Consider the following 72,089-nt stretch of genomic DNA (forward strand, 5'->3'; position numbering starts at 1 on the left):
ATCTGGGGAGTATATGTTGATTAATGATTTTAAATGATAAAGTTTTCCATATATACTTTGTGCGTTCCATTGTAAAATTACCAGTTTTCTATTAATTTTGATAACCATTCAAGTTTATCTTGATATGAGCTGTACTTGATTTTCTTTAAAGTTTTTTTTGAAAACTTTTTTTTTAATCTAGGACTGAGTGTATTTCTTGCATGATTGTGTTGATTCTTAGTTGTGTTTCGTTTTCATTAGAGTCTGGCTGAGAATTAGTCAAATGTCGTTGGATAATTTCTCTTAATTTACTCATTTTGCTTTGAGATTTTCTTGCTGGATCATTTATGCTATCTATTACAAAATTAGATTCCGCTAGGACCCTTTCTTGAGTAGTATTAGAAATTGAATAATAGGTATTGGTTTTATTAGAGTGATCTTTTAGTTGAGGAATAGCATTATTCCAAAGGGAATGCTGTGAAGATGGTTTTAAGGGTATTTTCCTTTTGGAAGCCAAAGCTTCTTCTCTTGAGCCCATGGAGTTTTTGTAGTTATCCTTTTTTACACTAAAGGAATTTTGAAGAAAGGTTTTAGATGTTGAGGGGTGTTGATCTTTAATGTTTAGTTCAGTAGCAATGTTAAATTGCACCATTTTTCTGGCGTTATTGTCACTCGTATTTTTTAATGATTTATGTTCTACTATGTTTTTTCTTTTTTTCCCTGGAGGACTACCAAATGTCTCTCCGCGCTGGAATTCAATAGGTGAGGTGAATTTATTTGAGATAGCCTCCGAGTAAGTGAATTGTTTACCTCTAGGAGGGAATGGTGACAGAGATGGATTTGTTATGTTATCTGCAAGTGTTTCGAGTAAAGATGTAGAATTTTCTAAAGCTGGAGGTCGTTTTATTATTGTATTGGCTTCGTTAAACGATATTTTGTCTTTAGCCATTAATACCATGATTTTGGCTTGTCTTATGCGTTCAACACATTGATTGTAATCTGCTCTATGGTTGCCACCACAATTTAAACATTTGACTGAATTATTGCAAACTTCAGGTTGATGCCCTTGCCCGCACTTGACACATGTGAGTTTTTTTGCGCGACAGCTGTTTTTCCTGTGCCCAAATTTATAACAACCTAATAAACATTGTTTGATACTTGGGATATACAAATGCACATCTCTTTTCATGTAGTATAGTTTGATATCTATTGGGAGTGTTTGTGCGTCAAATGTTAATATTACTGTTGAGGTTGGTTGGAGTTCTTTGTTGTCATTTTTACGGTAAATTCTGCGAGCTGAGGTGACTTGAACATCGCATTGAATATCTGACAACAGTTCATCCATGGTTATATCCGGATCTACACCATAGATGACGCCCGTAGAATATAGCAAGTGATTTGGGATAAAGGCTTCCCATTTGTTATTAGATAATATTGGGTGAGTCAGAAATTTATTTGCTTCATCGCCCGAGCGAAACTTGATTTTTATCAGATTGCGACCGATTTTTTCAATGTGATCTATGCCAGGTATATCTACGTAAAATATTTTCCGGTTTATGGACATTATGTGCTTTTTCCTATATCTTCTGATTGTGCTTTAAGGAATACTACATACGGTGCGAAATGATGTGCTTGATATTTATTCTTGGTTAGGTAGGTTGTGTTAGTTTCCCTATTTGTATACTTATTTTCCATATTTCTATTAATAGTTGATTCCTTTTCCAGAATTGTTTTTGAAGATTTATTTTCTGAATTGATTGAGGTGATAGCTACCTCTGTTTGTTCCGTTTCCATAGCAGTGTTTTCTAGCTTTTGTGTTTCTGTTAAGGAAGTAGTATCTTGTGCTTCCAACATTTTCTTCAACTAACTTTACACAACAAATTAATATAACACAAGGAACATTATAACACCACACTTTAAAACAAATTAATAAATGAAAACATGCAATATTATTTAAATTTAATAATGGGAATAATTGAAATTGATCTCACCGAATGTTCTAGAGTTGCACTAGACACTGAGGGTGATTGTATTACTAATCTTGAGTTCCGTAAAAGTCTTAATGCTTAAAGTTATCTAGGATTTCTGATAGTCCTTTTTATGAATATTAATCACTTGATGTTAGCGTCTATAATATCATAATTTCAAATTTTCTTCAACACGTTCACAATTCATTGTATGCATTCCGCCATTTTCTACCAAACATATCTATTGTCTTGTATCGGTGTAGTTAAGTATATTATTTTCTTCTTATTTAGTTTCAAGAGATTCGGACCAAATTCCAAGTTATGTTTACACAGTCTCCTGGTGTAGATTAAGAATAACGTCATCTTAAAGAACTAATGACAAATATAATAACTTAAACGAACAATGAGCAAAACATTAACACATTAATACATTTATGTAGGTGCAGGATTGTAATGCGTACACTAAATGGTGGAGCTTTACAATAGCATCTATATTAATAATTAGAGCAACCCACATTATGCTTTATTTTTGGTGTAATTATGTTTTATTTTTTCCAATTATGCTTTATTGTTAATTTCAATCATTGTTTCATATTAATCGTGTATAATGTATAATATTTAATATACATTAAATATTCTAAACATCTTGATCTATTTATTAATATTTTATGCAACCAGTTTCTTTCATATTTAATGAACTTTCTACTTAATGCACTGTAAAGAGATATGCTTTACTCGAGTCAGTTTTTATCACTTGTGTGCGCCTTAGAGGTGCATATATACAGAAAGGGAAAGGAAAAGATGGCACCAAAAGTACAAAAAGTACTCAAGTTCAAGAGGTACACATAACAACATACTGTAGTGTTGAGTTCTTGTGCACTATTCATTGTTGGCGGAAAGTTTTATTCTTCTTTTCCTTTTTTTCACCACATCAAAAGATTACACCAAAATATACGACCCGCTCGGGAGAGTAATGCTCCCGGAAGTACTTTTTTTTACGCGCGCTACTCTAGCCATCTGTTTTACGCGCTATCCTAGCCAGTTGTTTTAAGTTGGTCACAAAATGTATATCATGAAGTACAAGGGGAACAAAACGAGCCCTGCGGGGTTTTAACCCGTTCCTACTACTACTACTACTTATCTGCACAAAAGTAAGTAAATCACTTTTTTGAGTATTATTTTCATATTATTTTAATTTAAAAAGTGTTGTAAAAATGTAAAAAAAAAACTTTCCTCGGGCCGGGTTTGAACTCACGCCAAAAGGACTTTCGTTACTAGCATATAGCGCTAGCCCACTTTTTTTTATCGGCCACGAGGACCGACAACAAGAATTGTTTGATTTCTGTTATTTCAATGCAACGTGGCAAGAAATGGATAACTCCAACTAGGGATGTGCGATACTTCGATATATCGATCGATCGATCGATATTTTGTGAATATCGAAATTTCGATATTTGGTAAATATCGAAATCGATATATCGATACTTCGATATTTTCGATATTTCGATACTTCGATATTTTTCGATATTTCGATACTTCGATATTTTTCGATATTTTTCAATACTTAAATATTTCGATATTTTTCTATATTTCGATATACTTCGATATTTCGATACTTCGATACCATTCGATATTTTGATAATGGAGGTGGTCCCCATAATTACTAGAAAACATGTTTTAATTACAAAAAATAAATATAAAAATGTTGCGTGCAGTTTGCCCGTAAATAGATGGCTGAGCGCCGCAGATCAATAACTGATATCAAGGCATATTTTAAGTTCTATACTGAAATGGCTTTAACATATTTTGTGTGCCAAACATGATCAAAGCCCAAACAATATAGTCAATATGATGCCAGAATCGAAAAAATGTGGCGATCCATAAGGGCGCATATAATCTGCAAGCCTTATCCTTAGTTTTCTCGAAACTTCCTTGATGTTAGTCAGTCATCTGTGGCGCTGAGCCGTTCAAACACGACATTGTGTAACAGGAAAAGAGCTGAATAATGAATACCTGCTGTGTTTATAAACTCTGGTATAATTGGATAGAATAGGTATATTTATACAATATTCCAGATATACTCCTCTTATGTTGTCGGAAACGCAAAAATTACGTGAACCAGGGGTGCCCACAGAGGGGGGCTATGACGCAAACTGCGTCATTGAAATATTTGGGGGGGGGATAAAAATCTATATGAATATGTTTGAAGGGGTGTAAAAATTAATCAAAAAGTAGATTTTTTCATGGAAGAACACCTACGGATAGACAATTGGGGGGTGCGTCATGGACATAAGGGGGGGGCACCACTGCGTGAACTACAACTAAACTTGCACACAAACTTTTATAGTATACATACTACGAATCTTTGTTTCTTACAATTGAGTATAACTGGTGAACAGGAAACTTATTGAAGTGAATATACAAGAGAAAATGAGATTTTCGTAAAAATAATTCTCACCATCGTGATAGTAATAAGAATTTAAGTAAATGCTCAAAACTTGCACTAAATAGGAATTAAGATAAACTTTCTCTTCCTTACACAAATCTCATTAAAAAAGAAAAAAAAAACAATAATGTTATACCACCGGACTGGATAAGCGAAGTCTTACTTAAATGTTACAGTGCTATCTTTAAAAATTGCACAGTACTCTTCTGAAATCTAACATGTTTTTGTAAACCTGACAATATTTCAATTCTTTTTTAAGAGTAGGTAATAAAACCTTACCAATTTTTATTTTGTAAAGCATCATACAATTATCATATTTGTCATATTCAAAATATGTTATGACGTGTTCACAACTTCAAAAAACAAATATTTTAATATTTATAAAAAAGATAGCTACAATTTACTATATACCAAATAATTCAATCAGTTCTGCTTAAAGAAATTAGTGATGTAATATAGACAAATAGACTTGCATGTCAGTATACCATTAGTAATGTGAGGTGGAAAATTTTCCGCTATATTTTTCCGGAAAATTTTCCGTTCTAAAAAATATCAGCAATCAAGTAACAATTCATCAGTAATCATAAAATTGGTTGAATTCATGTACAGAAATGTAAAAAAGTGGAAGTTCGTTTAAAGAATCTGAAAATTTTCATGGCTCAGATAATTTTCAGTAAAACAACTTTTTGTGAATCGGAAAGTTTTATTGCTCTGCAGAAACAAGTGAAAGGAATTTTCATAGATCGGAAAATTTTCATGACAATGTAGAAACAAGTGGAAAAACTTTTCATAAGCCGGACAATTTTGGATATTATGTATAGTGATGTTAAGTGGAAAATTTTCCACTATATTTAACTGTACATTCAGCTACGAAATTGAATTTCTGTAGAGGAAAGTTAGTCAGCAACAAATTATAATTTTCCAATTAGATTTCGGGAACCGGAAAAGTTTCCAATGTTTCAAGTTGGGAAGTAAAATTTTACACAGTGTTTCTCTCTCTTTTTTCATCTGCGAGCTCCTTCGTTGCTAAGCGGTTAGCATACGCGCCTTTGGCATGGAAGACCTGGCTTCGATTCCCAGCAGGAGCTCATGTAGTTCGGTTCACGTTAATCAGTTGGTCCTGTCTTATATGGTCTCGCTGCTGAAAGGGACGTTAACTCAAAATCAACTCAATTCAACTCCTCTCTCTCTCTCTCTGTGTGTGTGTATGTCTGTATGCCAAGTGCAGAGAACATGACTTCGTAGAGTACAAATATCCCATTCTATTATTTAAAATTTCAATTTATTAAAAGTCATGAATGTTTTCCGATTCATAAAAACATACTCCACTTATTCATATATCGTTGTTTAGCCATAAAATTTATTGGTAATAAATATTGTCTTAAAAAGTTTCATGAAGTGAAAATCTAATGATTTTTCATTTCAAGAATGTTTCAAAAACTTCAATGCGTTCTTCCCTCAGAATCCACCTTTGATCTTACAATATTAGATTTCGTCAGTTTAATACGCATAAGACTGTTTTCTCATAGCTTTACTACTTTTATAGATTTACATTCTGCAACATTTATAAATAAGTAGATATAATAGAGAGAGAGAGAGAGAGAGAGAGAGAGAGAAACACTACGTAAATTTTTACTTCCCAACTGAAATATTAGAAAATTTTCTGGTTCCCGAAATCTAATTGGAAAATTATAATTTGTTGCTGTCTAATTTTCCTCTACAGGAATCGTATATCTCAATGTGCAGTTAAATATAGTGGAAAATTTCCCACCTAACATCACTATACATAATAGCCAAAACTGTCCGGATTATGAAAAGTGTTTTCACTTGTTTCTACATCGTGATGAAAACTTTTCCGATTCATGAAAATTCCTTACATTTGTTTCTACAGAGCAATAAAACTTTCCGATTCACAAAAAGTCGTTTTACTTTTTGCTTCAAAATGACGAAAATTTTCCGACTCATAAAAAATTCTTCAATTTTTGCATACAAGACACAAAATATTTCGATTTATGAAACATTATTTCACTTGTTCCTACATAGTACTGAAAATTGTGTGAGCCATGAAAATTTTCAGATTCTTTAAACGATCTTTCACTTTTTAACATTTTTATACATGATTTCAATCAATTTTATGAATACTGAGGAACTGTTACTTGATCACTGATATTTGTTAAGAACGGAACATTTTCCGGAAAAATATAGAAGAAAATTTTCCACCTCACATCACGGCTAAACAACGATATAGGAATACGTGGAGTATGTTTTTATGAATAGGAAAATTTTCCGGAAAAATATAGAAGAAAATTTTTCACCTCACATCTGACGGTTTGCCTTATCTGACGGTTAAGAGATATCGAGACATTTTATTAGAACTGGCCCTGAAAGTGGCTGGAAAGCTTAGAAGCAAGCACTGTCATGCCCTACTTTCTAATATCCGTAGCATTTTTTTCTTCGATATTTTTCGATACTTCGATATTTCGATACTTCGATATTTTCGATACGTCGATATTTCGATACTTCGATATTTTTCGATATTTCGACACTTCGATATTTCGATACTTCGATATTTTTCGATATTTCGATATTTTTCGATATTTCGATACTTCGATATTATCGACCGATATATTATCAAACCTTCGATATTTCGATATTCGATACATCGATCGACTTTCGATATTTGGTCGATATCGAAGTTCGATATTCAAAACCGGATATCGCACAGCCCTAACTCCAACCAATCAGAACTGTGTTTTTCGTTCATACTTCCGGGAGCATTACTCTCCTCAAGGTTCGTATATACACTAGTTCTCAAAATATTCACAGAGTTGTATTGTTATGTTCTCAATGATTTTGCTTTGTAAATATTGGTCTTTAAAATATTAATACACTATGTTAAACTTGCAGTTAAACAGAATTTTCCAAGAATTGTGCTATATATTTTAAATTATGTTTTATGCTTTAATTTCTAAAATTATGCTTTATTATGCTTTTAAAATTAGTTTCTTCTGGACCCTTGAACAACCACAACCATGTTCAAGGTACCAACCATATGTCTAAATCGTTATTATGCTTTTTATGCTTTTGGTTTGCTCTATTATTAATATAATAAGCTGTATGTCTGTAGTGCTTTTCAACTCAAGAAGCATAATAGATAGAAACATGAGATTTTAATGTGTTTTAAAGTTCTCGGAGAAATTATCCAAATGGCCTGGTCCGTAGGTCACACCTGAGCTGAGATATGGGGTGCAAAGTCCCCATAAGAATAACATGGGATATTTTAAAAACAATCAAAAACGACCAATATTAGAGTTGAATTCATACTTTTTGGAGTCGCTGAAATGAATAGTGACAGTTTTAATCCAATTCAACTTCAAGGTCATACGCAACTATCCAGAGAGAGGGTGAGATTTTAAAAGTAATCGAAAACGACAGATTTATCTATTGAATTCAGATTTTTCGAGGTCGCTCATTTTAAGGGTATCAGTTTTCATGATGATAAGTTCGTCCGCACCCCTTGGGGTGGGCATGGGAGAGGATGACTTTTTAAAAATAATCAGATAAGCTTGCTAATTAGTAACTACTGTAATTAGAACGAATTAAACACATGAACATATTTTCTCGCTCTTGAGCGGGACTCTGCGGGTTGCTAGTTTTAAATATTACTTTATTGTGAATCTTTTTAAAAATCCAAAATTTTGCCGCCCTCTAAATTCTGCCACCCTGTGCTCGAGCACAGAATAGCACTTACGTAAATACAGGCCTAATTAAAAGCTGCTACTTTAAACAGGCATTACTATTTAAATTTTATCGAAAAAAATAGGACACTACACTATTTCCGCCCATGGTTGCGACCCTTGAAAGTTGGGTGATTGTTGAATTACTTTTGTTCTTAGTGTTGTATATACGCAGAAGCTATTTTCAACACATTTAAAATAAACTTTTTTTAAAATTATCTATTGCCTTTAGTAGACATATCATAATTATCTAACGACTACAAGATCAAAGCAGTTCTGGTTGTTTCACTGACGAGGAAGGTCCATAAACCGTCAGAGTTGAATTTTGATGAAAATTTGTGACAAGATTCAGTTCGAGTTGCTAAGTAACGTAGTAATAGTCACTCGATGCGCAAATGCTTCGTTGAGCTGCTACACCGACGTCATCTTGAAATCCTGTAGGCAATGTCCAAGAATACCCTTTTAGAACAAAAATGAAAAAGCTTTTGGTATATCTGACTTCAGTACTGTAAACCAAGGTAGATTATCTATATGTGAGAGTACTTCCAGTGCATGACCGCCATCTTGAACGGCGCCATATTGAATCGCCGTCAAATATGATAAATGGCAAGGGGGTCACGTGGGGTATCAAATAGAACTGGAATTTACTCCTGAATTCATTTCCGTAACCAAAGTTTACATATCTGTTTTCACTTCAGAGTTAAGAGCCCTCTTACCCACAGGAACATATAAAAACTGGGCGAGTTAAACTTGTGTCATGAAACACGGTCGTGCGAGCACTTGCATGATTTTAACTAATGCAGTAGTTAATGCAGTACAATAGCAGCTATACCAATCAGATCTTGAGACTAGTAAGAGAAATCGTTAATTAAATTGAAATTTCTGTAGTGAAAAATGGAATATCAGCATGCTACAAGTTACACCTATTTCAAAGTGCGATGGAATAGACTGTTGGTCGATGAAACACATGCCTAATAGTGCTGACAAGCAGAGAACACTAAAGGGATTGTTCGGATATATATTAGAAAAATTATATAAACTGGTACATATTAGTTGAACGACCAAAATGGTTTGGATTCCACTATAATCAGTAGGTCCACGTCTCCTTTAGCGTAGCAGGCGTGTGGGACGTTGAATTGTATCAAACCAAAAATCTAATTTAGGCAATTTTACGTGGTCCATTATAGTGTGTTAAGTTTTATTCTCTAATCTAGAAACCTTACGCAAAGACCATCTTTGTTGCAGAATATTGCGTTCCTTTCCAATACTCATATTTCACGACCTATAATTTACCATGCATATTACGAAGTTAAAATACTTTAATGTATTTATTGACAGTTTCTCTAAATACAATCGATTTATTGCTGCCACATTGAACAATGAAGGAGATTTAAATTATCCATAAAACAAGCCTCATTCTTCTTTTTCCCTTCAATATAAAATAATTAAATATCTGCATCTTTTCACCTTTAACGATAAAACACTTGCTTATAATAAGGGCAAGACTAGTTTTCATATCAAAACTGTGATAAATAACTGATTGTAGCAGGTGTTCACTTGTTCGGTGTACAAGTTATATGGCATAATTTTCATAAAGAAAATGCATTCTGTTGTGTATCATCAATTTTCTGCGCCAGTCCTAAAGGACATGCTTGCATATGCATGGCAGAAATGTGAGTACGTAACAGGAGCAATAGTTGGTTCATTTACAAATGTTCTAAAGACTAGTAGAAAATAGTGTCTGTGGTCATGAAGATTGTGACGAAACTGAATTTGTTAAGTGTTTGCACTGCTCCATGATGCTGTGTGCTAATCACTACGTTTTGGATCTCCATCATCACAATTGAAGGGCAAAAGGTTAGTAGGTTAATATTTGCTTATGTACAATAGTTTATATTATTTTTCTAATATTTTTCTATTAATTTTCTAATAACTTCAAGACAGATTCTTTAAAACCATGTGCCGTTCCACCTAACTTATATTACAGCATTTAAATGCTATGCATAATCGCAACATACAGAGACTCATATATATAGCGATTTTGAAATATGTATAATTTGTTACAGTGCTGCTATTTCATTTTTCACTACAGGCATTTCAATTTAATTAACAATATCTCTCACTAGTCTCAAGATCTGATTGGTATAGTGGCTATTGTAGATCAAATAACTACTATTGCATTAGTTAAAATCATGTAAATGTATGCACGACCGCATTTCATATCACAAATTTTACTTGCCAAGTTTTTGTATGTTCCTGTGAGCGAGAGAGCTCTTAACTTTGAAGTGAAAACAGATATCTAAACTTTGGTTACGGAAATGAATTCAGGAGTAAATTCCAGTTCTATTTGATACCCCACATGACCCCCTTGCCATTTCTCATATTTGACGACGATTCAATATGGCGCCTTTCAAGATGGCGGTCATGCACTGGAAGTACTCTCACATATAGATGATTTACCTTGGTTTACAGTACTGAAGTCAGATATATCAAAAGCTTTTTCATTTTTGTGCTAAAAGGGTATTCTTGGACATTGCCTACAGGATTTCAAGATGGCGTCGGTGTAGCAGCTCAACGAAGCATTTGCGCATCGAGTGACTATTACTACGTTACTTAGAAACTCGAACTGAATCTTGTCACAAATTTTCATCAAAATTCAACTCTCACGGTTTATGGACCTTCCTCGTGAGTCTGAAGGGCGAGTGGTTTCTCCCTTCGTTTGTTTTTTAGGCTGCAACACCTCGTCTGAGTGTACTTTCACCGACAAAGGGTTTTCACGCTACATACAAGAAGATCCAGTATTTCTTCCACCACAAACCACCCTTTGTTGAATAACTTAACAGAGCAACCGCGAGATATGTACGTCCTACATCACAAAGGTAGTGTAATTCTTCCTTTCTTTTTCTTTTCCTTGCAAAACCCTCAAGAATGCAGGAAACTTGTCACTATAGAAGACAACATCTTATTTAGTAATGCATGATTATTGTTCAGCACTTTGTTATACAGGGTGAACAAAAAGTCACGCAACTCATGGAGGTTAGTACAAAAGAAGATGAAAGTGGCAATCATATAAGTGCACGGCTCTTCAATGCGTTCGCAACGTGTGTTTTTTTTTATTTTTTTATGGCTCATGTGTACGCTTGGAATACGCTGACCATGTATTTGAATATAGATGGCTAATCACAATGCAGGAGGAATATGAGATGGCTAATCGCAATGAACATCTCATTAATGCATTAATATAATGTAATAGGACCTCATCAAAGGGGATAAAATGGGCCAAAAACCAAGCACGTGGTACAACGTATTGCTTACGTTTATATTTTGGCAATTTTGTACCCCTAAAAGGGAACGAGATGAACCACTCAAATTTATCATTGTACATATTAGGATCCTATACTATTCTACCAAATATTTAAATTGGGCAATTTCCATAATTGAAGGGGTGAGTCAAGGTACCCCTCCCAAAAATCTAAAGGGGTGCATCAATATTCCCATCTCTTATGAAAGGGAATGGACTCCTGTATACGCCCATATAACTATATAGGGTAATAACACCTCATCAAAGGGGTTAAATTAGGTCAAAAAACCCCCGAAATTTGAATTTTTGGCATTTTTTTACCCATGAAAGGGAACGAGATGGACACCCAGTACTAATAGAGGAATATACTATGGTCCTAGGCTACCAAACTAAATTTTTAAATTTGGCAATTTCCAAAATTTAAGGGTGGTGGTCCTATGTAGCCCTGCCAAAATTTAGCGGTGGGCCAAAGTACCCCTGCCAAAATCTAGAGGGGGTGGTCCTAAGTAGCCCTAGGTCATTGACCCCGAGCCAGGGATCATGGGCCCTGAGGCAGGGACCCAGGGGCCAGAGGTGTCCTCAACTGTCCCCAGTACTACTTACAATTTGTAAATGGGGCGCCCATTATTAATTACTACGTTTGACGAGTGAATCCAACTGCGTGTATTCAGCATACAAAATTCTGATTGTTGTTATTTGTCATACCTACTGAAATCTTACCTCGTATAACATGATGAAGCTAGCCAATTCGTGATTTTGATATCGATCTTGTTCTTGGTAAATGTAAATAAAACCGCGAGAAGTTTCGAATTTGTTCTTTCATAATATATGAGGGTGCAGATTTACTGTAAGGATCCATATATTTGTAAAATTTATCAAATTTGTAATAATATTTTAATAGATAAATGAACCCTGCTGTGTTCTCTCCTGTAAGATACGTATTTACGTATAAATGCATTAATAAAATTGGCCTGTGAAGCACGAATTTGCTCATAAGAAAGGTAATAAACACATTATACGAAGTGAAGTGAATAAACGTATTTGATGTCAGTGTGCTTAACTCATGATGAGCAATTATAGAAGCATCAGAGACTTACGGAATCCATATAATTGTGAAATTTGGTATAGTAATTTGTTATGTTACTTTCGAACACAAGCAATGAAAAATATAGAGAAATATGCTTTATAAGTTTCTTCACTCAAGCGAAAATGAAAAAAAAATGTCATTATTGTTTCATGTTCCAGTGAATACAATTCGAAGAAACCTAAAGATTTTCCCCAGACAGTAATGAATTATTTTGAACACCTCAAATAAGTAGCAAAGTAACTATATTTATAATTTATATTTTTGAAAACGTCTTTATTCAATTAATAATATCATACATGATCAATTTTAACACTGTCTAAAACAATGCAAACTGTACATGATGTAGTATTAAAATCAAATTAATTTCAAGAGCTAGTTTGCGGCTGTACTCTCTCCTGAGCAGCTTCATTGTGTCAAGCAATGCAATAATTATACAATCATTTAAAGATTTGGTTACATACGACAGTGTTAGAGCTGGTATACATAACATAAATTTTAATTTTAGTTAATATTAAACACGTAATACACTGTACATAATAATTATGAACAAATTGAAAAAAAAACTAAATATACTAATTGTATATGTTAAACTAATTATATAGAAAATAGATAAACGAAAAGTCCGAATGTACGGAATATGTCACTGATTTACACAGGGAGGAAGACTTTTGCCCACTACTGATTTTATCCAATTGTAAGCCTTGCCAATGTTTGTTAACATAAAAAAAGCTTCATCGACATTCTTGATGCAAATATTTTTTCCAGAAACTATTGCCATTATATCTTTACGGTTAGAAGTTACCATAACAGATCCAGAATAAAGAGTGCATTGGTCTTTTTTTACTTTAATACATATTGTCTGTTGTACGTATATCGCTTCATTAGTAAGATCAAGACAGGGTTGGAAACCATGTATCTCTACTCTTGTTTTAAAATATTTAATTCCGGCAGCAGTATCATTTTTAATTTGTTTTCTGTCACCTATACCTGCTACTTGAGCCATGGTACCGTAGGGGTAAAGGTCATAATTGAAAAAATCTTCACAAACAAGTCTTCCTTGCATATTAACATAACCAGGGATGTCTCGCCGAAGGAACAGAAGGACAATATCATGAAGTGATTCATAATACTTAAAATCATATGTGTCACGAGTATACATCTCTTTCACGTCTATAGATCTCTTAGTTACAATGGCAATGTGATTTGAAGTTTCTAATATCTTATCGTATGGCATTACTTTGAGATGTTTCGGGTTTAGCGTACGTAAACCATAACCTCTCATTATGCACGCTCCTCCAGTAAGGACCCAACGTCCGGTTAATATGGTACCAGTACATGTAAGTTTCCAGTTGTTTTTTGGGTTGATACGATAAATATTCCTATAGACATATACTAGAAACTTGTATTGCTCTTGATCTGAACTAGGAATTTCTTTATCTTCAGTTTCAGCCTGAACCACAGCGTACAGATTAAGCAACACAAAGAGGATTATAAACCTCAACATGTTTGGAAAGCCTTGTTCTTAAATAAGACAATATTTCCTCAATACAATCAAAATGAAACAACATTTATGCACATTGCTACAAAACACTTCTTCTTTTCTACACTTTCTTAGGCTTATGTGATATTTTCTAAACTCTTTGTGCCTAACGTATTCACCAACTATATTGGAGATAGGTTTCCTAGGAATCCAGTGGTGGGTTTCGAGGGTTCAAACTAAGGAAACAAAATTTACCTAATATTCTTAGACTCGTAAGCAACAATTAGCACGAGTGGGAGGGAGGGTACAAAGGCCAGTATTTGGTTTTTGGCTTTTAGAAAACCCGAAACCGGTTCAGTTTTCTATAAAGAATTTCTTGTTTCCTCGTTAGTATTTCTGAGAATAAGTTCTACAAGAACAAGAAGAGATAGGCCTACTTGCTTCGGCAAAGATCAGAATGATTTCAGTCATAATCGCAATTTCTTTGGGAAAAAAATAAAACCGGTTTTGTTGGAAAAAAAACGAACCAATTTTTGAAGAAAAGTGAAATACCGATTTTCCAATTTTTTATAAAAACCGGTTTTGTCCACTTCTAATTATTCCTTCCCTACTAATTTTAAACGATAAAAGTTTAATTTTAGTCGATGTGTTCCCTCACGAGCCGCCATTGTAGGAACTATGAGAACTCTATATTCCAGAGATCGTGCAGATTAAGAATATAGGGTCACTTCATAAAAGTCTTTTACGTCACTTTTCTTGCTTTAAATAGTACTTCAATACATTCTACAGTGTTAATTTCCTGATGCATGTTCAAATAACTGTTTACAGATTGATCAGACAAACTATTATGTCATATATATATATATATATATATATATATATATATATAGAGAGAGAGAGAGAGAGAGAGAGAGAGAGAGAGAGAGAGAGAGTAGACAAGAAAATAAATCTAAAAACACTTCATACAGGACACGTAAGTTTGGCCCTCCACTGTGCAACATGTATCCTCCACACCACTTCCTCTTCCGTAGCAGTAACCAGTTCGCCTCTGAGTGTCGTGATGTGAAAGTGTCGTGGTAAAATAGGCGACCTGACACTTCCAAAGAGGCATGGCCGTTGGTGCCCGTCTGGTTGAAGCTTCAGTGGCAATAGTGGCGAACAGAGTGGGAGTATCGAAAGGCACTGTGTCCAATGTCACGAGGGCATACACAATTCATGGGCAAACGACGTCTGCTAAGCACAACAGTGGTCGAAAGACAATCATGTCAGATAGGGACTGGAGGGCATTAAAATGGATTGTAGCAGCTAAAAAGAAGAAGAAGAAGAAGAAGAAGAAGAAGACCACTGCAATGAAAATTATGTCTGAACTCAATATCAGCCTACAGAACCCAGTTTCATCGAAAACAGTGCGACGGGAACTTCATAAAATGAAAATTCATGGCAGGGCCGCTATCAACAAAGCCTGGTCACAGCAGTAAATACGAAGAGGCGTATCCAATGGTGCAAGGACCACTAGGTGTGGACCAGGGCCGTAGCCAGCCTGATTCCTTAGGGCGGGCAATGATGAATACTGAGGGGCAATGGTAGGGACCTCAAGGAACACAAAAACTCTTTCTCTCTCTAATATATATACAACGACAAGCCCTCAAGGAACAAAAACTATATACATATACATATATATATATATATATATATATATATATATATATATATATATATATATGTATATAGTTTTTGTTCCTTGAGGGCTTGTCGTTGTAAATGTCTATGTTCATTTATATATTTATTTATTATTTATGGAATCTATAAGAAAGTTGAAACACTTTATTATGCTGATAAATATTACAGTACCAAATCCACGACTATCAAATATCATCATTAACAATTTTTGTTAAAATGATGATATATAATCCAATGTATACTTTAATATACTAAGTAGTATTAAAAGTAAAAAAAAATAATAATTTAATTTAGGAACATTTTTAACTCTTATCTAAATTATAGTATTTTGGAACTACAATACTTTTATTACAAGCAGATGATGGAATATTTTTATGTATTTGGTCTAGGAATTAATTCGTGCGGTTGGACAAGAGATGGCGCAACGAACGGAGCGTCCCACAGTTCCGTGTATCCACACATGTGTTGCAAACCCCTGTCATCGCGTATCGTTCGTAGTATAGGGCAGTGGATTAAAGCGTCAACAACACCAGTTTGTAGTTAAGTGAACATGGCGCAATTTGTGCCTGATAAAGTGTTTTTGCGGGGAATGATTCAAAAGATGTCACATTGGGTTCCACATGAATTGAAAGACAGAGACGTTGAAAGACGAAAAATCATTTGCGAATTGCTGCTTCAACGACAGAGCAGAAAGGGGTTTCTGCATCGAATTATTACGGGTGATGAGAAGTGGATCCATTACGAGAACCCTAAACGAAAAAAGGCCTGGGTGAAACCAGGTGAACCAGGTCCATCACAACCAAAACGAGATATTCACTGTGCAAAGGTTATGCTGTGCATATGGTGGGATATGAAAGGTGTGGTGTACTATGAGCTGCTGCAACCGGGTGAAACTATGAATGGAGAACGTTATCGACGACAATTAATGCGTTTGAAGCAAGCTCTGGCCAGAACACGACCAGAATGGGAGAACAGACATGATAAACTTATTGTTCAACATGATAACGCTCGCCCACATGTCGCAAAACCGGTCAAAACCTATTTAGAAAATGTCGGATGGGAAGTTTTACCCCACCCGCCGTATTCACCAGACGTTGCTCCTTCGGACTACTACTTGATCGATTGCATGAACAACGATTTGATTGGACAGCGGTTTACTTCTTCAGAAGATATCGAAACATGGGTCTCTGACTGGATCGCTTCCAAGGATGAGGACTTCTTTCGCCACGGAATCCGTACATTGCCTGACAGATGGGCGAAAGTGGTGGCTAGCGATGGACAATATTTTTCTTAAGGTATTTATGTATTTTGTGTTTGTACTACAGCTTCAATGTGTGCGTACCAACCGCACGAATTAATTCCTAGACCAAATATAAAAATTAAGAAACAGCCCTGACATAAGTAAAATAAATATTTTTACAGTCCTTATGTAAGTAATTACATCAAAAGGAGTTTATGTGAGCACTTCGCAAATTCAAAAGGTCTAGATCTAGTGCACGCAGAATATCTTTGTTGTAAACCAGGAGAACGAGGTCCGATTTTCTTTCAAGTCCCATAGACAGACGTTGAGGTCGAAGGAGAGCTATCAGATGTGAGAAGCAGTTTTCGACCGTGGACGTATAAGACGGAATGATTAGAGTAGCTTCTGTAAGCATCTTTAGGCCCGGGAAAGCCTCGCCACATTTTCCAATTTGTTTTGTGACCTCTTCCAGAGATGATGTCTTGTTGATCAGTCGATTTGCTAGATCTATTTCCTGCTTCAAATTCTGAAGCACTTTGCAATGCAGGTCTTTGTACTTTACATCACACAGAGGTTTCAAATTTTCTTCACTTCTTTTCTCGCTCAGTAAGTGGTGAATGGTACTAATCACAGCTGTCCCTGTCTCACTGAATCTGCTCCGAATTTCTTCTACGGAGACATCGAGAACTTTGCAGAATAATCTTTTTAACTCCTTCTAGTCTTCCTTTCCCTTCTCCAAATTTATGCCTTCCAAATCAACAACCGAATCAGCTAAGCGACTGGGGAGTGTGCATTTGCGTTTCAATGGTTGCTGAATCGAAGTGCTTAAGACATATGCCTTCATTGCATCGTGAAAGATATTTTCAAATATTCCTTCGTCTTGCCGGCAAGACCTGGGCTGTTCCGTTACCGATCCTATTAACTTCACAGCGGCATCAATGTCCAAATCTCTCCTTTGTAGCAGTGCGTTTGTCGGTTTTAGATATCCAAGAACCCTGAACATGAGCTCAGTAAGGAAACAAAAAGTCTTAGTGGAGATCTGATGTAGTAAACCGGTAGCTTCAACTTTCATTGCGGCGTGTTCTTCACGGGAAGTTTGAATTGCCATCAGTGCACTTAATATATGAAACCTGTCGTCATGAATTACAGTCACTGTGTCAAGATGGCCAGTCCAACGTTGATCCAACAATCGCTTTAAACTCCTTCCTGCGTAATCTGCTGCAACGCGTCCTTTTTTGAAACAAATATCAAAGAACTCTTTCAGTTCAGGAATTGTGTCAATGGCTCTACAAATAACTAAATATAATTGGTGATTCAAACAGTGAACAAACAAAATTTTCCTCTTCAAATCCTCAGACAAAAGAGCTTGCACTCCATTTTACTGTCCACTCATGATAGGTGCTCCATCGTAGCACTGTGCTATTATCGTGTTGGTTTTGAATTCTACTTTTCTTAAACAACCTAAAATGGCGTTCTTAATGCTGGCAGCATCTTGTTTGTCCAACTTCAGTATAGCTACGCATCTTTCTTGCACTTTAAAATTCACAAAGTACCTAATTGCGAGAGACAAATCTTCGATTTGTTGAATGTCTCTGGTTTCATCTGCAAGTAATGAACAAAATGTACTTTCGTTTGCTTCATTTACTATTTTCCTCTTAACAGATTCTGCCATGAAATAAATTTTCTCATTCTGAAAATCCGGACTAGTGTATGTTGCATTGGCAGGAATAGTTTTGACAATTTCTGCTAATTTCGGATCTTTATGAATACTAAATCCAAACAAATTTAAGAACAAACCACTTGATTGTTTTCCGAGTTGCTCACACCCAGAATCTCCCCTAAAGGACAACTGATTCACAGCCAAGAATTGAATAACTTTCATCATACTTTTCACATAGTACCTATTATTCATAATTACATCATTACACACCTTCTTCACGACTGTTTCACCCGAGTTCTCACGTTTTCGTTGCTCCAAGTAGCAAGCCACAGCGTGCCTATGAGTTTCAGAATCGGCGTGACGAGAAAATCCCTTATTTTTCTCGGTTGCACGCTTCCAGTCTCTGAAACATTCTGCACAAATGAGGGATCACTGTTTCTTGACGGGTATTTCCGGCATGGGAAGCAAAACACGGCATCTAACATAACAGAATACTCGAGCCAATCCCACGTTTTGTACCATATTGGACGAGATCGTCGAATTGAACCAGAAATGCTGGAACCTGGAAAATTTGTAAGATTCAGCTCAGCGGGTTTTGTATCGCCAAGGTCTGTTACATGGTGGAAATCAACACCAACATGGTGGAAATCAGATGTTTGACGTTTAGTTTCTTCTTGACCTTCTACACATGTTGATACAGATGCCCCTGCTTCTGAATTAGTTTCATTTTCGATAACTTTTGCACCAAAAAATAACTTGATGGATGCCTGCTTCATGTTTATGGCGTTATAATAGTCAGTAGAATAATTGGAAACGTCTGGCGAGGTACATTTGAGTGTAGTTCACTTTCTACTGTTTTTGTTTCCTTCTGGAAATTCGCTAAGCACTCTGCTACTTATTATTGCGTGCAATTATAATGGTGTGACAAAATCTTTTTTAAAATAATAGGGTTGGTGTTCTGCTGCCGTCTTGATTTTTTTTCTCTGAGTGCATATAAGGAATTAACGTTCTCTTCATTCCGTATATTTGTAAACAAATCGTGAAACAAATGGTTCGGGGCGACTCAGAAAACACAAAGTGAGCCGACGCAAACTGCTATTTAGAAACATTTTACAAACATTGATTTATTTTCGTGGGTGCTCCCCGCAAAGACTCAAATCACGTGAAAAACAGCATTGTTTTCCGCTTTTACAATAAACAAAACTTCCGAATTCCCCACTGACTTTTTTTTTTTTTTTTTTGTATCTGACTATTCTAGAGGAGCATGTACGTTTTTTCCAGACATCACAGTTTCGGTACCAGTTTCATATATGAAACATGCGTTTTCCTTGCACTGTAAGGAACATGGGCATGTTGCATGTTTTACACGTTAATTACAGGCACACGTGGGGGCCGCGGTGGCTCAGTGGTAGAGCGTTCACCTCTGGTGCTTGAGGTCTTGGGTTCAATCCCAGCTCCCGCCAAGTGAACTTTGTGGTGGACAAACACCGTGTGTGTGGGTTTTCTCGGGGTTCTCCCGTTTCCTCCCCCTTTCTTCCTTCCACCATTTCATTCATTACTCATCATCACCGTCTCCTTTAGCCTAACCGGCATAACCGTGGGACGTAAAACAAAGATTTCATTTCGTTTTACAGGCACACGTGGGACATGTACTGTCAAGTCGGCAAAACAAATGTTTTTACCTGCAATGTTACACATGCACAAACTAGGCACTCACATTCATGCAACATAGCCTGTTTTCGGGTCAATTTTCATATGGGTATTCTTTGGAAGGGCATCTTGTCCAACGCCTTGAATGCTTGTCGTGGTTGTGATTCTTCAAACTCTTGGAATGAGGAAAAGTAATACATGGGAGATTATTGAGTGTATCTAGCAATTAGAATAACTGTTGTTTATCGTAGAAATATACGCCACGATCAATTTAATTGTTAGTAGTAGTAAATGCGCGCTAAGTTCAATTTTATTTAGTAAATAAAATCCCAAGATTTTCCTATTTGGGATTTGCTGAAACAATTTGAAACTTCTGAGCAACGTCCTTTTTAGAATGGAAAAAATATTTAGAGCGGGCAAAAAATATTTTAGGGCGGGCATTGCCCGCTGTAGCCCCTTCCTGGCTACGGGCCTGGTGTGGACTCATGAGCATTGGAATCGACCTTCACCTTGTTTCCAACAACCGGTCGTGTTTACGTATGGAGAACACCGTCCCAAGCCTATGATACAGACTGTCTGCTCCCAACTGTAAAGCATGGGGGTGGTTCTGTTACAGTATGGGCAGTGATATAGTGGTGTTCTGCAAGTCCCATCATAGCCCTGCATGGAATGATGAATGCTAAGGCGTATGAGGCCATTTTGGGGGACCAGATTCTACCCATGGCCCAAATATTGTTCCCTGATGGTGATGGCATCTACCAAGATGATTTGGCAACCTGTCACGATGCAAAAACGGTGAAATCATGGTTTGAGGAGCATGACCAGTTATCACACCTTCCCTGGGTTCCACAATCACCAGATCTGATCATCATTGAGCCATTGTGGTCTGAGTTAGAAAAGCCTGTTCGGTCTCAATACCCACCACCAGCATCCCTTAAGGAACTGGAGCATGTTTTGGAGGAACAATGGTACAAAATTCCACACACCACGATTCAGGAGCTGTATACGTCCATTCCACGTCGATCCAAGCTGTTTTGGACACAAAAGGAGGCTCCACACCATACTAGGTATGATTTTCACAGTTCTGCAAACGTTTTAGATTTTTTGTCCAACCCCTATATATATATATATATATATATATATATATATATATATATATATATATATATATATATATATATATATATATATATATATATACTAGCAGCGTTCACCCCGCTTCGCTGCGGTCACCCCGGAACGCAATAAACTTTGTTACTTAGATAATTTTTACTTTTTCGCTTTCAAGTGATATGATAAAAACCATAGAAGATTGCAGTAAATCTTAACATTATATCGCCTGTCATTTATGTTAACCCGCCCCGCTTCGCTGCGGTCATCCCGGAAGTTTTCGCTTTCAAGTGATATGATAAAAACCATAGTAGATTGCAGTAAATGTTAACATTATATCGCCTGTCATTTATGTTAACCCGCCGAGTGACACGGTCATGCGGGTTGCATATAAATACGTTTATTTTTACCTATGATGAACTAACAAAGGATTTGTACGTTATGGACACTTGAATGGTCAATTATCTCAAGACACTGGTAATTAAAAATTAAAGTGATATGATAAAAACCATCTAGGGTCCAAATCCTAATAACCCCCCAAAAATAAAAGAAATTGGTTCAGCCGTATTAGCGTGATGAGGGAACAAAGGATTTGTGCGTTCTCTTTTATATATAAGATATATATATATATATATATATAGATAGATAGATAGATAGATAGATAGATAGATAGATAGATAGATAGATAGATAGATAGATAGATAGATATATAATATTACGAAGGTCTTATTCCAACATGTGGTATGTGGATTCAAAACGTTTCCTGCATCTGGTCACCACACCAAAAAATGGATCCCCTGCCACAATTGCAAATGGGCAGAACAGTGTTTAGATCGTGATTAATACCCAAAAACGCTGCACAAAGTTCATTGACATACCCACCATATTGATCCTATATCTCTCCCACTGAGTGCCGTTTTTTCGTTTGGTCAGAATCGAACAAGAGGCTTCTCAGAAATTGAAATTGGTTTCTGTTTTGCCACAGTACGTATCCCAATCTCCGGTTCAGCCAGTTATTCCAAACCAGATAGAGTAAAGATGATCTTTCTGTTTTAAGCCAAGTACTTTATTTGTTAGTGTCCTTCTTGAAAAGTTGGACTTCAGGTAGTGATAGAAATACATAACTATTATCATAAATCAAGGAATATATACAGTGACAAGGGCACACGGTGAGCACCAATTGTTTGAAAATAGTGTTTCTCGGTCACCAGGTCTCGTCAGTTCTGTACTGAACTCAGTCTCATTTTTCGTTACCTCGTTGCTGGTTTTCAAACTTCAGAACATCATTCCAATTACTCACCTATACTTAATCGTGTATTTCCTATTAAAAAATTAAATCGTTTAATGTTTTATTTTACTCCACCATAATTCTTAATTCCCTTTAAACTTTAACTTCCTTTTCTAAGAGTTTCTGACAGCTTACTTGGAAGGTCTAACTTGTGAGACCTTGGCACTTTCCATTAGACATTCTAAATGTTGGATATATGCTAATGTATACCTTTGTATACAATTACGTACTAGAATTCAGGAACAAATAAGAAATTGTTAGGACGATGATACCTTGTAAATTTTGTCATTGAAAGCCTTTCAAAAGATTTGTTTAAACTTAGCAGAAAAAATCCCAATGTAATAATTTTAAGCACCTGAAAATATAAGCCTTTTTTACCTAGTAAAATGTAAAGTTGGCCCTGTCAAATGATCCCCACAGCGCTTCAAACGAAGCAGAACACCATTGAAGTTACTGATATGTTTCTTTGTTACGTGAGAGGGATATTTCAACAAGTCCATCTAGGTGAATAGGTTCCTCTGGTTGAACTCGAAATGAAGACGATGTTGCATCCCCCCTCTTGTACAGAAAACAATTACAAACTTAGTCAACACTTTAGTTTTGCTACAGTACGTATCCCAATCTCCGGTTCAGCCAGTCATTCCAAACCAGATAGAGTAAAGATGATCTTTCTGTTTTAAGCCAAGTACTTTATTTGTTAGTGTCCTTCTTGAAAAGTTGGACTTCAGGTAGTGATAGAAATACATAACTATTATCATAAATCAAGGAATATATACAGTGACAAGGACACACGGTGAGCACCAATTGTTTGAAAATAGTGTTTGTCGACCACCAGGTCTCTTCAGTTCTGTACTGAACTCAGTCTCATTTTTCGTTACCTCGTTGCTGGTTTTCAAACTTCAGAACATCATTCCAATTACTCACCTATACTTAATCGTGTATTTCCTATTAAAAAATTAAATCGTTATTGGTTTATTTTACTTGTATGCTACATTGCTCCACCAAAATTCTTAATTCTCTTTAAACTTTAACTTCCTTTTCTAAGATTTTCTGACAGCTTTCTTTGAAGGTTTAACTTGTGAGACCTTAGCACTTTCCATTAGACTTTCTAAATGTTGGATATATGCTCATGTATACCTTTGTATAGAATTACGTACTAGAATTCAGGAAGAAATAAGAAATTGCAACGACGATGATTGCTTTTAAGTTTTGTCATTGAAAGCCTTTCAAAAGATTTGTTTAAACTCAGCAAGAAAAATCCCAATGTAACAATTTTAAGCACCTGAAAATATAAGCCTTTTTTACCTAGTAAAATGTAAAGTTGGCCCTGTCAAATGATCCCCACAGCGCTTCAAACGAAGCAGAACACCATTGAAGTTACTGATATGTTTCTTTGTTACGTGAGAGGGATATTTCAACAAGTCCATCTAGTTGAATAGGTTCCTCTGGTTGAACTCGAAATGAAGACGATGTTGCATCCCCCCTCTTGTACAGAAAACAATTACAAACTTAGTCAACACTTTAGTTTTGCTACAGTACGTATCCCAATCTCCGGTTCAGCCAGTTATTCCAAACCAGATAGAGTAAAGATGATCTTTCTGTTTTAAGCCAAGTACTTTATTTGTTAGTGTCCTTCTTGAAAAGTTGGACTTCAGGTAGTGATAGAAATACATAACTATTATCATAAATCAAGGAATATATACAGTGACAAGGGCACACGGTGAGCACCAATTGTTTGAAAATAGTGTTTCTCGGTCACCAGGTCTCGTCAGTTCTGTACTGAACTCAGTCTCATTTTTCGTTACCTCGTTGCTGGTTTTCAAACTTCAGAACATCATTCCAATTACTCACCTATACTTAATCGTGTATTTCCTATTAAAAAATTAAATCGTTTAATGTTTTATTTTACTCCACCATAATTCTTAATTCCCTTTAAACTTTAACTTCCTTTTCTAAGAGTTTCTGACAGCTTACTTGGAAGGTCTAACTTGTGAGACCTTGGCACTTTCCATTAGACATTCTAAATGTTGTATATATTGTTAATGTATACCTTTGTATACAATTACGTACTAGAATTCAGGAACAAATAAGAAATTGTTAGGACGATGATACCTTGTAAATTTTGTCATTGAAAGCCTTTCAAAAGATTTGTTTAAACTTAGCAGAAAAAATCCCAATGTAATAATTTTAAGCACCTGAAAATATAAGCCTTTTTTACCTAGTAAAATGTAAAGTTGGCCCTGTCAAATGATCCCCACAGCGCTTCAAACGAAGCAGAACACCATTGAAGTTACTGATATGTTTCTTTGTTACGTGAGAGGGATATTTCAACAAGTCCATCTAGTTGAATAGGTTCCTCTGGTTGAACTCGAAATGAAGACGATGTTGCATCCCCCCTCTTGTACAGAAAACAATTACAAACTTAGTCAACACTTTAGTTTGCTACAGTACGTATCCCAATCTCCGGTTCAGCCAGTCATTCCAAACCAGATAGAGTAAAGATGATCTTTCTGTTTTAAGCCAAGTACTTTATTTGTTAGTGTCCTTCTTGAAAAGTTGGACTTCAGGTAGTGATAGAAATACATAACTATTATCATAAATCAAGGAATATATACAGTGACAAGGACACACGGTGAGCACCAATTGTTTGAAAATAGTGTTTGTCGACCACCAGGTCTCTTCAGTTCTGTACTGAACTCAGTCTCATTTTTCGTTACCTCGTTGCTGGTTTTCAAACTTCAGAACATCATTCCAATTACTCACCTATACTTAATCGTGTATTTCCTATTAAAAAATTAAATCGTTATTGGTTTATTTTACTTGCATGCTACATTGCTCCACCAAAATTCTTAATTCTCTTTAAACTTTAACTTCCTTTTCTAAGGTTTTCTGACAGCTTTCTTTGAAGGTTTAACTTGTGAGACCTTAGCACTTTCCATTAGACTTTCTAAATGTTGGATATATGCTCATGTATACCTTTGTATAGAATTACGTACTAGAATTCAGGAAGAAATAAGAAATTGCAACGACGATGATTGCTTTTAAGTTTTGTCATTGAAAGCCTTTCAAAAGATTTGTTTAAACTCAGCAAGAAAAATCTCAATGTAACAATTTTAAGCACCTGAAAATATAAGCCTTTTTTACCTAGTAAAATGTAAAGTTGGCCCTGTCAAATGATCCCCACAGCGCTTCAAACGAAGCAGAACACCATTGAAGTTACTGATATGTTTCTTTGTTACGTGAGAGGGATATTTCAACAAGTCCATCTAGTTGAATAGGTTCCTCTGGTTGAACTCGAAATGAAGACGATGTTGCATCCCCCCTCTTGTACAGAAAACAATTACAAACTTAGTCAACACTTTAGTTTTGCTACAGTACGTATCCCAATCTCCGGTTCAGCCAGTTATTCCAAACCAGATAGAGTAAAGATGATCTTTCTGTTTTAAGCCAAGTACTTTATTTGTTAGTGTCCTTCTTGAAAAATTGGACTTCAGGTAGTGATAGAAATACATAACTATTATCATAAATCAAGGAATATATACAGTGACAAGGACACACGGTGAGCACCAATTGTTTGAAAATAGTGTTTGTCGACCACCAGGTCTCTTCAGTTCTGTACTGAACTCAGTCTCATTTTTCGTTACCTCGTTGCTGGTTTTCAAACTTCAGAACATCATTCCAATTACTCACCTATACTTAATCGTGTATTTCCTATTAAAAAATTAAATCGTTATTGGTTTATTTTACTTGTATGCTACATTGCTCCACCAAAATTCTTAATTCTTTTTAAACTTTAACTTCCTTTTCTAAGATTTTCTGACAGCTTTCTTTGAAGGTTTAACTTGTGAGACCTTAGCACTTTCCATTAGACTTTCTAAATGTTGGATATATGCTCATGTATACCTTTGTATAGAATTACGTACTAGAATTCAGGAACAAATAAGAAATTGTTAGGACGATGATACCTTGTAAATTTTGTCATTGAAAGCCTTTCAAAAGATTTGTTTAAACTCAGCAAGAAAAATCTCAATGTAACAATTTTAAGCACCTGAAAATATAAGCCTTTTTTACCTAGTAAAATGTAAAGTTGGCCCTGTCAAATGATCCCCACAGCGCTTCAAACGAAGCAGAACACCATTGAAGTTACTGATATGTTTCTTTGTTACGTGAGAGGGATATTTCAACAAGTCCATCTAGTTGAATAGGTTCCTCTGGTTGAACTCGAAATGAAGACGATGTTGCATCCCCCCTCTTGTACAGAAAACAATTACAAACTTAGTCAACACTTTAGTTTTGCTACAGTACGTATCCCAATCTCCGGTTCAGCCAGTCATTCCAAACCAGATAGAGTAAAGATGATCTTTCTGTTTTAAGCCAAGTACTTTATTTGTTAGTGTCCTTCTTGAAAAGTTGGACTTCAGGTAGTGATAGAAATACATAACTATTATCATAAATCAAGGAATATATACAGTGACAAGGACACACGGTGAGCACCAATTGTTTGAAAATAGTGTTTGTCGACCACCAGGTCTCTTCAGTTCTGTACTGAACTCAGTCTCATTTTTCGTTACCTCGTTGCTGGTTTTCAAACTTCGGAACATCATTCCAATTACTCACGGAGCCTTTCCTATACTTAATCCTGTATTTTCTATTAAAAAATTAAATCGTTATTGGTTTATTTACTTGTATGCTACATTGCTCCACCAAAATTCTTAATTCCCTTTAAACTTTAACTCCCTTTTCTAAGATTTTCTAACAGCTTTCTTTGAAGGTTTAACTTGTGAGACCTTGGCACTTTCCATTAGACTTTCTAAATGTTGGATATATGCTCATGTATACCTTTGTATAGAATTACGTACTAGAATTCAGGAAGAAATAAGAAATTGCAACGACGATGATTGCTTTTAAGTTTTGTCATTGAAAGCCTTTCAAAAGATTTGTTGAAACACAGCAAGAAAAATCCCAATGTAACAATTTTAGGCACCTGAAAATATATGCCTTTTTTTTACCTAGTAAAATGTAAAGTTGGCCCTGTCAAATGATCCCCACAGCGCTTCAAACGAAGCAGAACACCATTGAAGTTACTCATATGTTTCTTTGTTACGTGAGAGGGATATTTCAACAAGTCCTTCTAGTTGAATAGAGTCCTCTGGTTGAACTCGAAATGAAGACGATGTTGCATCCCCCCAGTAGTAGTGGTCCCGTTATGCCCGGATGACTCATCCTCACTCTCTTTTATGACCGGGATTTTTGAAATTCGTTCCCTTTTACGGCTAAGATGAGTGCTTTGGTATCTCGATTCTGATTGGCTGAGTCAGGTCACGTGATATTAGGCCCCGCCTACGCGGGAAATTCAAATTTTCCAGGCCACGTGGTATGACGTCAGGAGTCACCCCGCTGGGAAATCCCTCACCCTGGATTTTTGAAATTTGTTCCCTTTTAAGGGTAAGATGAGTGCTTTGATACTTCATTCTGATTGGTTGACAGCTGCCACGTGATCTTAGACCCTGGGATATTTGAAATTCGTTCCCTTTTACGGGTAAGATGAATGCTTTGGTACCACGATGCTGATTGGTTGATAGAGGTCACGTGATCTTAGGTTGTGGGATATTTGAAATTTGTTCCCTTTTACGGTTAAGATGAGTGTTTTGATACCTGATTCTGATTGGTTGATAGAGGTCACGTGATTTTAGGCTCTGGGTTTGGTATTACGATACTGATTGGAAGATAGAAGTCACATGATTTTAGACCCATCACACGGTGAACAGATTACATGCTATAACGCGGGAAATCCCTCACTCATTTGTTTCATTTTTTGGATAAGATGAATGTTTTGGTACCTCAATTTTGATTGGAGGATAGAAGTCACATAATCTTTCGCTCACACCAATGCTAGAAATTCAATTTTTTTTTAGATTACGTGATATGACAGTGATCACCCTCGACCTGGATTTTAGAATTTTGTTCTCTTTTAATGGTTATCCTTTTTGGTACCTTAAAGTTCCCGTGGAGGGTTCAATCCCATCCTTAAATAACCCTTTTATGGTATCATGATATTGTACTGAAGTTTACATTAAATATTATCGTTCTCTTTGACAGATAAGATGATTACCAGCTTTTTTACCTTGATGGAGATCCTGTCCTTGAATTAGTAGCCTATGTCTCTGGAAGTAACAATGGTGAAAGTTGGGTCCATCCTTGTCGCTTGTAGATTTCTTATAACACATTGTTGTGAGTTTAAGCGTTTTATTGCTCAGTAAGCGCTTTATTAATGGAAACAGTGTTGCCAGATTTTTTAAAACTGCTCCGATTCTTTTCGAAACGGTTCCGCAGAGTGCAAGAATTTTCAAACTAAAAATTTTTCGAACTAAAAAAATTTCAAAACTAAAAATTTTCAAACAAAAAAAATTTGTTACTAAAAAATTTTCGAACCAAAAAAAAAATTTTCAAACAAAAAGTTTCAAACAAAATTTTCGAACAAAAATTTAAACAAATTTTTCGAACAAAAAATTTTAAACTAAAAACTTTCGAACTAAATTTTCAAATCAAAAAGATTTTCGAACTTAAAAAATTTAAAATTTTCGAACCCCCAAAAAAAATTTCGAACAAAAAAAATTAAAAATTTTTCGAACAAAAAAAAATATTTTAAACTAAAAACTTTCGAACTAAATTTTCAAATCAAAAAATTTTCGAACTAAAAACTTAAAAAATTTTCGAACCCAAAAAAATTCGAACTAAAAAATTAAAAATTTTTCGAAAAAATATTTTAAAAAAACCTTTCGAACTAAATTTTCAAATCAAAATTTTTCGAACTAAAAATTTTTTAAAAAATTTTCGAACCAATTTTTAAAACAAGTTTCGAACTAAAGATGTAAACCACATTTGAAAATTTTTAAATCAATTTTTTTGAACTAAATTAAAAACCAAATTTTGGACACTAAAAATTCTTTAATTAATTTTTCGAACAAAATCATTTAAACCAAATCTTGGATATATTTTCCACCTTAAATTTTCAAGATTACCATGATTTGAAAACAAGTGTTCAAGGTTTCAAGAAATAATAAAACACATTTTTTTTTCAACTTGTTGTATTTTAACGAAAGGTATGTGCTTTCCTCATACAAGTTGATTAACATAATAAATACAGGATCTAATTAATGAATATTTTGGACGTGTCATCATCTTCGAATCTTGTAGACGTATCCTGTAAAGAAAAGGAAGAAACAATGGATTACTTTATGAATTTCTTTTTTCCTGAAACAATAAAAAGAGTCAATATTGATAAGAGAGAAATAAAAACTTATTCGTAAAAGATGGATGTGTTTAGACTCATCTTCCTTTTCGGGTACGAGATGACAGCATTTCTTCCACTGATGGTGGTTTACGAACTCTTCTGTGTACTGCATTTTTCTTGGTGTTGCTGCTTTATGGTCAAGGTTCCTCCTTCGGTACGAGATGACTACATTTGTTCAACTGATGGTGGTGTTGGTGTTTATGAACTCTTCTGGGTACTGCGTTTTTTTTCTTCTTCTTGGTGTTACTGTTTTGTGGTTAAGGAGGGGAAAAAGGAAAAAGGAAAAAAGAAATGGCGGCCTTATTGGGTGTTTACAGTTTTTTTCTTCATCTTCTTCTTTTTCCAGTTCCAACTTCTGTTTTTTAACGTACCCGTACGGAACCGTATCATAAGAATTGAGTTCTTTAAATCGACGTTTTATGTACTGAATGCTGTACATTTCTTCTTCTTTGCGTGTGACGATGGTATGGTCTTTGGTCCTGCATATTTTATGAGGGATGGTAATGGTGACTTGTCCACGGCATTGATTTGTAATCATTTCTTTTAGCGTATTGAAATTTAATTGCTGTCCTGCATTGTAGTTTAAGGTAAATCCTCTAATTTTACATATGTAGCTGGTGACGTTGGTGTCTGGATTGTATATTTCTAAGCTGTAATTTTTTGGTCCTCCACTGACAAATGTCTTGATGTACGCTCGTTGTCCATAAGACTCCAACTCATCCGATAAGCATCCCAAGTACGTTGAAGGTTCAATGGTTGGCTCTCCGGGCTTTTCTGTAAAAATCACAGAATCCGTGTCGAAATATAAAACACGTTCCTGCAACATTTCCAGGTACTTGTACAATACGAGGCAAAAAACCTGCAACATGAAAGTTTAAGTTCATTGTGAAACTACGCCAACAACATAGGCAACCAACCTAACGTCTTTGTGGCACTGATCACGCCAGGATAACCTTCGGCTTCGTCCCCCTGCACACTTCGTTTGGAGCGAGAAATGCATAGACCACGTGACTACAAACCACAAATTTCTCACAAGATGGAGTAATAGATTGAGGTTCTTCTCATTTCTCTTCTCATTTTACATCCTCACTTTTAAAGAGAGAGAAAGAGAAAAAGATCAACGTGATAGAAACTAAATAAAGAGGAATATGCGAAATACAAAGGAAAAGAAAACGTGCGCATATATTGACAAATGACACATGCACTTCAAAGGGGACCACCACAAATTTTGTTATGAACCATATATAATAACTGTGAGAATCAGCAAACCACAAATACATAATTACACATAGTAAGTGTTACATAACATATATTTATTTAAACAAATAAAAATGCTCGTAGAAATCTGAAAATTTCTTTAAAATCTCAACCATAACTGAAAGAAGAGATTACTTCTCTATTGTTTTTCTTCGTAGCATCCATCTACATGGAGAAATGAGAAAGAGAGAACATCTTAAGAGATTGGCACGTATACAACATCGGAAACTGCTAAATGGAAAAAATTACAGTCTTTGGATGGGATTCGCACGCAGAACCATAGCATTAGAAATCCCACACTCTATCGATGTAGCTAGTCTGACACTAATACCCTTTTAGTCCATCATTACCTATGAAAGGTGGAATGGAGTCTGCTGAAATATACGTCTAACATATCCATGACAGACCGCCTATAACCTATGTCTAATTGATACTTTAAAAAGATAGCTATACACATAGAAAAGTAAAATGAAATGAGTAGTTAGTACACAACACTTTGTCTAAAAGTAAAATGAAATGAGTAGTTAGTACACAACACTTTGTCTGTCTCACTCTATCTCTGACTATAGAAATCGAGAAAGAAGAAACATGTATAGAGGTGAGAACACAGGAAGAACAAGCAAAAATAAAAGTTGCAGGAAACTGAATATCAAGGAGAAAGATATATATATATATATATATATATATATGTACAGGGTGCGAATTACCGGGGGGGATGAGGGGGATTTTCCCCCTCAATCACATTTTGTTCCCCCCCAAAGAAGTCAGTTGAAGTATCCCCACCGGGGATGCTCGCTTTCCCCCTCAAACTATGCTTAGTATAACTCCAAATTTCACTGATTTTTGTCATTTCTTGTAAATTTAATCTTCTAGCTGTATTTCGAAATGATCGATGTAAACTGTTCAGTTTTGGTCATTTCTACTTACCATCTAATTACCCACTATTTTCAACGTTGTTTAGTAGAACTATATTATTATGACTACGGTTGTTACTTGCAACTGTACCTTCGTACCCTTCAGTTCGTCATCGTTTCTGAATTTGAATGTACTAATTGCGTATAACAAAGCCACATATAGATTTATAAATGTTCTTAGCGGTTGGCCAAGAAGAAGTAAACAAATAGCTTCTTCTACCATACTTGGCGAAGTTCGGATATGTCATATTCATCCTCTATATTTGTATCGATTATCATCTTATTTTAATTTTTGTTATAACATGTTATTTCATTTTCCAGTGTACTCTTTGTTAGCACATGGTCTTCATTCCCTAGTAGGTTGTGTGTATGCAACTCAAAAGTTGCATTTAATTTGTGATAATTAGCATAGTAATCACTGCTTTTACAGTTTAAGGAAATGAACTTTTGAAACTGTACTCGAAATCTGAGATATAGGTATTCTCTCGTAAGTATATGTTAACGTACACGCTGGGGGATACGCTCCTAGTGGGCAGACATGTTAATGAAGGTGATTTTTAGGTGAATAAGCGAATAATTCAAGATTTGTTTCAGCATTTGTTAATATGACTGGTTCTCCGTGTCATTGTCTGTGTCTGTATAAGTATTTCAACTGGAGCGGGTTTTTTTAAAGTTAACCCTTCATTTTTCCATCTTTTCGCTGTACAGTTTGCTGTCCACGCAATTAATGTTGTCTGAAAAACTTCAGTGTAATGTTTTACTTTATTTGAATAACGTAGCCCATAGTGAATCAACTCATCTTCAACCTAACAGTAAAGTAATTTTTAAGTGTTGCCTTTCTGTGCCCATCACGGAATCGATACTTGGAGAGAAAAAGTCGTGATGAGCACAGATTTAGCGGGAAGTAGAAGCACAAGCTCGAAATTTGAATTGAGAGACTTTAAATATTTGGCCTTAGATTTGACCTTGATGTGAGAAATCGGGACCAGCAACAATCCATTTCTTATTTGATAGGCTAATATCTAGATTTTCTTTAAAAAAAAAAAAAGGTTATGTCCGGTTTAACTGATAATTTTAGTGGTTTTCACAAGACTGAAGTAGGTCTCTTTTCGCAACCTGTATGTATTAACGCAAAGTGGAAGCTTTCAATATGAGTGGAAAAATTAACATATGCTTGTGATCATGGCTATCGCTCGAGCCGAATTATTAACTAAATAAACCTTAGAGAGCTACGGGGACAAGAGTGAGTACAACATTAAAACACGTTCAGAAAGTTTTAGTGGGGTGTGTATGTATGTCAGACAATATATATGTGCATATTTATTGTCGGTATATTTATTAAATTAATAAATCTCTTATTTATTACAGATGTCACACACACACGCACACACACACACACACACACATATATATATATATATATATATATATATATATATATATATATATATATATATATATATAGAGAGAGAGAGAGAGAGAGAGAGAGAGAGAGAGAGAGAGAGAGAAATAGAGGGAACGGAGCAAATGATTTAATATACATCCGAAAAGAAGGTTCACAACTGTGCTATACATTTAATGTATTGAATACTCTGTTTCTTCTAAATTGCTTGCTAGATGACAATTATTAATTTGTAAAAACGTAGCAAATGCCCGCGTTGTCTTGTTTTCTTACTGTTTCAGTAATAGTGAAAAATTTGGTTTATGCAACATAATAAATTACTAATTTTCCCATAACAACCATGTAGTTGTTGATAAATTTGAGTTTAACGCCCGTCCAGTAGCGAGGCTATATGAGACGTGGACCTACTTATTAACGTGGAATCCGAACCATATGAGCTGCTGCCGGGAATCGAAGCAACCATGTAGTGTTGGTAAGAAATGTCTAAGCAAAAGAAGAAACTGATCAGCAAAATACATAAAACGATAGTCGTGCAAAGTATTACTTAAAGAGAATTTATTGTAAAATCAATACACCCATGTGGCGGTATATAGTCGCAAAGTGGTTAGAAAACTTAATATTAGACTGTCGATCACATCGTTTTACTTATTTGAATTCAATGTCGTATAGGTTCGGTTTTAGCTCTAGATTTCAGCGTTCTCACTTCGATTCTTAACTTGTTGGTAATATGCATTAATCGAAATTATAAAAGTATACGAAATTTAACTAGCTAAAAGAAGAGAATAACATAAAAATCCGGATTAGAGTATTACAATAAACATGTGTATTTTGTTTAGGGTTTGCAAGTCATAGCTTATAGGAATTATAGGAAAAACGTTTGTTGTGAAAGCACAAGGAAAAAAAAAACAAAAACAAAGAATAGACACAAACCTCAGGGGGGTTTGAACACGAGAAGGTGGAGGTAGTAGACTACTCTACTAAACCGCGCGGCTATATCTTAATTCTCTAGAACGTTTTGATAAATATTGTCTAGAGTATTTGCACTTTACTTGTTTGTTTTGTTGTTTGTCATATAATGTATACGAGTGGCGAATAATAGAATACAACTGTTTTAGACGAGTATAAACAAATTTCACGGACAAGTCGTAATCTTATATGTATCTAAATAGCACAAATAAATCAGATTAAATCTGTAAAGTCCTTCGGGGGTTTTGATGGAAGTAAACTGTTGCATAGTTACGAGTTTGTGTTTATGCTCATCACCCGATGGAAGTTATGTTCTTGGAAGATAGTAACTGCTACTATATTCTAATGTACTGGATTTTAAAAAAAATTGAAAATATTTTGTTACTAACAGTGAGTGAGTATTTTTGCGTGCAACAATAGTTGTTTACATGCACCAAAGTTCACAAAAGTAAATCCCCACGTTAAGCGGGTTTGCATATCCAGGCTCCTATGAAAACATTTACGATCACTCCAACCCCAATCATTTCACAGATTCAACCTGTTGTATATAAGTTATTAGGACGTAAAATTGTATATAGCTTATACGAAAAAGACTTTTATGCATTGCAAGACCTGTAACGCCCAAATATTCTAAACAAACTTATAGTCGTATCGATATAAAAAAAATGTGGAGCAGAAAACTACTTTACACAAAAGTCTAAAGAAGCTTAGTGAAGACGTACGAACTGGTCGAGCGGTTTGGGTGAATAGTCTATCAATCATAAATGTGTGAGTTCAAACCCTGTAGGTATTATTCATTAGTTTTTTTTCTTAAAAATGTGTTCCTATTTTCATCACAGGACTGAGAACATTTCTTTGAATAAATCTTTGGGAACTACTTTTCTCTCAAATTCGATTAGAAAGGAACATTATATGAATTGCAAATCTAAAATCCAAAGCTGGAAACAAAATATTAAGTATGTTTAATATTTCATTATTATCCTTTGATTTGTAATGAAAAACTAATTATAAGCATTGATAATTTCAGAAGATTCTCCCGGGGTAATGGTCAATATATGAATGAGAGAAAACTGATAAAACATTATTAGTCCACTTTGAGCATGATCGAAAATATGGCCACGAAGAGGGAAATTTATGTCGACAAGGTCTCAAATTCTCCCACAGGTCATGCCCTGAAATCATCAGTTTGAAAGGTTTCCTTAACAAATACCTAGGTAGAATCAGGGGCGGATCCAGGGGGAGGGGGCGATCGGGGCGATCGTTCCTTCCAGAAGAGGAAACTTTCTTACTTTATATATATAAATAAAATCTATCCCAGAGTTTGGAGCCCTTAAAAGTTGCATTATGACAACCCACCGCCCCCCAGAAGTTGGCCCTGGATCCGCCCTGGGTAGAATATTACATTTATTTCTCGTTCTACGTTTTGAAATGACAAAATCATAATTTTAAAGAGAATTATAATACGATAAGCATAAATATTTATAGAACTAATGAAGTAAATAGTATTGTGTAAGTTATCGATTTCTAATCGGATTAAAACTAGAATATTCGTTTGCATGCACTTTAAAGTAAATCCTCTCTCTATATAATTCTTACTGGAAAGCATGTTTAACTCCAATTACTTAATCAATATTTTTAATAATATATTTTTATTGTAATATTTTTACTATTCAATGTCGTATACACTTCATTTCTCATAGCAAAAACTCGCAAATGTATACTGGGCTAGTGAATATTATCAAATAAATTATCATTTAGTTTACGTAAATACTGCATCGCCTGATTTCAAACTTCGTACTTTAACTAATAATAATAATAATAATGACATATTTGAATTCAGCTCTTCAAAATGAAGAGGAAACATTTCATCACACTTCTGATTGATAACCCCCCACAGGGATCCCCGACCCACAATTGAAGTATCTTTGAGCAAATGAAGACGAGTGACAACGATTGTCGACAACAATAAGTCCATTTTCAAATCAAAAGGCCGATTTTTACTAGGAAAGCCGAAAATCGCAAATGGGGCACTGCCCCACCCAAATATGGGGTTCCGCCAAAATTTGTTGAACCGATCTTTATTCCATGAGCCCCCCTAACGATCTGCAGAAACATTTTTGAAATCTGAGATTTACACTTCGGACATCCTCCTTGTTAGACACTTTGTTTCTTTTCTTTAAGTTAACTGATTCACTGAACGTATCTGAGTAAGTTGTCCCTATTTTCTATTCGGTTATACACGTTTTAAAATCATTTCCTTTAAGCTTGAACGACAGGAACACGAATTCAAAAAGGTATAGAACAATTAAAATTCCGAAGTTCCCTCACCGGGAATCGAACGTGGGACCCCGCGCACTAAAGGCACGCGTGCTAGCCACTAGACCAGCGGTAAGAACGAATGAAATGTATTTTGAAGTGTCTGAAATTTATACCTATTTCACCTTGATATGTATTGATTTGTTATGTTTACCGTATTCGTTACTTTGCGGAATGATATGTTGTTCATATAGGCTCTATTACGTATTCGTCCATAAATATTATATAAATTATCAGAATTATTCATGATCTTTCATGGAAATTCGCTGATGCATGCACAGTAGACAGACAGTGTAATTGGAAGATGAGTTCAACAGAGATTATCGCCGACATTATTTCTCGAAAATATCATTGCGGATTCCTACTTTCAAAACAAGAGTAGAAAATACAGGGACATTTTATTGTGCAAAAGCCAGGAGCAATATATTATATAAATCCCCTATGTGGAGGCTGTGTAAATTATACAATGATATTGTAAATAAGCTTGATAAAGTGGATGTATTTAGTCTTTCAGAAAACAGGTTCAGATCATATGTGAAACAAGAAATTTTCTGTAGAAATAATTAAGAAATTTATATATGTAATATTTGCTGTATGTACACAACACTGTAATTGGGCATTAAGCCTGTTGTGTTGTATATTAAATAAATAAATAAATAAATAAATAAATAGCTATATAGAAGAGAGAGCGAAAAGGAGTCTACCTAATAAAGATGGAATTTCGGTAGGAGATAAAATGATGAGCTGTATACGGTTTGGGGTTGATATTGTTGTTGTTGCAGAATCTAAAAAGAAAGTTAATAAGATGTAGAAAACTTGAGAAAAGCTTCTGAAGAATATGGGATGAAAATAAATGTTAGAAAGACAAAATCCATGGTGATTGAAACGAAGCGATCGGTGTCAAATATGAAAGTAGGAGCGGAAGAAAACAACAAATGACTAGTTTTCGATATCTGAGTAGTATTATTAGTGATGATATGACATGCGAACGTGAAATAAAAGCAAGGATAGAAATGGCGAAAGAAGCGTTTAGGATGAAGAAAATACTATTTTGTGGGATCTTGAATAGAATTGAAAAAGAAAAACAACTCATAAAATGCTTCTTGTACTGTATTTTACTGTATTTATAAGGCAGAATCATGGACATTATGCAAAAATGATTAGAAACAATTGAAGGCTTTCGAAATATGTGCGTGGAAAAGAGTGGAGAGAAATAGCTGGGTCGAGAGGAAAACGAATGAGAGGGTGTTAGAAATGGAAGGAGAAAAATATTATTAAGAAGAGGAAGAGAAACTGGTTGGGATATTGGTTAAGAAGGAACTGTATCATGAGGGATGTGCTAGAGGATATGGTTGCAGGAAAGAGAGGGAGGGGATTAATTAGACTATATATAAGCAGAATTAGGCTATTGGCGATATCAAAACAGAAAAATCATATGCGAAGATGGAAAGGTTAACAGAAGATCGTAGAGCATGGCAGTTTCTCAGTCGCGTAAGTGACCCGCTGGTAATGGCGGAATACTTCTGATATAATGATGCTGATGATGCACAGTAAAAACAGAAAAATCCACTTTATTGTCATTACTAATGCGAATCACAATGCAAATTTCTACAGGCTGTCAAAATGCCTTGCTCTAAAGGCTGTAGAGACCTATCTGTTACTATGCGAAGGGAAATCATAGGACGTTTAACTATGGAACAAAATGCCATTCAGATAGCTAGGGGTATGGGCTGTGACAAGAAAACAGTGAAGAAATTGATTTAGTGGTATGAAGAAAGTGGTGAATATTTCACATCTCAGCCAAGAAGTGGGAGACCAATAATAATAATAATAATAATAATAATAATAATAATAATAATAATAATAATAATAATAATAATAATAATAATAATAATAATAATAATAATAATAATCTCAGGTACTTATATTTATTTCCAACAAGTCTTTAGCATACCCTCCTAGTTCAGTATTATTTTTTAAACGGTCATTATAAAATTGTCAATCTAAATTTTAAAGAGTCATTATAAGTGGTGCTTTATTTATTTATTTCACAATTCATTTCTGCCAGTAGCTTTAGCCCCCTTCATGCTTAACCAGGAGGAAGCTGCGCGTCCTCAGGTTGAGAACCACTGCTTTCATTAAGGAATTCTGACAGCCTGTTAGAAATTTGCATTCGGACTAATATCAATAAACTGCATTCTTCTGTTTCTACTGCGCATGCACCAGTGAATTTCCATGGAAGATCATGAATAATTCTGATTATTTATATAATATTTATAGACGAATACGTAATAGAATCCATATGAACAACATTTATCATTCCTCAAAATAACAACTACGATAAACATTAAAAAGTCAATAGACATATTACATCAGGGTGAAACGGGTATAAATGTCAGACACAAAAAATACATTTTATTCGCTCTTACAGCTGGTCTAGTGGCTAGCACGTGTGCCTTTAGTGTACGGGGTCCCGGGTTCGATTCCCATTGTATGTTGTGGAGTGTATTAATCCGTATAACAAAAATACATACTGAAAAAAAATAGGGTATGGGACGGAGTTTCGAACACGAGTCTACAGAATAGAAAATTAGTCTTCTATCCACTACTCCACGAAGGATACGTTCCGATCAACCCTAACATTATCAACAGATTGTAATAGTGAAAGTATTGCAGCGATACCCAGGAAAGTATGCGTACATATTCATATATTTGGTTGCAATTAAGTAGCCCTGAAAAGGGCTGGGAAGGGTGTAGAAGGTATTATATTTAATATCGGGTATATTCGCCATTGACTTCCCTTACGGCTTCTAATCGCCGACCCATTGAATTAACAAGGCGAGCGATGAAACGTGGAGTGCAACAAAGTCCCCAAGCTTCTTCAACTTGCTCCCATAAAGTTTCAGCTGTTCGCGGTGGATTGTCCGACCAACATTCACGAAGTATTCTTACGACTGCAGCCCACATGTTTTCAATGGGATTCAAATCAGCACCTCGAGGTACCCATTCGACTAGCTCGAGATCAGGTTGCCTCTGGATCCATGATTGAACCACAGCTGAATCATGTACGGAACTATGGTCCTGTTGTAGCTGTAGTATGTCGTCACCAACATGTGCTTTTATTTCAGGGAGCATAAAGTCGAGAAGATCAACATATTTTTGACCATTAAGCCGGCCTGTAATTCGATGGATACCACCTCCACCTTCAGCCTTGCATATCCACCCCCAACAGTGAATCGTCACATGACCCATTCGCGCTGAACGGGCCATATATTGTGGATCAAACCGTCTTCCAGATGGGCGATACACACGTGTCGGCCCAAAGTTTGCAGTGGAAAATATTTTCTCATCTGTAAAGACAACAGTGTCCCAGTGACGAGCAATATTTAGCTCTGCAAAAGCCAGTCTATCGACTTTGTGATCTTCTGTCAATCTCTCCTTAACAGCAGCCCGGAAGGACCTTAAGCCTGCGGCCCGAAGTCGCCGTCGGACTGTAGATACATCACCTGGAAAGGCGGTAGACTGCTGCAGTTGTCGGGCACACATGAAAGGCTGTCGACAGCATTGATCAACTAATCGTTGGTCTTGTCTCGGTGAGGACACTCGTGGCCGACCACTTCCAGATTTTCGAGTTCGACTTCCAGTTTCCTCATATTTTTTCCACCACCTGAAAGCTGTTGCACGATGCACGCCTAATCGAGCGCCTGCTTCAGGAACACTCAATCCCGCATGTTCAATAAGAGCGATAACACTCTCACGCACAGAATGATCATATTGCGCCATTCTTACACACCAAAGTAAAAGTGCTAGAACGTCTTTCAATATAGGATAATGCACACTATTGCTATACATGACGTCGTATTATGAAAGGCATGCGCAGAAGTAGATGTGCATTTAATCAACTGTTGTTGGACGCAAAAATACTCACTCACTGTTAGTAACAAAATATTTTCATTTTTTTTAAAAAAATCCAGTACATTAGAATATAGTAGCAGTTACTATCTTTCAAGAACATAACTTTCATCGAGTGGTGAGCATAAACACAAACTCGTAACTATGCAACAGTTTACTTCCATCAAAACCCCCGAAGGACTTTACAGATTTAATCTGATTTATTTGTGCTATTTAGATACATATAAGATTACGACTTGTCCGTGAAATTTGTTCATACTCGTCTAAAACAGTTGTATTCTATTATTCGCCACTCGTATACATTATATGACAAACAACAAAACAGAAACAAGTAAAGTGCAAATACTCTAGACAATATTTATCAAAACGTTCTTAGAGAATTAAGATATAGCCGCGCGGTTTAGTAGAGTAGTCTACTACCTCCACCTTCTCGTGTTCAAACCCCCCTGAGGTTTGTGTCTATTCTTTGTTTTTGTTTTTGTTTTCTTGTGCTTTCACAACGAACGTTTTTCCTATAATTCCTATAAGCTATGACTTGCAAACCCTAAACAAAATACACATGTTTATTGTAATACTCTAATCCGGATTTTTATGTTATTCTCTTCTTTTAGCTAGTTAAATTTCGTATACTTTTATAATTTCGATTAATGCATATTACCAACAAGTTAAGAATCGAAGTGAGAACGCTGAAATCTAGAGCTAAAACCGAATCTATACGACATTGAATTCAAATAAGTAAAACAATGTGATCGACAGTTTAATATTAAGTTTTCTAATCACTTTACGACTATATACCGCCACATGGATGTATTGATTTTACAATAAATTCTCTTTAAGTAATAGTTTGCAGGACTATCGTTTTATGTATTTTGCTGATCAGTTTTTTCTTTTGCTTAGACATTTCTTACCAACAGTACATGGTTGCTTCGATTCCCGGCAGCAGCTCATATGGTTCGGATTCCACGTTAATAAGTAGGTCCACGTCTCATATAGTCTCGCTGCTGAACGGACGTTAAACTCAAAATCATCAACAACATCTACATGGTTGTTGTGGGAAAATTAGTAATTTATTATGTTGCATGTTGCATAAACCACGTTTTCCACTATTACTGAAACAGTAAGAAAACAAGACAACGCGGGCATTTGCTACGTTTTTACAAATTAATATTTGTCATCTAGCAAGCAATTTAGAAGAAACAGAGTATCAGGCCCGTAGCCAGCCCAAAAATTTAGGGGGGGCGGCAGAAGTTAGGGGGAGCCCGACCCAATCATATTATACTTCATCACCATATTATAGTTCATTTGCAAGCCTATCGTGAAACCTTTATTGGGGCCAGCCAACGTTTAGGGGAGGGCGGCCCCCCTAGCCCCCCCCCCGTGGATACGGGCCTGCAGAGTATTCAATGCATTAAATGTATAGCACAGTTGTGAACCTTCTTTTCCGATGTATATTAAATCATTTGCTCCGTTCCCTCTATTTTTCTCTCTGTCTCTATGTCTCTCTCTCTCTCCTTGATATTCAGTTTCCTGCAACTTATATTTTTGCTTGCTCTTCCTGTTCTCACCTCTATACTTTTTTCTTCTTCCTCGATTTCTATAGTCAGAGATAGAGTGAGACAGACAAAGTGATGTGTACTAACTACTCATTTGATTTTACTTACTATGCACGTGTAGAACTAGCTTTTTTAAGTACCAATTAGACATAGGTTATAGGCGGTCTGTCGTGGACATGTTAGACGTAGTTTTCTGCAGACTCCATTCCATCTTTCATAGATAATGATGGAGGAAAAAGGTATTACTGTCAGACTAGCTACATCGGTAGAATGTGGGATTTCTAATACTATGGTTCTGGGTTCGAATCCCATCCAAAGACTGTAATTTTTTCCATTTAGCAGTTTCCGATATTGTATACGTGCGAATCTCTTAAGATGTTCTCTCTTTCTCATTTCTCTATGTAGATGGATGCTACGAAGAAAAACAATAGAGAAGTAATCTCTTCTTTCAGTTATGGTTGAGATTTTAAAGACATTTTCAGATTTCTACGAGCATTTTTATTTGTTTAAATAAATATGTGTTATATAACACTTACTGTGTGTAATTATGTCTTTGTGGTTTGCTGATTCTCACAGTTATTATATATGGTTCATAACAAAATTTGTGGTGGTCCCCTTTGAAGTGCATGTGTCATTTGTCAATATATGCGCACGTTTTCTTTTCCTTTATATTTCGCATATTCTTCTTTATTTAGTTTTTATCACGTTGACCTTTTTCTCTTTCTCTCTCTTTAAAAGTGAGGATGTAAAATGAGAAGAGAAATGAGAAGAACCTCAATCTATTACTCCATCTTGTGAGAAATTTGTGGTTTGTAGTCACGTGGTCTATGCATTTCTTGCTCCAAACGAAGTGTGCAGGGGGACGAAGCCGAAGGTTATCCTGGCGTGATCAGTGCCACAAAGACGTTAGGTTGGTTGCCTATGTTGTTGGCGTAGTTTCACAATGAACTTAAAGTTTCATGTTGCAGGTTTTTTGCCTCGTATTGTACAGTTCCAGACGTGCCTGACATGTTGTAAATGCACCTAACATGACATTGGTGTTTCGGTTTTGAACAGGCACATGTTCATTGTACTCCCAGAACGCATACAACATCGTATCATTGATGGGTACAATTTGATGGAGTTTAATGTCGGGGGAAGTGAGTTTTTCATAAAATTCTTCCGGCCGATCAATAATTGTGGTCTGGCTAAAGTTTGAACGCTGAGAAAGTTTTCCCCATAGAGAATTAACACAAAGCTTAGATAAACTTCTTCGTGCAGGATTATTTTCAATTTTGGACGGATCCAATGCAATACCTTCACGCTCCAGGACGGTTTGTATAAATTTTGATTTGTCTTCTTCGGTGACACAGGAACTGGGCCAGCCAGAAGCTTCCATTTTCGATTTCAAAAACGTATTGATATATTCCGTGAACAAGCCACCTGTTTTCGTGATTGGATCATATTGTTCAATGTCATAATCCCAAATTTCAAAGATTTCCACCGGTTGATATCCTAATTCTATTGCTTTCTGTATTTCATATGATACCCATGTTCCAGTGAGGCATCGCTCCTGATCGTTGTGCGTACACGTTGTTGTAGGGTCTGGGTTCATTTCTTCGGCACAAGCAGCACACAGTGGAAAGAGTAGTTTCTTGTTACATCGGTAAGGCAGGAGACCATGATAAAGATGCCGACTTGGTAATATCGTCATTTTGATCAGACCATTGACTTTATTTATTGGTGGTATATTTTCATCACCCTGTAGATAAATTCTAGGATGGCCTACAGGGTATTTAGCACACTTATTTATGTAAGGATAAAGCGAGACAATATCGAAATATTTTATTACTTCTCCTGCTTTTTCGTCGACTTGGTGGTATAATTTCACGCAATTGGTCCTTCCTCCAAAAAAGCTATCTCTTGGATTTAATGGTCTACGGTTCATGTACGGATGATTCTTGAGATACGTCGCCATTGCGGGATTTTGTTTCAAGAATTGTTTAAATTCGCACTCCCACATTTCATGTACAATGTACCCCAATTCACGCAGTCTTGCATTTTTTCGTTGCGTTCGTTCATAACGAAATTCCATAGTGTCTTCTGGATTGCCGTAGATGGGCTGATTACGGCCTGTAGTAATACATACTTTACACCCGTGATAAAAACAGCCGGCATGCTCGTAGACGTGTTCCTCTAACGTCTCAGGATCTTGGTAGTAGCCATCAACATGGAATCCCGCAATAAACACTTCTTTTTGTCGGGCCGCATGTAAGATTTGTTTTCCTTCGGTTTTTTCAATGTAGGCCAGCCATTGCATTGCAGCGATCGATTGCGTACTTCTCCATCGATAGCCATGTGCCGGTAGAATTCCAATGGTGTTGGGTTTGAGGAAATTCCGGCGGAATACTAAATTGGAAGCACTGGCAATCGTGATCGTCTCCAAGAAGGGATTCACTTTGGTTTCTGCTTCAAATGACGTCATAAACGAAACGCATGCTTGTCGCAGTACATTGACATCTTGAATACAATACTTGATAATTTCTTTCTGGAAATCAAACGTGTCATTACAATGATCGTTATACCACTGCATGAACTTGTTCCTGTCTTCGACGGCCATTTCATCTGCACCATAATACTTCGTTTCTGGAAGTGGTCCAATATATGATTGATTCTCCTTGGTGTTGAAGAAATGCGGGAAGTATCCTTTGGTTGCGGGTAAATTGAACGCTTTGGACAATTTGCTTAATGCCATAGGCAGGAAGTTCAACGAGTCAATGAACGTCAGATTATTCAAGGTTAAACTCAATATCTTGGTCCCATTTAATATGACGTCAGGTCTCCATTGACATTGTTCTATCATGGTCTTTAGAATAAAATGTCCATCGTAGCCCTTCGAGTTGTGAGCGAGACAGAAAATCCTATTTATATTGGGACGACGTTCCCGCAAGTACTGAAGAAAATCATAAACTGGATCCTGTCCTTGGAAAATATGTTGGCGCTGACCACACGTACTGCAAGACTGCTCGATATTATTGTTTTCAACACATGCATAACATACTTGTTCTGCAACCAATAAATTTGGAACGTGTACATACATATTATCATCAATATTTTTGTCCTGCATAGATTCTATATCATAGAATATCAATAAGGCTTTCTTTGCGTGCATGAGTGATGGAACACCAGGTTTCAAGCATTGGCGATCAGGAAGCATAAAACATTGATGTGATCCTGGAACAATCTTCTTACAAACATTGCAAAAGATCTCATTACAATCATGAAGGCGTTGTCCTGTATGCACAAAAGAATATACTCTGTAGCATTTAGTACATTGCTTCACCATTTTGCATACAGGTTCCCCATGATGATATACAATATTACGATGATTGTTAAAACATTCTTCGCCGTAAAATTGACGATTGCAGTCGTTGCACAGCACTAGCGTTTGATTCTTGTCGCATAGAGGTCTTTGTAAGCATTTGGAGCACGTTACAGGACAATTTTTCACATGTCTGTTACGTTCACTATACTTTTTATGGCACGCCTCACAGTAGAACTTGGTTGCAAAACAAGCAGTTAAAGATTGAATGATGTCAAAATGGTCAGCTAAACAAATCAAATTTATGGGAGTGCGATTTTCATCGTTGGGCCCCTCGTACATGATGTCACGGCCTGTGAAACTGGTATACACAGTAATTTTATATTCTTTGAGGTATGACTGGAATTGTCGTATTTCATTTACACTGGCACCATGATCCAAATTCACTCCTGCATTTGCACATAACGCATCCACTTCTTCATCCACAACATATTTCGATTGACGTTGATACTGCTTATAACGTTGCACATCTACATTCTTGTATGCCTTCAGACCAATAGCAATAACAAGGGCGTACGCCAGGCACCTTGAATCTTGTGTTTGTACACGTACAATCCCTCGCTTACTACGTAATAATTCTTCATTTTGAAGTACTCCTTGGGCTAAACGATCTCCATATCCGTATCCTCTTGGAATATCCACACGATGAAAATGAACGGTGAATGGCTCGTGCAGGAGAAATGCATTGTTACTTTGTAAAACTCTTTCGAACGAATCCCACATCGTTTCCAGTGTTAGGTTTCGTGCTTGGCGAAAACTCACCCAAAATGGCTTATTCGTGTTGCGTGGCGATATTACTGATAAACCAACCATCGCCTCATCGTCGACATTGGCTAATAAATGGTCCAGCATTGCTTGGAAACTATTATGCACGTATTGGATAATATCGGTTCCTACGGGCGGTGCGTTGAATTGAATTTCGAGCATTCTGCCCTCAATGTTAAATCGTCTATAATGACGAGTGATTTCATTACAAACAGTAAAACCCGATTCGGCCATGGTTAAAAAATGAAAACAAACAAACAGGTACGGTAAAACAAATATGTAATGGGAAAAAAGGAATTGTGCAGCGTGAATTTACTACAAAAGAAAAGAAAAGAAGAAAGAAAAATCTTAACCATCTGATAAACAGGAAATCATAACATTCATGATAAATTCTTAACTAAGTAATTCATATAAAGGTCCTGAGTTTGATTCCCTGGCGGTGGCGTTCAGAATCTCATTATTAAAGCACACGTACTAGAAATCAAAGTTTTTTTAAAAAAAATAATTATGTTACTGAAATGAGTGTTTTATTGCTGTCAAACTCGAGACCATTACATCAGCATTTAACTGACCTATCATTCTGTAGTGATAAAAAGAATGCATGAAATGAATGAATGTTTTAACAGTGCTGAGATGTGACAAAATACGCGTAAGCATTTTTCCACTCACAACGACCTTTAAATGATGCGTTTGCAAGTTGAAGAGATTCACCAAGCATTAACGTTACGCATACGTAATTGTCAAAACAAAATCTGTATAGCGTAAAACTTTTAACCAAATATTCATGCACTCGTGGTAAGCGGTTAGCGTACATGCTTCTAACGTGGAAGATCCTGGTTCAATCCTCGGTGGGTTTGCTTTCCACGTCGGATCGCTGTCAAGCCTATTCTGAAATTTATTATTCTCACGCGTTATCATACATTCTTTTCAAAACTAAGCTAAGTGGTTGACGTACACACCTCTGACCTTGGCTCAATCCCGGGCGGTTGCTCGAATATCACGTTAAGCTGAAGGGACGCTAAACTAAAATAATGCTTTCAATGGGAATCGAACCATATTATTCTCAGACGTAGTTTTTAAAATTTTGTAATGCATTCTTTTCAAAACTAAGCATACACATTTTCTGGTCATGGTTCAATTCCCGACGGGCGCTCAGATTCAACATTAAGCTGAAGGGACGCTAAACAATATCATTTCTCGTGCTTAGTTTTAATGTGTGGGGGGTTCCTGATTCGTACTCCCACTTTCCCATTCCACTAATTCCACATAGCCTAAATATTTCGTACTAAAAATAAAACAGTGTATTCAAATATGAAATAAAAATGATTTTCGAATCTTGTGTGAAAAATAAAATCTCACTGAACTTACCTCAAATTCAATGAACGAAAAGTCGGTGCAGTAAAACTTAAATGAAGACACTTCTAAAAGGAGACCTTCTCACTTGATAGTTGAGAGCGGTGTAGGATTTGACAAATGAAATTTAGATTTTTATTTAGGTCGCTGTGAAAATGTCGTCATCATCAACCAATCAGAAACGAGGAAATTTATAAAATGACATCACAACGAACCAATCAAAACGCTGCTTTTCGTCATGAATCACGAACCAAAATGATGTGTAACAATCGATCGTGACGTCATTCAAGTTTCTCAATAGTTACAACATCTAGTATCGCAATTCCGATCATGACATCATCCGAATGCTTTCTGCCAGGATCATGTCACTACCTGTCGTAACTGTGACGACATTTCATTTTCCTCATATTCCGTAAGAAAATGTCAATGTTTGCTTTTTTCATGAATCATGCTGACACGTTCGTAGTAAAACTATAGTGATACGATACAACATCCGCTGACGTTTGCATTTTCAATCATATGTGCTTCTATGTCAACACACAAAGAAGTCTATCAGCATTTTATTTTAATCCACGAACGGAAGCGTTACACTGTCAGATTTATTTTCTTAAAGTATAAGTGTATCCTTTTCAAGGACCATGGTTCGAAACCCACCAAGCACGATTAAAACCGAATTCATTCATAGCTAAGCGGTTAGCATACACATCTTTGGTTTGAAAGACCTGAGTTCGATTCCTGAAAAAACATTTCTTAGGATTTTTCTTTTTAGTTTTCTAAAACTTGGTTTAAATTTCTAGTTCGAAAATTTTAAAAGTTTGGTTCGATAAAAAGTTTGATTTGAAAAGTTTTAGATGTGATTTACATCTTTAGTTCGAAACTTTTGTTTTTAAAAAATGTTTTAGTTCGACAAAATTTTGTTTCAATTTTTTTAGTTCGATTTTTTTTGAAATTTTTAGTTCGAAAATTTTTTGTTTGAAACTTTTTTGTTTCAATTTTTTTGTTCGAAAATTTTTTAGTTACAATTTTTTAGTTCGAAAATTTTGTTTTGAAATTTTTTTAGTTCGAAAAAATTTTAGTTCAAAATTTCTTGCACTCTGCGGAACCGTTTCGAAAAGAATCGGAGCAGTTTAGGTAAGAAAAAATCTGGCAACACTGTTTCCATTAATAAAACACTTACTGAGCGTTTAAAAAATCGCTTAAACTCACAACAATGTGTTATAAGAAATCTACAAGCGACAAGGATGACCCCCTCTTTCACCATTGTTCCTTTCAGGGATATACTAATTCAAGAACAGGATCTCCATACGTAAACATATAAGGCGGTCTGTCTCTTCATCAAGGTAAGAAAGCTGGTAATCATCTTATCTGTCAAAGAGAACAATAATATTTAATGTAAACTTCAGTACAATATCATGATACCAAAAAGAGTTATTTAAGGAGGAGGTTGAACCCTTCATGGGAACTTTAAGGATAACCATAAAAGGGAACTAAATTCTAAAATCCAGGTCTAGGGTGATCACCGACATATCGCTCTATATTTCCCTCATGGACTGTGGGGGGGGGCTAAGATCATGTGACTTCTATCAACCAATCAAAATTGATGTACCAAAACATTCATCTTACACATAAAATAAAACGAATTTCAAAAAATCAAAGTGAGGAATTTCCCCACGTTATACCATGTAATCTGTTCACCGTGTGGCTGTTCTAAAATCATGTGACCTCTATCAACCAATCAGAATCGAGGTACCAAAGTATACATCAGAAAGGACACCCTAATTTCAAAAATCCTAGGACCTAAAATCACGTGATCTCTAACATCCAATCAGAATCAAGGTACCAAAGCACTTATCTTACCCGTAAAAGGAAACGAATTAGTGATGGATTTCCCCGCAAGGGTAAAACATGACGTCATACCATGTGACCTGTTCACCGTGTAGCGGGTCTAAGATCATGTAACCTCTATCAGCCAATCAGTATCGTAGTACCAAAGTACTCATCAAAGAGTATACCCAAATTTCAAAATCCCCGGGTCTAAGATCATGTAACCGCTATCAACCAATCAAATTCAAGGTACCAAACCACTCATCTTACCCATAAAAGGGAACGAATTTTAAAAAATCCCTGAGCCTAAGATCACGTGACCTCTATCAACCAATCAGCATCGTGGTACCAAAGCATTCATCTTACCCGTAAAAGGGAACGAATTTCAAATATCCCACGGTCTAAGATCACGTGACAGCTGTCAACCAATCAGAATGAGGTATCAAACACACATCTTACCCGTAAAAGGGAACAAATTTCAAAAATCCAGGGTGAGGGATTTCCCCGCAGGGTGACTCATGACGTCATACCACGTGACCTGGAAAATTTGAATTTCCCGCGTGGGCGGGGCCTAATATCACGTGACCTGACTCAGCCAATGAGAATCGAGATACCAAAGCACTCATCTTAGCCGTAAAAGGGATCGAATTTCAAAAATCCCGGTCATAAAAGAGAGTGAGGATGAGCCATTCGGGCATAACGGGACCACTACTACTCCCCCTCTTGTACAGAAAACAATTACAAACTTAGTCAACACTTGTTGGATGTTTATAGCTCCATATTGAATATGTTAGATTATGTTAAAAGGTCTACTTTAGTGTTTTCTGTTATTAATATTACTAATATTAAAACATATTAGCAAAATGCGTTCTCTTTTATAAAGGTAACCAAGAAAGGTATGTCGCTTTTAGTAGAGGTCTGTGTTCAATTGGCCCTCACACCGTGAGTTGAATGCGAATGGAAATAAGACGAAGGTCAGGTGTTGGTGTGGGTATTCCAACATACTACCTGGTTGCGGCAGTTCAGTTACACCGTGAACTTACGTAAGAACAGAGTGAACATGGGACCACCACACAGCGTCATAAGGGCGTTGAGTTGATTTTAGTTTAGCGTCCCTTTCAGCAGCGAGGCTATATGAGACGTGGACCTACTGATTAACGTGGAATCCGAACCACATGAGCTCCCACCGGGAATCGAACCCGGGTCTCCCACTCCAAAGGCGCGTACGCTAACCGCTTACCCACGCTGCTGCGGGGCGGAAGATATGCCAGGTCTTTAGTGAGGGTGTTGTAACTACGTGCACAGTGCAGCGGTGGTTTAACAAGCTTAAGGACTCACGGTGGGGCCAAACCAGGCAATTCTTGGGAAAAAACTGAAAAAATGAATAAAAGATTGAGTCGATATAATTTGTTATAATGAAACCTTAATAGTGTACACATAAGATAGTATGCAGGAAAGGAAGTGATAGCAGCTCAAAATGAGCTCATGGCACGTGTAAACTTGGTTATCCGTCGAAGCCGGAGAGGAGCTGCTTAGTGACAGAAGATAGGAAGTTGACTTTCAATGTAATTAACCCTACATTGCGCTTAGACATTTAGTGACTGGTAAACATGGTGCCACGACCCACACGTGTGTATCGTTTTGTATATTTAGAATGTTGATGTGGTGTGCAGTAGTACTACTTAATATATTTGGAAGATGCTGTGGTACTGAAAGCTTATAAACTATGGTCAAACGATAGAATGGCATTTTAGTAGAAAATATGGCATAAAATGCCTATGATTTTTTAATATGTCGTAGCGGAAACCTTGTTCTCACTGTACACAAAGAGGAAACTTGCACATATTTCCACTTTTGGGAAACATAGCGCATGAAAATGTTTGATGTAGTGCTACTTTTGAATTGAACTGGGATGAATGTGAGAGCAAGTGTTACGTTATTAGACGTGTGCTCCCCACGCGTACACTGACAAAGTTGAATATAAGTCGATTCTGGGAATTTTGCCCACTGACCCCATATTGTTCCCAACATCTAGTCATATTTCTCTGGCATTCACCAACAGAACTAAACTCTAGTCAACCATATTTGATTAATGGTAGCGACAGCACCATATTAAAAATGGTGTTGATCAATTAAGTGTTTTGTTCTTTGTGATGCGTGCACAGAAGTGACATTGGAATCAACTGTAATGAAGCTCAAAGTGTTCCATTCAAAGCCTTGAAATGAGCCAACGTATTTGTACGATGCAATATATGAAACAACCTGAACAGGTTACCAGTGCATGTAAATCATAATATGTTTAATATATCTGATAATATATTTATATCGAGAACTTGTGATGAGGTAATTTTTAAGTATTGAAGCGTCCTTGCATCTTTATGGTCATAGCGAATTCTCCACAACTTTGAAGTAATTTTAAGAAGCAAGAACTTTTCTTTAATTTTATTATTCTTCAGTTGTAAATTAAATAATTACACCTTTTCCTTTCATGCGTAAGAATATAAGCAAAAGCATAATTCGCTAAATCAAAGCATATTGTCTGATGGCAGAGCACGTTTTTTCTATACGAAGCAAATGCAGGATTTGAAAGTAAACTAACATCTGAACTGTATGTAAATATATTTTGCAGGCATTTGAAGATTGCTTATAACATGATGTTGAACATACTCCTTTTCTATTACTAAATACTTCAGAGTTAACAACACAAAAAAAGAGCAGAGACAACTTCTCCTTTCTAGCACTACCGCCAGTTCACATACCCAGAGTATATTACGGTTTGTTGACACCTTCACCCTCAATACATATAAAGAGAGGAAAGAACTAACAAATGACAGCCAAAGTTCGCACTGAGACAGTGTGCTAACTTTTTTTAATACCTCCTTCTAAGCACACTGTTCTGCCAAATTACTGGAGCAAACTCCCATATTTTTACGCAAACTTTGAAAGCTTGCCTTTTCCAATGCTTTGGTAAATATATCAGTTACCTGATTTTAACCCGCAATATGCTTTACATCAATCTTGTTACTTTGATAGCATTCCCGTACAAAGTAGTATCTTACTTCGATGTGCTTTGACCTTTTGTGATTTTTTGTCAATGTCACAGCAGTAGCGTTATTTTCTAATAATACAGGTTTCTCACCAATTTTCACGCCCAGATCGCTGAACAATCGCTTTAACCACATTAGTTCCTTCGCACCTTTACTCGCTGCAATGAATTCAGCTTCCTCTGTTGACAAAGCCACTGATTTCGGAAGGCGACTTGACCACGTTCCTGCGAACACTATAACTACGCCACTAGTAGACCGTCATATTTTGATGTCACCGGCATAATCAGCATCACTGAAGGTTTTTAAACCCGTGGTGTTGGGTGATGAATACATAAGGTCATAGTCAAATGTACTTTTCAAGTACTTGAAGATTCTCTTAATCTTCATCCAATCCTCTTCTGTTGGCTGTTCAAAGGCTCGAGCTGCTTGAGAAACTGCGAAAGCAATGTCAGGACGTGTTGCCATTGCCAAGTGCATTAAGCATCCTGCAGCTTCGCGATATGGAGTTCCTTCTTTTCTCGGCTTTGTACAACCCCCACTACTCCTATCGGATGGTGTTGCAACGGAATTTGCTTCACTCTTGTTAAACCTTTTCAGAATGTTTTCGGTATATGCTCGCTGACTTATAAAAATCTCCTTTTCACTACGCTGGATCTGCATACCCAAGATGCTATTAGGTTCATCAGTAGTAATTTCAAATGTATTACTCAACTGCTTTAAGAAATGGTCGATTTCATTAGAATCATTTCCTACCACTAATCCATCATCAACATACACCAAGACAATTACCTTTTTTTTTCATTTCGTTGTCGAACGAATAAACAAGGATCAACAGCACTCACTTTCATTCCTTGTTCTTTCATAAACTTTACGAGTCTTTCGTTCCAACATCTCGGTGCCTGCTTCAGGCCATATAGGCTCTTCTTCAACTTGCACGCTCTACCACTTTCATCGTCGAATCCTTCCGGTTGCTTCATGGACACTTCTTCATGAAGTACTCCATTCAAAAATGCAATTTTCACATCAAACTGTTTTATATATAGTCTTTCCGTTGCTGCGCCTGCAAATACAGTTCTTATTGTATCATACCTTACTACAGGACTAAATGTCTCTTCATAGTCTATCCCTTCCTTTTGCACGCAACCTTTAGCTACGAGCCTCGCTTTGTACTTTTGTACAGAAACGTCAGTGTCCAGTTTTCTTCTGTATACCCATCTGTTTGTTATCACTTTAACATCATCTGGAAGCATCACTAAGTCCCACGTATGGTTCTTTTTTAATGCCTCCATTTCTTCTTTCATAGCCTGACACCACTGTCCCTTGTTGGTTGACTGCATGGCATCTTTGGGTCCCCTATTTCACTTGTTGCCATATACGCTGAACCCATAATGAATTCACCAGAAGTCATCCAGGCTGGTTTCTTTACTTCTCTTCTTAGTTGTTTGGTGGGTTGATCTTCCGCGTCTTCTGCCTCGCTTTCAGAGTTGGAGTTTAATATATTTTCATTACATGAACTAACTGTTTACACAGAATAGACCCTACTCCCTAGCAACCTACTAATATGAGTATGTGCCATTATCTCAAAACCTTATCAGCCCATGGCCTCATTCCATACCTACCAACACGTCCCTGGTAGTTAATAAGCACAGTTATTGTATGAGGTAAGTACAGAATTGAAGGACTGAAAAAATATTTATTCTGTTGTTGATTGGAAATTACGTGCCGTTAGGTTATGTGATCTGTGATACTTGCTAAGTTGAATTTCTGATGCTAATCAGTTATTATCAAGTGGTGTCAAAATAAGCAGATAATTGTAGTATTGCAGTTATTGTGCTATTACGTGAGCATTTCTTGGACGGAATAGGAATAAAGAAATGCTGTTGAATTCTACTGAGGTTTCTTCAAACGGATAAGAAGTAAGTAGTAGCAGATCACGGTAGTGATGAGCGCAAGAGTCTTGCTCTCGCAGTTTTTGCAAGAGTCTTGCATGCAAGACCAAACCCAAGACCAAGGGGTGCAACACCAAGACCATACCTGCAAGACTAAGACCAAGACTCTTGCGCAAGAGTCTTGCACATGTACCGGCACTACTTGATTATTTTTATTGAATGTAAAAAAAGGAGATAGATTTCTTGTCTTCAATAAAAATGCCACTGGAGTGAATGTGTTCCCAGTAGTTTATGCAATCCGTGTGAGTCGATCTGCACCTGTAGCATATAGCTACAGTATGTCGTTTTCTGAATTGGTTGTTCACGTTTTCTGTAGATATTGCTCGTTTTCAGGCCCCACAGGTGTCATATTGCACCATATGAGCTTTATTTTTGGTGGACCAACACCGTATGCGTGGATTTTCTCGGCGTTTTTCCGTTTCCTCTTACTTCCTTCATTCCACCATTTCAGTCATTTCTCATCATTAACGTCACCCTTAGCCTTGGTGCATAATCGTGGTAAGTTAAATTAGATACTTCATTTTATTTCAAAACATAGTGGCGTTCTTCTTCCAAAAGTAAAGAGAAATGTAGCGTTGAACATCGGTAATACCTTTCAACGTAGATGAGGTTTGGGCCTGGGAGTGTTTTCATCATTTCACTTTGACGGTAAAACTTAGGGGAGGGGCGAAGGGGGAGTTAAAAATAAGTAAAACTTAATAACTCTTGAACCTAATGACCAATCTCAATTAAATTTTTACCATAGATGAGGTTCAAGCCTGGAATGTTAAATGTCAGTTCACTTTGATGGAGCAACATAGGACGGAGGGGGAGGTGTACAAAAATCAACATAAATAAAAATAAAAAGTGACTAAGTTTTTGACTTAATAACTCTTGAACTGATCTCAATCAAATTTTTAACATGTATGAGGTTCGGTCCTGGAAAGTTTTTTTAGATGGTAGAATCTAGGGCAGGAGGACGGAAGGGGAATATAGATATAAAATAAATTAAATAAATTAAACTTAATAACTTTTGAAACACCCGACCGATCTTTATCAAATTTTCAACATAGATGAAGTTCAGGCCTGGAGCGATTTTGATCATTTTACTTTGACGGTGCAACGTAGGGGAGGGGAGGAGGGAGATATATGTAAAAAATAAAAATATAAGTGACTGTCTATGTGACTTCATTACTCTTGAACCAGTCAATCGATCTCAATCAAATTTTTAACATAGATGAGGTTCGGACTTGTTTTTCTTATCAAATCACTTCGACGGTAGAACTTAGGGGAGGAGAAGGGGATGGAAAATGTACAAAAATAAATAAAATTTAATAACTCTTGAAGCACCGAACCGAACTCGATCTCATTTTCAACATAGATGAGGATCGGTGGTTTCTGTCATTTCACTTTGACGGTGCAGTTTAGGGGAGAGGGAGGGGAAATATATTTAAAAATGATCGAAAAAGACCGATATTATAATGGAATCTTTAGTTTTGGGGGTCGCTGAGATAAACAACGATTAGACTTCGGAATTTCAGGCACTAAAAACTTAGGTTTTAGGCACCTAAAATAGGAACTTAAAATACGAAAATAGGCGCTAAAAATTAAAAAATAGGCTCTAAAATTTCGACTTTAAATTTCCCAAACATCTTTATTTGTGTCTTTCAACAATACATATAGAGTACATATCACAATAGTGAGATGTATTCATAGTTCAAAGAACATTAAATGACCAAAAGTCTTTCCAAAGTTTTCTACAGTCAATCTGTGTCTTTTATGTTAAAATCATTTTCGCTGCAGAGAATGATGTCTCAACTGAAACCGATGTTATAGATGCATATTTGAATTTGTTTTCATTTGATAAAAGGGTACTTCTTCCGGAAGCATCTCGTTCTGTCCCGTCAAAACTTTTGCCGTGTGATCCAACACGTCAAATCCTCGGTTTTTCTGAATCATGGTTTCCCATTTACAATTCACCTTTTCCCCAACTTCTTCCGTAGCATTTTGAAGTTTTCTTTCTGCTTCCTTTGCCACTGTCACCTGCTCAACAAGTGTTTCTTTTTTCCTTGCCTTCGAATTTGGCAATTGTTACAGGCAAAAATTAAAAATTTGCCTTTATGTACACAAGATCTCTCTCTTTACTACTGCGTCCTTCCCAACCTCCTTGAAAGCTGAGACACGCCTACCCTCACCACGAAGTTCTTCAACAGGAGCAATAGTAACCAAACAGTAGCAATAGTGCAGAGCTGCCTCAATCCATGTTCTCCAGCATGTTAAAACAGTTTGTGGAGGAAGAGGGATGTCGGGAAGTTTTTTCTCTGGATAAAGAGGGGTAAAAGTGAGGAGGAACGAGGGGGAACGCTGTTACCCCACTTCCAAAAGATATCTATGGAGTCTTCCCACTTCCTCAAAAAAATTACAATGGGCAAAGATAGGCATGGGGGACGGCGTGAAGTATGCGTCTCCCAACTTTTTCTGATCCACTTTTACCCCTGTGGATGGAACTTTACGGAAGATTTCCTTCGTGTCTGAAATGAGGTTATTTACTTTAGAGAATTAACTTCTGATAGTTTCAGAAATCCTGTGAAAAGGATGTTCCATACAGATAACATGAATTAAGTTGGGGTAGAAGGTTTTCATATGTTGAGAGGCAGCGTCGGTACAGAGGATTACTTCGGAATCATCTACACCACTGAGATATGACTTGCAGACCTTTTTTTTAAAAAAAATATTTGTTTATTTTTAGTTGTTAAGAAAATGTGTGAAAAAATGCTATTTTCTTGTTTTAGGTTATTTTAGGCTTTTAAAGGACAAAAAAGCAAACATAGGCGCTAACACCTCTTTTAGGACATTTTAGGTCACAAAAGCATTGTTTCAATAGGTCTAAATTTTCATAATTCGTAAAGATTCAGTTTTATTGCCGCACGGTGCAAGGATAAAAATAGCCATTTGCCCTAAAATCCGAAGTCTAATAATGATACTTCCCATCCTGTTTAAATCAAAATTCAGCACCGTAGCTTGGCGGAGGGGAGGGGAGATATATAAAAATGACCAAATATTAGTGTCGAATCCATACTTATCGGTGTCGTTAAGGTGAACAGTGATGATCCCCTTTAAATGCAAATTCAGCACCGCAACTTGGGGGAGGAACGAGATATATAAAAGTGATCGAAAATGACCATTATCAATGTTGAACTCATGGTTTTCGAGGTCACTGAGATGAACAATGACACTTCTGATACCGTGCCTCGCAATATGGGGGAGGAGAAAATATATAAGTTTATTAAAAATGACCGACATTAGTGCCGATCCATAGTTTTCGGTGTCTCTGAGACGAACAGTGACACTTGTGATGCCGTTTAAATCCAAATTCAGCCCCGCAACATGGGGAGGAGGAGTGGAGAAAAATATAAAAATAATCGAAAATGACCGATATTAGAGAGCGCTTTACTAATAGTAAAAACGTAACTGACTACAAAATATTATTATTATTATATTTATTATTATTATTATTATTATTATTATTATTATTATTATTATTATTATTATTATTATTATTATTATTATTATTATTATTATTATTATTATTTAGTTTAACCCAACGAAGTGGGTAATTGATGCTAGTAATCCATATTCACAAGTAAGACTTCAAATAACTTGGAGTTTGATGCCGTTATTTTGTATTTCTAATACAGGTCAACAGTATTTATACAAATTGAGTTTACACAAAAGACATAGACAGTTGAATTGTTTTCAGTTCTCACTCAAATTATTCTAAAATATTAAGAGGTTTTATTATAATAATTATTATTTTAATTTTCTCTCCCTCTTTTTTAGTCAACATTGCTAAATATATCATCATCTTCATAATAGCTATTCTGCCATTATTGGCAGGTTACTTGCTGCAACTGAGAAGCTTCGACGTTCGGTGGTTCTCAGCTAGTCTCTTCGTCTTGACGTAGCAATTTTCTGTTTTAATACCTTCCTTCAACTAGTCTCCTTCGCTTCCTCTCTCTCTTTCCTTTCACAATACCCTTCAGCACGTCCCTCATGATACAGTTCCTCCCTAGCCAATATCCTAACCAGTTCCTCTTCCTCCTCTTAACAATATCTAAAATTCTTATTTTTTCCCCATACTGGTAATTTTTTTTAACACCTTCTCATTCGTTGTCCATTCAACACAGCTAATTCTCTCCTTTTTTCTCCATGCCCATGTATCGAAAGCCTGCATTTTTTCATTACTTTTGCGTAATGTCAATGTTTCTGCTCCATAGAGTACATATTGGAATCTGTAAAACAAAATTTCAATATTTAATTGGAAGTTTGTTTAATACCAGGATTAGCTAATCGTGGTTGAAAAGAAAAATCTGACGCCTTTAGAGTGTAAAAATAATTTTGCAATTCATGGCATTTCAATAATCTGTGCCGTGTTGATTTTCTTTCATGCGTCTCAAGGGTAGACTCCCCAGTTTGGGAACCAGTGGAGTGTTGATCTGTTAAAAAATATAAACAGATTACGAAACGTTGTGATTTAGGCATATATTACAAGTAGTGAACCGTGGACACTCATTAAAAAAAGGAAAGGTCATCACCTATGTTGTACACTATTATGATACTTATACAAAGTTAGACTATATTACATTTAGAAACATGCATTATATTTCTGTTACTATTGGCACATTGTAGAGTTTATTATCCCTTATATCCATAGTAAAGTTTACCTATGAAAAGCTTGAAATTTTTTGAATGCAAGACTTGCAAAACTCTTGCATGCAAGACCAAGACCAAGACCAAAACCATCTCGGTCTTGGTCTTGGTCTTGAATGTGCTCATCACTAGATCACGGTCAGTTTTCAAGATAAAATCTCTTTTGACAGAGGGATAGAGAGAGTTCTCGCTAAATAATCCTAGAGGATGTTTTACATTACTGGTAATTTTACTTAGCCGTGGCTTGATCATTATTAAAATATCTGAATTAACATCATTTAAAAGAATCATTTACCAACATAATCTGAATTTGTTAATTTTCTTGATTTGTCGTCCCGGCGCCCCCTGGCCTCGGCGCCCGGGGCGATTGCCCCGGTCGTCCCGCCCACGTGATGGCCCTGACCATTCATTTCAGCACTCTCCGGTCCCTGTTCGTCAATTTCTTAGGTTGTCCGGGCTGTTTAGGGATACTGGTGACACCGTGACGTTTCCATTTCAGGGTTATATCTCCCACCGTTGATTTTGGATGGCGTAATTGTCCAATAAGTGCATGATTCGGCGAACACGCAATACGACAGCCGAAGATGACTCTTCTATCGAACTTACTAAGTTCTTGTTTGTGCGCCATTCTCAGTCAAACTGACTCCACCTCGCCTGACGCACGATCACTGATAAAGCTTTCTGCACCGAAACAAATGACTGGCGTCATGCAGGTTGCTCTGGATTCCTTACAGCGATGTCCTAGCAGATATATGTATGAGCCCCTCGAGGAAATCTATGGTATGTCGCATTTTCTAACTTGCGAGTGTACAGGAAAGAAAAATTGAACATTCCATGCACAGCAATGCAGTGATACATACCAAAAAAGCATCTCCTGCTATCTACAGGAACATTCAGAGTTTAATTTACCTACATAGTATTCTGTGGTCCGACACCAACCCATTCCATTTAAATATTTAATTACTTGAAAAATTTGTCTTGAAATGCACCTGTCACTTTAAAATTTAATGACAAAAAAGATTGAAATTTTGGAGGATGCAAATACGGGAACATTCTCTGACATTGTGCAAAATCAACAGATTAATTGTTTTACCACTAGAACATAAAGTTTTATTCTTTCAAACAGTTCATTCCGAAAAGTGAAATTTCCGATTCCGGAAAATTTTGACCATTCCTAGTCTAAATACCAAATTCATGTGTCTAACCTTAACGAATTTCGAGATATGGACATCCAATGATAACAATTGTAATCCCAACCTTCTTCTTCTCTTTTAGGGTAAATGCCGAAAACGGTTAAACACGGATATAATTATTTTTAATTGGGAGTGCAAATGCTGAAATTCATGTTTCTAACCTACTGTGTGCAGAAGGAAAGGTGGCTTCTGACAGTTGAGCAGAGGAGCACGTAGAGTACAGGAGGCCCTGTTGCCAGAGGCTTCACAACAGAGACAGCAGGTCTGGCGACAAGGACAAACTGAAGACATTTAATGAGTCGTCTCAGCTACCAGCAACAGCGCGGTCAGTGACCTTCGTTGCCTAGCAACAGTGTGTAAGAATACTGCTGTGATTGGCGAACAATTCTCCCTCTTGTTTTATTTACAACATGTGCAACTATCTGTCAGAGGCCACTTTTCAGTAACTCGAATATGGGCATCTTATTATAATAATGGTAATCCCCACCTTTTTTTCCCTTCTCACTCCTCTTTTTTCCCATCTAGGGCAAATATTAAAAAAAAAAACACTGAAAGATGTACTTAATTATTTTACGAGGGGGACTCCCCGCAAAAAAGGACTGAAAGCACGCGGCCGTTCCTAGGCGTAGTAGAGAGTTCTTCTGCTAGGTGGGGCTAGTAGAGTAGAGAGCTTCTCAAACCAGTTACCCAAGCTGCGTCTGTGTAGGAGGTTGACGTTTGAGGTACATTTCACCAGTCCCCCACCTTGAAATTTCGAAACAAAATCTATGCAAGTCGTTTGTACTACGTTTGTACCGGAATGTACCGCAAAAATTTTCGTTTGTACCACTTCCAGTACAAAGATATAAGAGTTTTAAAGTGAGGGGCTGTGGAAACAGCAGCCCCCACCTTGGAGTATCGGAAAAAAACGAAAGTGGTACAAACAAAAATTTTTGCGGTACATTCCGGTACAAACGATTGACATGCGTTTTATTTTGAAATTCAATGATGGGGAGCTATGAAAACGGCAGCCCCCTAGTTTAAAACTCATGTCTTTGTACTGGAAATGATACAAACCAAACGTTTTGCGGTACGTTCCGGTACCGGTACAAACGTAGTACAAAAGATTGACATACGTTTTATACAGAAATTCCAAAGTGGGGGCTGCTGTTTCCACATCCCCCACTTTAATCTCTTATCTTTGTATTGGAAGTGATACAAACGAACATTTTTGCGGTACATTCCGGTACAAATGTAGAACAAAAGATTGACATACGTTTTATTTAGAAATTAAATGGTGGGGAACTGTGGAAACGCAGCCCCCTAGTTTAAGACTCTTATATCTTTGTACCGGAAGTGGTACAAACGAAATTTTTTGCGGTACATTCCAGTACAAATATGGTAAAAACGATTGACATACGTTTTATTTCGAAATTCCAAGGGGGGAGGCGTTTCGACAGCCACCCACTTTAAAGCTCTTATATCTTTTTACCGGACTTGGTACAAACGAAATTTTTTGCGGTACATTCTGGTACAAACGTAGTGCAAACGATTGACTTACGTTTTGTTTCGAAATTGCAAGGTAGGGGGCTGACATTTCCAGAGCCCCCCGACTTTAAAACTCTTATGACTTTGTACCGAAAGTGGCACTAACGAAAATGTTTGATGTACATTCCGGTAAATCGTAGTACAAACGATTGACATAGGTTTTGTCCCGAAATTCGAAGGTGGGGTGACTGGCGAAATGTACCTTGATGTTTGATTGTACTGTTCTTTTTCCAATTGTTCTCGTTTACCGTTCGCTAACTCGTTCTGAGAGATTTAAATGAACAAAAACTATGTTAGAAAATTTTGCTTCTTGCTTACAACGGAAGCTTAGCAAATGCTTTAGACCTACCACGCTTTCAAGAAGGATGCTATTTGCACAAACAAGTTTTCGAGTGGTTTGAGCGGTTTAAAATCATGAGATCAATCTTTAAGTTCATGCCCATTCTGGGCGCTCTTCATCATCTCAAAACGACGAAAACATTGACAAAATTAACCCCCAAAAAATCAGCAAAGATCGTTGTTTCACGATCGACGAAATTTCAGGGGGAGACAGGAGTGAGTTGGAGCTCGTGTCAGTGGATTTTCAATGAGGATTTGGGAAAGAGATGCGTTGCCGCTAAGTTTATTCTTCGCCTGTTCACCTAGGATCTGGATATTTGGGCTCTCATGAGTAGGCTATCGTTTCCTACCCTCCGTATTTGACAGACCTAGCTCCGTGATATTTTGTTTTCTTTTCCTGAGAACGAAAAAATCTAAATGGGAGGCGTTTTGATGATGTAGAAGGTGTAAAAAGAGCTTAGCACAGGGCACTGGACGATATCAAAGTTGAAGAGTTCCAGACATGCTTCAAACAGTGAGAAAGAAGAAAAAATATTTTTTTAGAACAAAAGTCCCGTTTTTTGGGTCCCCTCATCGGAAATGAGAAGTCCATATACCAAATTCCGTGTCTCTAACATTCAGAAGTTCCGAGATATGGGCATTTTAAGATAATGATTGTTCACCTCTCTTCCACCAATTCCTCGTCGAATTTTCACAAATCCTTCCTTTGTTGGTCATGGACCTTACAATCACAATCTATGCCCTGCCCAAATTTCAAGTTTTAAAGTTTTAAAGTGTTTAGCCTGAGCGTTGATCAATCATTCAGTTAGTTAAGACTTCTTTTATATGGAGAAACTACGTAATTAATTATTAGAGAAAAATATTTATTTATTCATCATGAACTGGTTTTTGAAAATAGGCCAATCATTAGGATCTGGATCAGCGACCAAAAATTTTTTGAACAGCCCCTAAATCGAGATTTTTTTATTTTCTACGGAATAAGTACACACATGTCCAAAATGATTGTCGCATATATATAACTGTCTTTTTGTAACAATATACTGTAATATGTTAATGATTTTGCAGGGTACATTTATTATTGATACTATATGTACAATCGGGAAATGTATATTTGTGGTAAATTTCATAGGAAGATAATTATAAATACGAAAATTTGAATGAGTAAAATGCTAAATGCTAAATGGACGAGAAAGTTTTATTTTCGTTCTATTGTTCTTATTTACTGCTCTTTTGACATGAAATTTCCCACACACATGTTTTTGGCGATTATATACGCACTAACATTATAAGAAATACCGGTCGAATTTGTTAGCATATTATATTCCTACAACAACATTTTTATAAACATGCGACAATAATTTTGGTCATGACTGTACATCATATTGAGTTAAGTGATAGTTCGGGTTTGGCTACACTATATGTAGTTCTCCAGATATAAGGCCTAAAAGACATTTTTTATTGAAATACATTGGATCTTGGATCGAGGGCTACAAAATTTTTGAACAACTCCTAAATCGAGTTTCGTATTCTCTACAGAATAAGCACATCACATTGAGTTAAGTGATAGTTTGGGTTTGGCTACACTATATGTAGTTCTCCAGATATAAGGCGTACAAGAACATTTTTGATTGAAATATATTGGATCTTTTGATCTAAAAAACAGGCGTTTACTCCAATGTTCGTAGGGTTTCTTAAGAAAATTTCCGTCGATTGACACAAAATTTCCCCTTTTCTTATCAGATTTCCCCTAATTTGTTCAGTGCCCAATTCCTATGACAGGAGTCTTGTAATAAGATTAATTTAACTTTATTAAAGGAAGAACTAAAAACATTTCTTTTGTTCTTTGCTTTATCTTCTATTGTTTTTACTTCTTCCTTCCTTTTTTTTCTCTTTTTACAAAATATATACACAAATACACCCAGTCAAGAATGGGTGCAAATTATGCTACTCTGAACAGACACACACTCATACAAACTATTGATAACAAAGAAAAATATTAAGCATTTTTATTGGTCAATCGGTCAGCGAGAGAATTTTCCTGGATTTTCCCGTTTTAACGAAAAATTCCCTTTTCTCTAAATTTACCTACGAAATTTCTTTGGATTAGGGAAAATTTCCCTCACACTACGAACATTGTTCTACACTCGATTTGTCTCTCGGCCCTCATTGAGGTGATGTAATTAGCACGATGTCCAGGACCCCAGGTTGCCGCAGGTATTCATTTTGAAGAGACTCTGTGAACCTAAGAACTGCACTGAGATGAGGGTAAAAAAAGAAAGATTTCCCAACACCACCGGAGATCGATTCTAGGCTGCTCAGCTGGTAAGTAGACACATATTGTCTACACTGTCAAGGGTCTAATTATTTATTGATGAATCAGTTATACAAGTGCATTTTTGATGTTTTAACGTTTAAACACACACTGACGCAACTCCTGCTTTAAGGCTTTAAGCTTCATTAGCTCAGCACCTAATTAAGCTACGAAGGTAATTTTGATATCAGTGCGTTCCTGAAGGATGAAGATTTCCGCCGATATGTATTTTATGTATGTGGGGGTTACCATGGCTGAGGAGGGATCTTAAAGGTCATGTTTCTTTTGTATCAGGTTTCTTTCGTGAGCCTGGAGCTACGCTCATAAAAATTGATATGTAAAGTAATGAAGTAGTCCACTACATGGTAATATCCTGTATATGTACTTGTTCCTTATATGTGGGAAGATGGAAGCCAATTTTTTGAGTATTAGTTTTTTTGACGTAAATTACATTTATTTTCTGGATGGTTCCATATAAGAGAAACTATCTTTTTACTGAATTGGTCTGGAAACATAATTCTTGTTGCTGTACATGATGTAACATGAATCTGTGATAATTACGGGGTCACCAGGACCACCAAAACGAAAGTCCGCAACAGCCCTTCGAAAATTATATACAGGGCGTTTTTATAAAAATTTGATTCTGAATTTTTATCTCGCTTTATATTGCAGCAATGCCTATAATTTTTATATATTGTTGTCACAAGTATGTTGCCTAATATTCCAAATTATATATATATATATATATATATATATATATATATATATATATATATATATATATATATATATATATATATATTACTATTTGTTTCTTCTTCTTCTACGAATAGGACAGAAATTGCTCCAATGTTACTTCGTTGGAATCTGTGTTTCATAAGCTTTCGAACGATGTATCAATCGTGACTCTGTGATAATTAGGGTAGTCACCAAGGCCGACAACGTGAGAAAAAATTGAAATGTTTAAGTTTTACGTCCCACGATTATGCCGGTTAGGCTAAAGGAGACGGTGATGATTAGAAATGAATGAAATAGTGGAATGAATAAAGCGGGAGGAAACGGGAGAACCCCGAGAAAAACCACGCACATGGTGTTTATCTACCACAAAGTTAATTTAGTGCCAGCTGGAATCGAACCAAGGACTTCATGCACCAGAAAAGAATGTTCAACCACTGCCACCAACGTAAGAGTCTACGATCTCCTTCAAATCCCTGGTGGGCGTAAAAAGATTAATACAGTGAAAAATGTATTTAGCGGAATCGAACGACAAAAGGGTCCGAGTCAAAAGAGCCCTGCGTCAAACGGACCTGGGTCGAAAGTGGTCTCGCTACAAAATGTCCGAGTCAAAACAACACCATGTTGAAAGGGCCCAGGTGAAAAGTCTCCGCGGAAAAAGGGCCCGAGTTATAAGGGCGCTGCGTCAAAAAAGCCTGGGTCAAAAGGGGTCTGCGACAAAATAGCCCGAGTCAACAGGGAACTACGTCAAACGGATCCTGGTCAAAAGAGGCACCGCTACAAAAGGACACGGGTTAAAACGGCCAGGCGTCAACTGGGCCTGAGTCAAAAGGGCCTTGCGTCATAATGGCACAAGTCAGAAAGGTCCCGTGTCAAAAGGGCCGGTAAATACGGTTTCACGGGTAAAAAGCTTGAGATCAAAGCAAGATTGGAGATCAGGCATGCACAAGGGGATTGTGTCCTCTTAGTAAATTGAAGTGTTTGTGCAAAAGAAGGGAATATATCTGTGGTTATTAGTAACAAAAAGGAAATTTGAATAGTGATATTAGTTTTGTTTGGTTGTTGATTGTTTTGCAACAATCGCTTTCGCTTAAGTCGTTCTCCATGAAAGTTTGCTTGAACTCCCGTCAGAGGCGGACTGGGTGTATTAGGGCCTAGACCGCGGTTACCATGGAGGGCCCTCAGACTATAACACAAATTTCTAAAATATCGTACAATCAGTGGTGCAACCAGCTATGAGCTCGGGGGCTCATGCCCTCCCCAAAACAAACCTAGTCTATCTTATACAGCCGCGCTGCAGAAAAATTTTGGTGAAATTTTAAAAATAGATCAATGCATAAATGAATATTGAATTAAGTCAAAGCACTGTCGAAAGAGAAATACCTAGAAGAAACCCCTACATTAATTTCTTAGAGTAATAAATGTTAGTAAAGAGTGCGTCATTTTATGCAAAAATAAAGATGTACAAAATAATAATTATAGTGCAAATTTTAAAACTTGTAATCGTTAATAATAGGGAATTTGTGAATTGGAATTTTCATTTTCAGGTTTTTGAGCATGTTAATAATAAGGATAACTAAATTGCTTGTAATGAGGAGAATTTAAACTTTCAATTTTGTCCATATCAAATGGTGCAGCATGTCGTTTGCGGACTACTGTATTGCAGTAGCGGCTCGTAGTCTGTACAAGCACCAGTTGCAATGTTGCAATATCAAAGGTATGTAGGTACGCGCAAGTGTTCCCCTCCCCCAGCATTCTTGAGCCTTATCCAAGAAATATTCAGGAAATATGAAGAGGAAAGTCTTTTAAGATCTATTTGTATATTATTGATTAAATTATTTCTCTAATATTAGTTTAATATATAAGCTATTTCCTTTTTTTCAAACAAGCACTATCAATGTACGTTTATACACTATTTATATACAAAACCTCTACACTCATGTTATTGAACACAAGATAAATCGAATATATAGTATGTGCTGCAAGCCATTGATGATGGCGTTAATCCGACAAGAAAAAAAGCAAGAAAATTGCATGCACGCAGTTAAACAAAATTATTTAATTATATGAACTATGCATTATTTGAGAATGGAAGGTCTTTCTTCGATCTTTCGGGCTTCAAATTTTTCTATGACTTTATTGAAATCTGAAATGCTGCTCGCCAAGTTTCTCTGAATAGAAAGCATCGCTACCGCAAATATTTTCCGCTTTATTTTCTTTAGGGTCGAGAAACACCTCTCTCCTCCGATAATATGCATTTTGTTAGCATTTCTTTGTATAAATATACGAAAAAAAGTCCATTTTCAGGAATCACGTATTTTTTTTGTCTGTAAAGAAGCATGAAATCTAAGATGTTTTCCTTTGAAAATGAAAAAAAAAGTTTAACATTCCAGCAAATTAGGCTAAAGAAGACAGATGAGTATTGGAAGTGAATGATTTGATATTAATTTATGCTCTCCGCCGGAAATCGAACACTGAATCATGTGCACGAAGGACACAGAGCTAGGAATTAGACCAGTAGTAAGACATTTTCTTCTTGGAGACTCGATTGACCCCCCCCAGAATAATTTTTTTAAAAAATAAATCTTATCCCAAGAATTTTCACCTTTGTATTATAAATGTTAAATAAAATCTATTGACTTCGAACGACCGCCCCCCAAACTTTCAGCCTGGATCCGTCCCTGCTACCACCAGACTTATATTTGTTCTTTGCGAGTTTATGTTTTGTGAATAACTTCTTTCTTCCACGCGTCTGTATCTTCCTCACCCTATCAATTGAATCAAGCGCTGCTAAGCGGAGGAATTCGTAACTATTACAGAAGCTGACCAGTTGCGAAAGAAAATGCAACCGTAAGGGACCAATACGAGAAGATAGGAGCGTTGCAAGAATAAATCCACTTCCCCATGTTAAGAGATAGGAGCTCGCTGCCACATGCTCAATGTTACTGCCTCCAGTGGCAACGTTCGCTGCCACTGGAAAGGTAAATCTCTCTCTTTCTTTCCGTTTTTTAATTGACTTTTTTCAGAAATGCATCAATACTGTTTTGCGCTCAAGAGCAAAGGTTTATTTTTTACTGATACACTACTTTAACACTTAAAAATATTTTTAGTATTAAAAAAATATCCGGTTGCACAACCATGCAACATATATTACCAGCCGCCACTGCTGTATTGGATATTCTTTGCCCCTCCCGAAATAAAATCCTGGTTGCGCCACTGCGTACAATGAACATATGCGATGAGCCATCGCGTTATGTAGTTGCAAATTCGTTGTTAATTGATAGTTTTTGCAAGCTATGATTTTTCATTGGTCATTGGAAATTTGATGTCACAGCAAGCACAGGATTTCCAGAAACAAACTTTCAAAAGAATATTTTATAAATATTATTGTATTGAAACACGGGGTGTCTAAAAAGTCCCCTGACGAGGATAACTGTTATTTTCAGAGTTACAGCAAAATGTAAGAGGAGAAACCGCCTTCAAATAAAGTTGTTAATAGACAGTAACTTCATTCATATATGTTGTGGATCCAGGTAAATGGTAACGTTACATTTTCATGTAACATTATGCGCATATAGAGCGTACAGCCCGAACGGCTTGTCCGATTTGAAAAATTCTTTCACTTTAGATTGAAAACACTATATTTGGAGACGGTTTCCCCTCCTACATTTTGTTGAAACTCTGATATTGAGAGAGCTACCTATGTCATGGGACTTTTGAGACACTCTGTATAGTAGCTGAAACACTAAACAAATAATAGCCAATACCTTTTTACTATGAAAAGAACAGGACAGCTTACTGAAAATTGTAACAAGCAACTAATAATTTTTGACTCTGGAATGAACACGATGTTTTACTGAAAATGAAAAACACTGCTGAAACACTAAACAACAAATAATTTTAAAACGTCAAGATTCTTTTCAGTTCAGATTATGAATGGCACAGTCCCTTAATACCTTCGTTCACAGACACTAAATTTAACATGTCTCTTTCCATTTTCATTAGTAAAAATGTGTCCAAAATGTCTTCACACAAATTAGCTCTAAGATTTGTTTACTTTCTAACTAATTTTGAGAAGCACCTTTCACATGTCACTTGTGTGCATGGTAGAGACAACGCATGTTTGTATGCAATGTATAAATTATTAAAACAACTAGGCTGACAGAAATTGGTACAAAATTTTCCCTGCACATGACAAACAATTTTTACACAAGGTGTTTCCAGCACCATTATCACTCTTGCCGTGAATCCCGTCCAAAATGTTCCATCTCCTATAGCATACTCAGATGCATAATCATCATCTTCTTCTTCTACGGATTCAGGAGCATCATTCTTTTCAGGATCATCAAAAACCAGAACGTTTTGTGACAGAATACACGACAAAGAACTGCTGGAGCTCTTTATATATTTCCTCCTGTTTTATATTTAGTTTTTTCGCAAGAACTCTGAAAGCTCCTGCAGACACACCATTCTTCCCGATTTTCGAAAAGTGCTTGGGATCCAGCATTTGGAGTTCATTTGGCTGCTGAAATCTATCACTGACACATATAACAGGTGTATTCAGAATTTTCGTTGAAGTTTTTTATTCTGAATAAATCATTTTCACTTATATTTAAGTTCTTTCCCAGTTCATTTGCCGCAAGCTCTCCTGACATTTTCTTCTTCTTTAAGATTCTTCTGGGCGGAAAGTCTTTTTCCATTGCAATCTCTACACCAGATTGCACAAGTTGTTGTTTTTTTTACACAAAATATTTTTGTATTTTCGTAAAGCTTAAACAGACATATTTTGCCTCTATTTTCTTCTGAAGCTGCTGCAGCAAATTGTCTACAAGTCTCCAGGTTGTACGATAGTCCAATCCGTGAGTCTGCAGGTATTTTGAAACAGGCTCCGTTTCTGTAAACAAGTCCTGAAACACAGAGCACATCATTACAGTGTTAAATTCTGTCAAAAATCCCGGATTAAATGCCTATTATAGAACCTAAATAAACGGTCAAAGACGATAGTACGCCATAGTATATAAATATAACAGAACCCTTAAAAAGGTTGAACTTCCTACAGACTAGGAATGACCACATTTACAGGGAAAACGGAAAACGGAATATAATTCTTCCGGAAACTGGAAAATTAGAAAGGAAAGACGGAAAATTTTCCGGGAAAATGGAAGACGGAAAATTTTCCGGACGAACGGAAACGGAAAATTTTCCGGAAAAGCGTAAGACGGAAAATTTTCCGGAAAAACGGAAGACGGAAAATTTTCCGAAACAACGGAAAACGGAAAATGTTATTTCCGGAAACCGAAAAACTCTTTTTCCGGAAATAGCCATCCCTAGATAGCTCCAAAACTATGGGACCTACCGTAGTCGGGTCAAGACTTTACTTACAATCAAGAACCATAAAAGATAGAAACATGAGATGTTAATGTGTTTAAAAGCTCTCGGAGAAATTATCCAAATGGCCTGGTCCGTAGGTCACACCTGAGCTGAGATATGGGGTGCAGATTCCCCATAAGAATAACATGGGGCATTTTAAAAATAACAGAGAACGACTAATATTAGAGTTGAATTCATACTTTTGGGGGTCGCTGAAATGAATAGTGACAGTTTTAATCCAATTCAACTTCAAGGCCATACGCAACTATCCAGAGAGAGGGTCAGATTTTAAAAGTAATGGAAAACGACAGATACTAATGTTGAATTCAGATTTTTCGAGGTCGCTGAGTTTAACTATCAGTTTTCATGAAGATAAGTTCATCCGCACACGTTGGGGTGGGCATGGGAAAGAATGACTTTTTAAAAATAATCAGATAAGCTAGCTAATTAGTAACTACTATAATTAGAACGAATTAAACCTATTAATTTATTTTCTCGCGCATGTGCGAGACTCTGCGGGATGCTAGTTTTAAATATTACCGCCCCCTAAATTCTGCCGCCCTGCGCTCGAGCACAGAATAGCACTTACCTAAATACGGGCCTGGTTAAAAGCTGCTATTTTAAACAAACATTCCTATTTAAATTTTATCGAAAAAAAATTAGGACAATACACTTAATTATTTCCGCCCATGGCTGAGACCCTTGAAAGTTGGATGATTGTTGAATTACTTTTGTTCTTAATGTTGTATATACGTAGAAGCTATTTTCAACACATTTAAAATAAACATTTTTAAAATTATCAATTGCCTTTAGTAGACATATCATAATTATCTAACGACTACAAGATCAAAGCAGTTCTGGTTGTTTCACTGAGTCTGAAGGGCGAGTGCTTTCTCCCTTCGTTTGCTTTTCAGGCTTCAACACCTCGTCTCGGTGTACTTTCACCGACAAAGGATTTTCACGCTACACACAAAAAGATCCAGTATTTCTTCCATCACAAACCACCCTTTGTTGAATAACTTAACAGAGCAACCGCGAGATATGTACGTCCTACATCACAAAGGTAGTGAAATTTTTCCTTTCTTTTTCTTTTCCTTGCAAAACCCTCAAGAATTCAGGAAACTTGTCACTATAGAAGACAACTTGTTATTTAGTCATGCATGATTATTGTTCAGCACTTTGTTATACAGGGTGAACAAAAAGTCACGCAACCCATGGAGGTTAGTACAAAAGAAGATGAAAGTGGCAATCATTTAAGTGCACGGTTCTTCAATGCGTTGGCAACGTGTTTTTTTTAATGGCTCATGTGTACGCTTGGAATACGCTGACCATATATATAAATGTGAATGGCTAATCACAATGTGCTGCAAACGTGAAAGCAATAAAA

General features: G+C 36.4%; 2 protein-coding genes across 2 annotated transcripts; both read right to left on the bottom strand.

Moving 5' to 3' along the window:
• Positions 1-17,632: 17,632 nt before the first annotated feature.
• On the bottom strand, positions 17,633-18,829 carry LOC145663134 (zinc finger MYM-type protein 1-like). Its single transcript, XM_081729432.1, has 2 exons — positions 18,300-18,829; positions 17,633-18,203 (listed from the first exon to the last, which is right to left on the bottom strand). The coding sequence occupies exons 1-2, from the start codon at positions 18,827-18,829 to the stop codon at positions 17,633-17,635; spliced, it is 1,101 nt and encodes a 366-aa protein (XP_081585558.1).
• A 34,018-nt stretch (positions 18,830-52,847) lies between these two features.
• Positions 52,848-53,249, bottom strand: LOC145663136 (uncharacterized). The gene has a single exon (XM_081729435.1). The coding sequence runs from the start codon at positions 53,247-53,249 to the stop codon at positions 52,848-52,850; it is 402 nt and encodes a 133-aa protein (XP_081585561.1).
• Positions 53,250-72,089: the final 18,840 nt, after the last annotated feature.

Source organism: Thermobia domestica, chromosome 10 (assembly GCF_964235325.1).
Source record: "Thermobia domestica chromosome 10, izTheDome1.hap1.1, whole genome shotgun sequence".
NCBI classification, from domain to species: domain Eukaryota; kingdom Metazoa; phylum Arthropoda; class Insecta; order Zygentoma; family Lepismatidae; genus Thermobia; species Thermobia domestica.

Coding starts and splice junctions, on each gene's coding strand:
- LOC145663134 (XM_081729432.1), bottom strand. CDS start 18,829: ATGAATAATAGGTACTATGTGAAAAGTATGATGAAAGTTATTCAATTC. Junction 18,204..18,299: donor GCACCTATCATGAGTGGACA/GTAAAATGGAGT, acceptor AGTTATTTGTAG/AGCCATTGACACAATTCCTG.
- LOC145663136 (XM_081729435.1), bottom strand. CDS start 53,249: ATGCAGATCCAGCGTAGTGAAAAGGAGATTTTTATAAGTCAGCGAGCA.